The 60,948-nt window shown below is 36.7% G+C and overlaps 4 protein-coding genes across 6 annotated transcripts in view; 1 reads left to right on the forward strand and 3 right to left on the reverse strand.

Annotated features, from left to right (window-relative positions):
• Smp_152660 (glial cells missing related) overlaps positions 1 to 981 on the reverse strand; it is a gene marked incomplete at both ends in the record, with an annotated part of 17,368 nt that extends 16,387 nt beyond the window's left edge. Inside the window, 2 exons of the mRNA XM_018790437.1 lie at positions 145 to 690; positions 868 to 981. Coding sequence (XP_018646253.1) covers positions 145 to 690; positions 868 to 981 — 660 coding nt within the window. The remainder of the gene's footprint in view (positions 1 to 144; positions 691 to 867) is intronic.
• A 15,185-nt stretch (positions 982 to 16,166) lies between these two features.
• On the forward strand, positions 16,167 to 21,104 carry Smp_056810.1 (heterogeneous nuclear ribonucleoprotein,putative; the record flags this gene model as incomplete). 3 transcript variants are annotated; one of them, XM_018790439.1, is made up of 8 exons in its annotated part: positions 16,187 to 16,338; positions 16,375 to 16,415; positions 16,452 to 16,579; positions 16,610 to 16,765; positions 16,800 to 16,931; positions 17,005 to 17,053; positions 17,086 to 17,253; positions 19,513 to 19,832. In XM_018790439.1, 8 exons carry the CDS (start codon positions 16,187 to 16,189, stop codon positions 19,830 to 19,832), a joined length of 1,146 nt encoding a protein of 381 aa, XP_018646254.1. The 3 variants fall into 3 exon arrangements, with proteins under 3 accessions (XP_018646255.1, XP_018646254.1, XP_018646256.1); XM_018790440.1 differs by having other exon boundaries at positions 17,089 to 17,253; XM_018790438.1 differs by having other exon boundaries at positions 16,167 to 16,338; positions 16,375 to 16,579; positions 17,089 to 17,253; positions 19,513 to 21,104.
• Positions 21,105 to 26,967: 5,863 nt separating this feature from the next.
• Smp_152650 (SWI/SNF complex-related) lies at positions 26,968 to 46,220 on the reverse strand (the record flags this gene model as incomplete). The annotated part of the gene is made up of 9 exons (XM_018790441.1): positions 26,968 to 28,455; positions 29,194 to 29,817; positions 32,853 to 33,353; positions 34,220 to 34,579; positions 35,600 to 36,160; positions 40,653 to 40,915; positions 41,582 to 41,909; positions 45,726 to 45,994; positions 46,214 to 46,220. 9 exons carry the CDS (start codon positions 46,218 to 46,220, stop codon positions 27,448 to 27,450), a joined length of 3,921 nt encoding a protein of 1,306 aa, XP_018646257.1. The 3' UTR covers positions 26,968 to 27,447.
• A 4,416-nt stretch (positions 46,221 to 50,636) lies between these two features.
• Positions 50,637 to 55,103, reverse strand: Smp_152640 (SWI/SNF-related matrix-associated actin-dependent regulator of chromatin subfamily C member 1(smarcc1); the record flags this gene model as incomplete). The annotated part of the gene is made up of 4 exons (XM_018790442.1): positions 50,637 to 50,866; positions 51,546 to 51,768; positions 54,616 to 54,858; positions 54,900 to 55,103. The coding sequence occupies 4 exons, from the start codon at positions 55,101 to 55,103 to the stop codon at positions 50,637 to 50,639; spliced, it is 900 nt and encodes a 299-aa protein (XP_018646258.1).
• Between the last annotated feature and the right edge of the window lie 5,845 nt (positions 55,104 to 60,948).

The raw sequence follows: 60,948 nt of genomic DNA on the forward strand, positions 1-60,948 counted from the left end.
TCAATCAACTATGAAGACCGAATGGAGTCAAATCAGTATCAATTTTCTTTTCTTAAAAGGAAGTTAGAAGCAAACAGTAAATTACTCATCATCATCATCATCATCATCTTTATTACATGAAATTCACAGAATAACGGTACTCACTTTTGGTAATTTCAAATCCTTTATATCCCATAAATGTTGTTGAACAGTTAAACTGGAATTGTCTTTGGACTCATCAATTATATTCTTATCATCATGAATGATATTGGAACTGTTATCATTCCCTTTCAATTCATTGCATGTTATCAAATTATATTGATCAATTTGATTTAAATGAATCAATGGATTTGGTGTTGAACTTACTAAATAATTAGTAATAGTAGTATCTGTATGAATTACTGGAAGATAATCAACAATTTGATCAAGATTATTATTATTATGAGTAGTAGTATGATTCAATTCATTAGTTTTAGTTAAGTTTCTTAAATCTGTTTCATATTGTTCAATATTAGGATAAGTAATTGGTGGTAAGGTGTATTCAGGTTTATGTTGATGATCATAGTGACATGTTGAATAGGATTCGTTATTATAACTATGATTCAAATTATTGTTATTATATGTTATTTTTCTAACAGATTCAATAGATGGTAAATGTATATGATTTGAATTAGGGAAATTAGTTAAACATTTATTCTGTTCAATATTACCCTGATATGTATGATACAATTTAGTTGAATATGCGGGTTTATATAAATTTATATTATTGTTTATAGTTGATAATGTAGTTGAATAAATGATATTCATAGATGTATTATTCAAAGTTGTCTGATCTATTATATATGCGGGTATATTAGAATTCCATTGTGGAGTTAATGTACTACTGACACCATTACCATTATGATTAGTATTATTTAGACTAATATCATAATTTGCCCAATTCCAAGTTTCAGATATGTTCAATTGTTTTTCGGATGATGAAAATTTATTAGAATCCAACATTTTTATTCCTTTTAAGTTTCAGAAAGAAAAGGAAAAAAAAGAAGAAGAAGGAGTAATAAACGAAAAATTCTAATGATTTGGCCAAATAATATGTAATACACTTTTTAAGATAAATTGATGAAATGCGGGTTTTTTGTGTAAAGTAAAAAAAATTTTAAAAAAAAAACCTTCCGAATAAAATGAACCAATCAAAAAAGGAATAATAAAAGGATTGGAAATTCGATAAATCTGATTGGTTAATGATATGTATCTATATTTGATCATTGATTGGATAATTTATTAACGGCCGCACATTAAAAATTAACCAATCAAATTTTTTTAATTGTTCTAGTGATATTATAAATGAGGGTTTTTTTTGTGTGGAGATTTTTTTTAGTAATTTTTTATATATGGTTGATCCCGCCACGTGAGATTTGAATTGAGGACCTATCAGTCTCGCTCCAGAGCACTGCTGAGGAGTCCAATAATAGAACGAAACGGCCGTCAAACAGTGCTTCCAAGTTTTCCATAGTGGTCTAGCTTCAATTGACTCATGATTTCAATTGTATGTTATAAATAAGTTTGAAAAATTGTATTGATAGTTGATTTCTATCCATGAACTTATACAATTTCAGGAAAGTAGCAAATATTAACAAAAGAAATTTTTCTTTTTTTTAAAATCATAAATAAACAAAATAAGCAAAACAGAAGGGGTTTTGTGCTCTGGTGCGAGACTGGTAGGTCTTGGGTTCGAATCTCGCGAAGCGGGATTGTGGATGAGCACTGCTGAGGAGTCCCATAATAGGACGAAACGACCGTCCAGTGCTTCCAGGTTTTCCATGATGGTCTAGCTTCAATGGAATCATGATTTCAACTATGAAAATATAAGCAAAGATAGATAGTGGCTAGCAATGGTACTAGGTTCGAGTCTCAGAGTGAACATCAACTCTGAGATGCAGGTACATCCAGCTGACGATTTCCAAATAGGACGAAACGCGCGTCAAACTGGATTTCACTACTAGCCACTATCTATATTTGCTTATAAAGCTTGTGACTTCAGGCAATATCGAGGCAGTCCGCATAGGATGTACATATGCCAATAAGAGACTGATCATTTGCAGTCCAAAATAACAATGGGAAGATACAAATAAACAAAAACAAGTGATTATAAATAAACAATGTTATGTAGATTTCCAGTATTGAACTGTTAATAATTACCAGTTACACAATTTTGTTCTAATCACTGATCTACTCAAATTTATGTTAAGATAAAAGCATACATTATACAGTAATCTTAGGCTACGAAGAAACGCATGCTTGTATCCTCCAGTTTTATTAAACCCGATGTTTTTTACTACCATGTTTTTCATGATCCAAACAAGTGATAATAAATAGTTTTAAGTAACTCCCAGGACCTATTAATGGACGATTATTCTATACATATTCTTATTGTTTAACTATTAAGTAATTAGATTGTGCATGATTAGGTTCATCTTATTATAAGCTTCATTTTGACCTATGAATTATTACTGTACGATTTACTGTTCCCATATTATATTCAGTTTATTAATTACTGTCTCCCATGTTCACAGTAACTTTGACTTGATCTTGTACATATGATATTTCCTATTTTATGATGTGATGCGGTCTATCTGTCTGGTATATAAACAGAGTATGGTTGAAATAAATGATTCGCATATCAGAAGTTGTAATTGGTGTTGTGGACTCAATTGGAAGGGTTAGGTGAACAAAAGACCAATAAGGATGCTAGACTGCTCATACCAGTTGAACGTCATTGATTTGGTACAGTGTTAAGATCAGAAAAGTCGTATTTCGATTGGTGGATAATTCACTTGATTAAAGCTGGACATAAAATCATAACAAATTGACGTACGGTCTTCTTTTGTAAAGTCATAACAAGTATCTTCTCCGTAATACATTTAATCATATCTATAACAGACTAATACATAACTTTCATAGCTCAGTTTATTCAAATTTGTACAGACAACTAATTTAGAATGTTATTAATGAACCTTTTGAGTTATTTTACTTCATTGAAGATCATATGGATCTAGAATGATGAAAGTACCTCATTAAATTTCATTTCCCCAAAGATGAAATCGTAATTGTTTTTACACTTTCATCATAATGGTTTTATGATGACTTTGTTTACTATGAACGAAATGGACTGTTATTATTGTAAAAGGTTTGTGATGATGTTTAGATTTAAAAGTTTACATCAAGAACTAGTTCTTATTATATAGTCAATGAAAATCAGAAAACACTGGACTGACCTTACGTTCTTGTATGGGACCACTTCACAGTGTGTCATCACAATCCTACCAGAGACCAAGTTCAAGACCTTTGAAACCTTGTAATGAGCATATAAACTTTACGTCGCTTAGTTTCCATTTCAGTGGCTCGCATATCTAACTTCAATTCACTTCTGTGAAGTACCGTATCAAGACGAACCAGCTGTTCAATGTTTACTGGATTTCAATAATTGTTTAATAAAGATCAAATCAGCATGAATTTCATCATTATTTTTATTACTAAATCCCGTAGACTGTAGGTTATCATTTCCGATGATCAAAACTGTAACATCACTGGTTTTTATGATTTTCATATTGATCAACGTCTTATAGGGTACCTTTTCTAAGCAATTTATTCTCCAATCACAAAATTCATGCTTCAGATTTCGTTTTTTTGCATTTTACACTAGACTACTTATAAACACTTAGTAGTTCAAGATGCTCCACTACTTTTTATCATCTTCATAATGCAATACATGGTTTTGCCTTCTCAAGAGACTAATTACTGTATTTGTTCCTATTTTAATCTCAATGTATCACAACATCTTTCAACTTGCAAAAGTATTTCTCACATCATTCTCTATGGGGTCTTTCTAGGTGTGGGATTAACCTTATTTTATTATTGTATAATACTTCTAGATTCATAATTGTTCTTCGGATAACTTCTGTTATGATGCAAATGATATCTGTTATATCCTGTGGAGATTTACGAATGGTAACTTTGAGAACTCTCTATGGACCAATATGGTATGCATATTTCCTATTGTATGATCGTTAAGTAACTAAACTATTCATATTCTTGTCCCTCGTATTATGAGCTTTATTTTGACCTATGAACTATTATTATATGATTTACCATTCTTGAGTTATCCCCAGTCTATTAATTACTGTTCCCTCCATTCACAGCCACATTTGGCCAAATCTTGTACAAGTATTATTTTCTATTTTATGGTACGATGTGGTCTGTTTGATTAGTATATAAACCCAGTATGTTTGACAATAATAATGATTCATATAGCAGAGGCTGTTATTGGTGTTCTGGACTTAACTAGCTGGGCTAGGCAGATAGCAGGACTGATAAGTACTCAAGACTGCCCATACGGCTTTTGTGTGTATCATTGGTCTGATTGATTATTCACTCCTCTCTGATTGACGGGAATCATCACGTTCATATATTAAAGAGGGCACGCTCACTCAGGCAATCGATATAACAATATCCAACTTTAAAATATCTTCTCACCTGTAACTTATTTCATAGTTATCAGTTAAGCAAGAATTATTTGTTATGAAAGACTGTCATGACAGAACAGAAACGAGATGATATTATAGAAGGTGGACTCATTTATTACATTAATAATATTCACTCGAACAAAATGATGTTGATAAATAACAAACAAATGTAATCAGTATGTTCAAACTACTAGAACAGTATAAAATTTAGACCAAGTCAGATGTGAACACCACTGGATGCCGGTTCAGTCGTCTAGGGGTGATGTGCTTGCACGTGAGACTGAATGCCGTTGATTCGGTTACCAATTATAAGGTCATGAGTGACTGCTTTCACCGAGGAGCTCCATATCGAGACGAAACAGTCATCCGGTGCTTTTAAGTTTTCAATAGTTATCTAATTTAGATCGGTTCGTGATCTCACCACAATAACTAAGGCTAATATTTTGTCAATAGAAATAGCAAAGTGTTCAAACTTTAAAAGGTAGTATGAAGTTGGCATTAATGATCATCATGGAAAATTGGTTAAAGCTCAATAGTTACTATTTTTCTTCTTCTTCTTCTTCTGATGGAGTTTTGTTCTCTGAGCTGGATGGTTTGGTCGTGGAGCTTACATCATCGTTCTTCTGAATGACATCATCAGCACAAACTTCTGGTTGATTCATAAGATACAAAAATAAAATCGTTTGATTTTGAAATGATAAAGAAAATTTAAAGTTTAATTAGATGCATTTGATAATAATATTTTGTTCTTTAAACTTTAAATAAAAGCGAAGGAAAGGAGGAAGGCTGAAGAACACACTGTGTCGAGAATTGAAAGCAGACATGAAAAGGATGACTAGCAACTGGAAATGATTGATCAGGACAGAGTTCGATGGAGAATGATGTTAAGGCGGTCTATGCTCCTCCATGAGGGGTAAGAATGTCAGCAAGTAAGTAAGTAAGTAAGTAAGTAAGTAAGTAAGTAAGTGAGTGAGTGAGTAAGTAAGTAAGTAAGTAAGTAAGTGAGTGAGTGAGTAAGTAAGTAAGTAAGTAAGTAAGTAAAGTAAGTAAGTGAGAAGTGAGAAATTCAAAATTATACTATACCATATCATTATTATACCAAATCAGTTCATTCAATTTACTCAAGTAGTCGATGGACCTATATTCAGGGATTTTGTGATGTTCCATTTTTATTTCTGATTTCATTATACATTATGGGGTAGTCTAAACTGTAAACAAAAACTGATTGATTCCAGATTTACATACATTTCGTGTTTCTATTATCCCAGTGTTTTTGTAACAGTTTGCCATATTGTCAACACCTTCTGGGATCACTGGGTAAGTAATAGTGAGGTTAGAAACAGGCTATTAGGGAATGATGGTCAATCAGTTGATGAGGTTATGAATCTTCATCGACTGAGATGGTTGGGCTATGTATTATACATGTCCGAACACCGACCACCACGATGCGTAATGCTAACTAGTGTTAGAGACGGTTGGAAGAGAGTTAGGTGCGGCCAAACAAAAACGTGGCATCAGACTATAAAGTCACTAACTTCTGGTCTGATCCATGTTGGTAGATGCAGACTACTTGGTCGGGGTCCATGCGAATATCGTGATCAATAGTTGGAGACTCTATGTGACGTGGTTCAGAATCGATTATAATGGGGCAGGTGTATACACTCTTTGTCTCCCCTTAAACTGTGAGATTAAAATTGTTTAATATATGTCTTTCTATGAACCAATTCATTATATATTACTACCATTGAAGTAACTACTTCTATAAATTTAGTATTCATCTTGTTGCGCTAATGAGATATGGTAACTTGGACTGATGCCTATATGTGCCTGACCCTATGTTGTAGCTGACTGACTGACTATATCCAGAGTTTCGGAACTTCATCATTTCGCCTTGACTTTGTAGTTGTATGCATTCATTCATAGAAATGATGATACATCATGTCATTTAACTACAAAACAAACGTTCACCAGTGCATAAACAGATGTGAAGTCTATTACGTCTTTTGCAGAGTTTCTCTTAGCTGGAGAAATTTATCCAGTTAATGACATTTAATCTTCTATAGGTGTTAAGTTGTTCATTTTTTCTCTGAAGTTCCTCAGGTAATGAAATATATTCTGTCTTCAGGCTTTTTCTTCATTATTTTCCGATAGTTCAATAACCATCTTTCCACAGCCTCACTCAAAGACATTTTATTATCAGATTTTCATATTTAACGAGGTATACTGCTATCTTGGAACATGTTTGAAAGATAGCAACGAAAAACAGTGAGTAAGACAGCCCTATATCATTTACTCTTAACTATGTCGCTTATTTAATGAAGAATTTTCATTTTTTGTTTGTCTGCCTTGAATCTCGCGAGGCGGGATCGTGGATGCGCACTGCTGAGGAGTCCTACAACAGGACAAAACGGCCGTCTAGTGCTTCCAGGTTTTCCATTGTGGTCTAGCTTCAATTGACTCATGATTTAAGCTATATATAAAAATTACTAAAAATCTCCACAAACAACACTCTATTATTAAATCTCTTCAAGGTTTAAACTATATCTTGCCCAAAGATGGATAGTGGCTAGTTTTTAAATCTATCGAAGCGTCCAAATCACCCAATTGAGATACACGCAAAATCGAAGTTCACAAAACAACGATTTGTCTAAAGAAGTAGTTCTTGATTGAATAACATACAAAAATTAGTTACAAACCTCAACTTGTGAGGTGTCTGTGGCGTTTACCGCGTCTTTTTGTCTGAAATAAGAAGGCTCCGATAGTACAAAATGACAGCCGTTGTCTGTGTCTAAACTTGATAACGGTTTATCAACAAGCGAAAATCGAACTAAGAGCAAGCAATATGGAAACTGTTGCTTTTAAACATGAGTTAAATGATTGCGTCAAAGTGCGAATAGCTGCTATAATGATTGAGATAAAGTAATTATGATGATAAATAAGATAAATGTTATAAGTATGTGTAAATAAATCAGAATATTACACAAACCTGCGTTACAACCTGAGAGTAGAAATTGCTAGGAATATAACTATTTACTAAATATTATTAAGTAGTATAAAACAATACACAAAAAAGTCGAAGGGGGGTGAATAGGGACAATGAACGTGAAACAAACTTAGCACTAACAGTGGAATTCAGGGTGCGTTTCGTTCTATTTAGGGCTCTTCAGTTGGATGTACCTTCATTCTAGAGTTCATGTTCACTTTGCGACTCCAATTCAGTGCCGTTCGCTCCAAACGCCATCACGATATTCACTTAGCTACTGAGTCCTGATAGCCACTAACTTGTTCAATGGGGGTGAAGTGTGAATTCATTTTGTATTGTTTTTTTGAATGTTACCATTAATGTGGAGGACTACAATTAATTAGTTCCTTATTGACATGTATTTATCCTGTGTGGATTGCCTCGATAGGATGAAATACGAGTCCTGAATTCCACTGCTAGCCACCATCCTTGTTTATAATGCTTGTGACTTAAGGTAATATCAAGGCAATCTGAACAGGATGTACACATGCCAATAAGAGATTAGTCAGCTGTAGTCCTAAACATCAATCAGAAAGTTTAAACGAACGATACAAAGTTGCTCTAGTGATTCTTTCCATATCCTGTGAAATGTACTATTCCTATAAACTTTTGTGGCCAACATTTGATGGTATACTATCTAGTAAAAGATGATCTATAAGTGTTCGAGTCACCAGTGACGCAAATTAAAAGTGAACGATAGCCCTTTGGAGTCAGATTGAGTTTAGAATTTCCTCAGTAAATCCATGAATTTGAAAGTAAACTTTCCTGACAAACTAAAAGCATTACAAATGCGATATAGGCGAAATAATTGATAAGAGGGAACAAGATCATGATATATAATATTGTTAATAGTCTTTAAATATCCGCAATATATTCGTGGTTAAGTCATTTTTAGAAGTGAAAATTCACTGAAGATTTTATACAAAACGGTTCGTGAAAAGTTAAGTGCTAATTTGACATGATAGAAGTCTATGTACGGTACAATTTAGGAAGTAGATCTTATTTTACCTATCAGCAAATTCCTTCGGATGTTGCTGAACCGATTTATAGGATCATACGGTATGGCTGAGTAAAATGTTGACTGCTATATATAATTTCATATAGTTGAAATCATGAGTCAGTTGAAGTTAGACCAACATAGAAAACCTGGAATCACTGGATGGCCATTTCGTCCTATTGTGGGACACCTCAGCAATGCGCATCCACGACTAGTGAATGACTTCAAGAGGTATTTCTTGGAGTTCTAGTGAGAAGCAGTGACCAGTGGAGTTCAACCAGGTCTGTTGGGAGATATCAGCTCACTGAAGACAATTGGTGAACGGTTGCCCAACTTCGTGGATTGGTTGAAGTTAGATATTAACACTGTTGAATGCCGGCTCAGTGGTCTAGTGGTTAAGCACTCGCTTGCGAGACTGGTAGGTCCTGGGTCCGAATCTCGCGAGGCAGGGTCGTGGATGCGCACTGCTGAGGAGTCCCACAATAGGACGAAACGGCCTTCCAGTGCTTCCAGGTTTTCCATGGTGGTCTACCTTCAATTGACTCATGATTTCAACGATATAAAATTACTAAAGTCTCTACAAAACCCATTTCTGCTACATATGAGTTAACCATATCGTACATCAGTTTTTTACAGTTAAATTTGGCATCTGCGTCAAACTGGCCATGACTGCAAACCGGTATGAGTTATGTAATTATTTTTAGAACATATATATATATATATATAATTCACTGAATGACTTCTCAGATTTTACCTGAAATCAAAGGAGAAGCGTGCAACTATAAACAATTAAGAACTGCTCTGTACTTAGTTTTATTGACAACGACTCGTGGTTGTTACTGGACGTTAACTTTTCAAGAACATCCCTAGTTGAAGACAAAATTAGACATTTAGCAGTGAACATTAGATTTCCTTTCTCTAATGGTTTCTGGATTTCCGACTCATCAATAGCTGCATCTTTTAAGATGTCTACAGTGCGGGGCTTAGGAATACAAGCAATTCTTTTGTTTTTGTCTGATGTTATGTTTGATTTTACTGTAGAGAGACATAAAAGTCATGCATATCACTTTGCCACAAACTGAAATGAAAGCGTAGAACAGAGACGGTAGGAGATTGCTGACTGGTGGCCTATATTCCATAGACAGAGGATGCTCAATTATTGGAATTAAAGTATTCCTATGTTCGAAGATTAATCACTGTAAGGTGAATAGTCGGTAGAAATGATTAACGTCAGTTAAATTTAACGCAGATTGGTTGCACAGTGAAAAGGAAAGAACACGCTAAAAATCTCTTCACCGCAATTCATTGGACAGCATTGTCATTTATTTGTTTCTTCTCCCTGTCTTGTATTCTACCCTTCATTCGGGTCCCTTTTCAACCATAATTTATGTTCTTCAGTCTTCCTTGTCGGGGCTTTTATCACTTGATCTTGGTTAAAGACTTATCTTTTATTACTTGATTTAATGTTGCAAGTTGTCGGGCTATTGAGAATAAGGTTGGGTTTGATTAAACTCAAAGTTACGGTGTGAATCAGTGTATGACTGTCAACCATAAACTGTCTGCTTGGAAAGGTTGTTGAAATCCTTACAGATAGGTATCTAATCCCATTTTGTTGGGACTATTTTTATTGATTTTCAGGCATCGAACTCTCGTCCATTAACTATTCCTTTAGTCGTTTAACGCATTAGTTCGCTCCAGAGAAACTATTGTCAGGATGTACTGTTTGACGTATTTTGTACTTCTGATATAATTTATTCCCTTTATTAAATCAGAATCGCCTAAATCGAACACAGAGTTTGTGTTTCGATATAATTTAATACTAGTCACTCAAAAACGCTTCATACACCATACAGAAGAGTTTAGTCTGGCCAAATCGAATAAATTTTGGTTCGTTGGTTCTGCGTTCAAACCGAATATTGCTATTCCAGTCGTTACACACACCTTTGCCTTACCCATGCGGCTATGGGATTAAATTCTGTACCCCTCTAGTGTTTTCTGCCATATACATAACATCTTCCAGATAAGTTTTTGTCTACTCGCTAATTGTACTGATAAGAACAGCCAGATTCCAGGTTAGGGCGTGGCAGCTAGTCACAAAAAAGCGTAACTATAGTGTAAGATTATGTCAGTTAGGCATTCATGTCATCCTACTCAGCTGCAGCAGATGAAGGTTGTTAACTGAGTGGCGCTAGCAAGCTCTTGATTTAAACCCAAGTCCAAAGTCTATGACTTTTTAAAGATGACTTTGTGAATTTAAACTGAGTTTTAATGGGCTGACATTGTGGTTATTTTCTTGAGATGTTAATCACTGCTGCATTCTAAAGTTACCTATAACAATTCCAATTCCAGTTTTCTCCTTTCCGGGTCTACCATTTTTTCTATTACCTCGTGTTGCAGGCTTGACCAATTAGATGTCTTATCAACACCACTGAACTTGATCTAACGCAATTAAACTCCTATCGGTCCTCATTTTGCAGGAATTTTTGTTATGCTCTTCCTTGAGTTTAAAAGGTCTTCATCCAGTTTCTTTAATTATCAGATTTCAATACACGTGGGTTTGCATATAAACATAGAATTTAAGATAATAATTATCAATATAAGTGAACCAAAAGTAGTCGCGAATAACCAATGGACCATAAAATACGAGCAATAAGCAGTATAGTGAAACTTAATGTGTTAGATGGAACCTTATGATAAACAGAATATACAAACATAGTAGTCTAGTCATTTAACATATACACAGCAGAAACACGAATAAGAACAGCAGTTTGAGAACCGCTCCCGGCTTTTATAACAGTGATCCTAGTATTTCAACATCTGTTAAACAGAGAGAAATGAAAGTTACTTAGGCTATATGCACATATTGTTATGTATACCACCTATGTCGACAGATATAAGTAGTATGTAACACCAATCGAAAGTGGAAACCCTGACAGCAGGAGCTAAGAAGATCAAATCGAAGAGAAAACAAAATGAAATAGAAAGGAATGGTGAACTGGAAGATATATACATAATATCAAGGACGAATGATGGAGTTTTTCAAATGAAGCATTCGATGTATGGTTCTCATATATTACCAAGAGGTTCTATAATTTTGTTTGAAGCATGCATTTGGTTGTCCCTACCTATGTGTTCTTTCATTACGACAGTACTAGAATTTCGCAGTCTGAATTGGGAGTTACAATGTCTTGTCTTTACCCTACTAGAAACTGAAAAAACGATCACTGAAGAAGAATGGTTTTGAAATCATTTCTTGTTAGACAAGTAAGGGGCTATTCAGCGTACAGAAATTTGGTACGATCTTTTGTATTTGTTAGTCAGGTTTTAAAATTTAGCACATGATCCCTCAAGCTCACCTGTAAACTGGTACTAAAACTCAGTCAGAGCTACATAGAAGGCATCATCCAGCTTGAGTTAATCTGTTGAGGTCCATGAAACATGTTGCACTACATGCGATCATTGCCTCTTCATTCCGTGCTGCACAGTTTATGTATGAGAAACCTCAAGCTAAACAGGAAATGTTCAATCTGAACTACAATGATTCATTGTTTACGACAACCGGGTCATCGAAACAGAGCATTTTTGTAAATTGTAAAGAAATTAGAAGGTAGTTTAGTTTTAGCCTGTTAAAATAAAGCTTAGTACAGTTACTTATGTTGCTACTCTATACTTTCATCGACATCTTTATACAACATTTGATCTCATTACATCGACATCTTTTTAAAATATTTCTTAACCTAGGACAAGGCTTAGTGCTTTGGGTCTTGACACTTGAGGGACGAAAGTCAATGAATCTGACTTACAGTTGAGGAATAGGCTATTCTGAATCTTTTTTCATAATGAAATCATGAGTCAATTGAAGGTAGACCACCATGGAAAACTTGAAAGCACTGGACGGACGTTTCGTCCTATAATGGGACTCCTCGGCAGTGCGCATCCACGATCCCACCTCGCGTGATTCGAACCCAGAACCTACCAGTCTCGCGCCGGAGCACTTAACCAACAGACCACTGAGCCGGCATCCAACTATGAAAATACTGAAATCTCCACAAAACTCCTGATCGATTTCAAATCTGTTTGAAGGAACTCATATGAGAGTTATTAGGCAGTACACGACAGTAGCTAATAAAGAGGGGTGTGTTTTTAAATCTACTACTGAGTCTGAGACAACCCGTTTTTTCCGAACCATGAGGTTCTGCTAACTCATAACAGCTGCTGCATTTTCAAATGTCAGTCACTATTTTCACCTCCATGTTGGTACAAATCAGAACAACCACTTTTATACAGGAGTAGTGTCTTCCTTATCTGGAATCGATTGAGTACATACGATTGTGTAGTGGATTTTAAGAGTTTGGATAATATTCGTGGGATTGCATCATATACGCATCAGTATACGTCAGAACGTCATATGAAGTTTACTCATATTGGGGGAGTTATCACGCAACATTTAGATCTAAAACCAGATCTGTCTTGCTTTTATAAATGGTGATTTATGGTTGTCAGCCAGACAATCTAGGGATACATAATTCATTCATGGCAATAAATGACCACCGAACACTTTATGGATGAGGTTGGTAAGGAAGAATTAGGTAAAAATGACATCGGACCTCCTCTATGTTATATTTGGCCAGTGTGCATGAGCTCATTATGTTGTTGGTTAGTAACATGACAACGTAAAGATGGCTCAATAACTCTCTTCAAGTCAAGGTTTACATAGTTGTGAAGTTGTAAGGCCGGATAACCAGAAGATAAAGGAGTTTCTCAGCTAAACAATGAGGTACCGAATCTGATATAGGTGCTCGACCCTGGGGCCTCAGTGATTTCAGTTCACTGGTACCAACGAGGGCACCTGCAGGTGGCGACTTGCAGGTATTAGACTATATTCGACATGGTGAATTCACCCATTTTACTCGACCAACAGTCTGAATAAACCAGTGTTGACTGGAATGATTAACAATCCAAACGACAAGAACTTAAGTTGGGGTGACACAATACCATTATTTTGCTAGCCTGGCCCCTTAGACCTAAATGGAGGGTTTCCAGTGTTTTAGTTCACCTAGGGGATAGACAGAATCTTGCAAGAGAGATGGTTTATTTGGTGGAATAGATTCACAAAGTACAGTGATAAAAGTTTATGACCAAACTGTTAACTATGTATGCCCTATGAAGTCCACTAGATAATTCGTGTTAGCTATCCTTGACCTTGACCAGTTTTAAGGTAAATCGCAGTGTCGAGTAACTAGTTTTTTGAGGTTGTAATTCGTTCAGCACGAATATTTGATTTATCTGGGATTCAGTGTCGTTTCACTGACCTTGATTATCCATTAAACTGGGTACTTCATGTTAATATTTGTCTATACAATACGTCAAAAAACGAAGGTTCTTCAAGTATCTTAACATAAAAATGACAAAATATGGCTTCAGAAGGTGGTCCATGTTCACTGAAACTATGATATAAAATGTTTATGAAAATATGTACATCGAATTTTAAGGACTGTCACACAAATGTCCGTTCTCAAAATCTCCGGTTTTCAGGGTCTTAAGATTTTGCAGTGGACTTGTGGGACCTTGATTTATCCGTAGTCGTAAAGGGACAAAACAACCCTCTTATAATTGTGGTAGGTTTTTACTACACAGTCATGGATCAGGACAGTTGGTACGAGAGTGTCTTGTTTCGAGACACAGACTTTCCAACAATAAAAATACTATAGCATGAAATGTAATGCTTACGCAAATTAGGGACGTGTAAAGATACTTTGATACTATTGTTTTAATCTTAAGAGGAGGTTCTTGACTAATTTGCAGTCACCCAACTTAGGCTGTTACAGATTCATCCATTCTATTGTTGATGAGGAGACAATGACTCCACCAAAGCAGACATTAATGATATAGCCGTCCTCTAAAACATGCACTTGAAATAAAGGTTAAGGAGAGGGAGGTTGTGGACAGAGAAAGCAATAAATTAGATCGTAAATACAAAGAAGCAGATTTGAGATATGGCATGAAAGCTTAACCGAGATCGCTCAGCCGGCAGTGTCCGTTAAAACAGATTAGCTTTTCATCATCACCACGTGTCTACAAGGCGAGTTTGCAAAAACGGTTGTTAAAATAGGCCCAGTAGGTTATTTTGTTTGGATATATTTTTTTCAATGCCCGTATGTGTTGGTGGACCAGTTCACCACGTCACACTTTTTCAGGAAACGTGGTTCTTAAAACCATGTTCAATCCCGTTTTCAGTGATGGAGTGGTGAAACTTTAATTTTCTCTTCATACTGTCAATTGGACTGATAGCTATTAAATATTCGGAAATATTTCTGAAGACCTTGGTAAGCCAAGTTGGAGCACAGGTTTTCATGTCGTCGCAACAGGTCTTCACAGTAACGAATGGTTTTGTTTGGCGGAATATGTTTTTAATGAGATAAAGCTGGATGACAGGTGAACATAAAATGCAACATCATAGCGTATTCATTGACTTTAATAAAGGTTTAAGCGAGTTATTTTACTTTGGTTTCATGTGAACATTCATTAGCTTTGGCTTTACATGCTTTCAGAAGCTCAGACTAATGCACTAACTCTGTGACAGGCAATAAAATATAAGTAAAAGCAGAAATCCCCAAACGTAAGTTCTCAGAAAGCGTTATCCTACAGGGGGTAAACATTGAGTGGTAAGAACGCTGTTGTATTCTCCGCCCCCTAAATGCTTCGCTAGGTTTATGCCCGAGATATTATAGTCAAAGCACGTGAAATTTATCTTGAGTTATGCACCCAGGATGTCAATATTTTAAAATAGATTTTCGACAGGCAGAACGACAAATTTCAGAGGCCTAATAATGAATCCTTAAAATATCTATCCTGAATTGTGAAAATGAGGACAAAAGACGGAGAGCTAACGTGACCGGATGGCTGGAAGCGTGTACGAGAAGTCCTATTAGTATACCTTGAAACTCAGTAGCTGAGGTCATTGGTTGGTTACCTTACTCTAATTTAATGAATCAAACGAATGGAAATCACACGAAGTGTTGATAACCTAATGAACCATGTTTCCTCAAGAACCTCAGACTGGTAGTAGGTGATTATTGTTGAATCCATGTACATCGTTGGTATTAAGTTTCTCATCCTATTTTCAAAAAAAATTAGTCAAATTACTTATATAGAGTCACGTTATAATATGAGAAATGATATTCCGTGTCATAGATAATCACTCAAAAACTAATGCTATGCTTCTCCTATTCTCAAGGTTCTGACTTCCTCTGAAGGATTTACGAAAGGGATGAGAAACTGACAACGAGCAAATTGGGGATGAGATCCCTTATGCATTGGGATTACTGGAGCCTAATGGTTAAAATAACTAAGTCACGCGGTGCCAAAGAATTGAAAGCATTAGTTAAGATTAAGCTCCAAACGGAAGGAAACGTATTTGTCACTGTTAACTTGTTATGCATATTGAGAATGTTTGAAGTGAGCACCGTTGCGTCCAGTGGGGTTTCAAGGCACATTTGTTAAGTGCAATCGAATTCTCATGGTGGTACCCACTGCAGAAAATAACACAAGTTGATAGACTTATAAACCAGATCACTGAGGGATGAAAATGTACATTTGTTTAAAGTGGTGAGGTTGGCGGTTTCCATCTTATCTCCATTGATGCCATCGGTAGAGATTTCTGATATGGTTGATGAGTCCAAAGGACAACATCAAGTTGACAGTGCTAATGGATTAAGTGAAAATTCCCCCAATCCCCTCTCACCTCTCGATTGTGACGAGAAACCTACCAATGGGGCCGATGATTCAGTAACAGACGAGAACGACGACGATAGCAGGTACTTTTATTATTATTATTTATTTTCTGGTGATAGGAAACTGTTTGTCGGTGGTCTAAGCTGGGAAACAAATGAAAGTAAAGTATCGTGTTTGCTATTTACTATCTCCTCAGATGATTTAAAGGAATATTTCTCTCGCTGGGGAAAAGTTACTCAGTGCATCATAAAACTGGATAGGTTTACAGGAAATTCAAGGGGATTTGGTTTTGTTACTTTGGAAAGTGAAGACTGTGTCTCGAAGGTGCTTCCTGTTGTTTGTATAACTTTGTAGGTTCTCAGTGTCCCTGAGCACTGGTTAAAGAATAAGAAAATTGACCCTAAAAAAGCGAAACCTTCTCGAGAACCCTTGAAGAAGATTTTCGTTGGTGGTATTGATCCCGAAGTAACGGAAGACCAAATACGGGAATACTTTAGCAGTTTTGGAAAGGTAAGTCAGCACAGTTTTATAGGAACCTCGATAGGTTGAGTCCTTAGACTTGCCTTATGACACTCAAAAAGGGAAAAGAAAACATTACATATTCGTTAGTTTTTCTACCGAAGCGGCTGCTAAAAAAGCTATTTCAAAGGAGCGTCAAGATATTTTTGGTCGGCAGGTAGGTCGTCTATTAATTGATTGGTAACAATGTCTTGTCTCCATTAAAACTAAACGATGAATTCTTTCTTTAGTGTGATGTTAGGGTGGCTGTTACACGAGATCAAGCCAACAGACAAAAAGGTTTGTCTGGGCTTATAGTTATTTTGTTTTAGTAGCTTTGAAACAATGGTATAACTGGCTGGACCCCAACTTCTCTTATCCAGGATATGCTTATGGTGACTTCGCAAACGCCTACCCCGGCTTTGACCCTTTTACGTACAACTATTATGGATATGATTACTACGGAAACGCAGCAGCAGCTGCTGCTGCAACAGGTTATGGTAAGTGCATGTGGTCCCAAAGTTTTCTCATTGGTTTATACTTTATTCGTTCCTTAGTCTTGATGTTTACATAGAAATAAATTTGGATAGTGGGTTTTGGTGCGTAAACTTTTTATGTACCAGTGTATGAATAAATAGTCTTCCAATTATGAAGGGTCTCACATGTGATAGGATCATGGTTACGTTTAGAATACTTGAGCTTAGTTCATGCATGGAATGTACATGATCATCTTTAAACCTTGTCAGACTATAATGTTAGGTGGAGTACTGAAGTTTCGATAGATAGTTAGAGTAGGTTGGAGGGAATCTAGGGGTGGTAAGACCATGACGTGCATCAGTTCATTAAGATACTGGCTTGTACTGGTCCATGTATGCAGGTGAGGATTATCTGGTTGTGGTCAGCGTGATTATCGTAACCTATAGTTAGAACCTTTAGATGGCATGACTAGCTGTCGTTTGCGGCAGCACAAGCCTACTTTTGTCTCCCCTTAAACCTTAAGTCTCCATACTTATAAATCTTTTTCGCTCCGATAACATATATTCTTGAATCTCGTCGTCAGTTCTCAGCTTTTCTATTACCAGTAAAATTTACCACCTCCCTCTATGCTAGTAGTGCCTGGCAATTTGAACCTATGTACATATGTCCCAGGTCCTACTTTGCGTGTGATTAACTGACTAAGGTGTCAACACCGGCTACAGTTCTTGCCTTCAATACACTCATGTCGAGTAGCCAGCTCTTATCATGTTTTCTGGTAAACAACAAAAGTGATGATCATTTCGGAAGTTATCTAGATCATGTTTTCGGATTCAATCTCACTTGGACGGTTAAAAATGCATTAATTTGTGCTGTTAGACTTGGGATACAGCATAGAGAGGTCAGAAAAAAGTAACAGGCGTGCTTATCATAATGCTAAGACGGCATATTGGATTTTTTGTTAGTTGTTCATTGTTCTCTAAACTACCTGTACCATTATTCCCCACATCCGTTTATGTTAAATGTTTGCAACCCTGGAATCGACATCACCCAAGAACATCACTAGTAGTTTCGGAGATGAAGACCTATTTTGACTTGGTCGAAATATTGCTTCATTCCTTTTGATCTATACGGGGGTGAATGATAATGTCCTGTTAACGTTTTTTGGGTGTCGCTTTTGTGGTTTAGCAAACTAGTCTAAATTTGTTTCGGTACAGACTTACTCCCAACGTGATTTTTCTAAATCATAATCACTCTTGGTTGCGTTAAAAGTTGTCGCATTAAATAGTGAGATCAGTTTTTCCAGATTTTACAGATCCGTGTATTTGTACTAATTATTTTTACATCATATATACAGCGAGTGTTCTGAATTTGAATAATCTGTGTATTGTGGAATCGTTAATATTAATAACACACCACCATTATAGTGGTATACATTTTTTATGTTTTGTTAAGTGGTATGCTATCATGGTTGTATTTACGAATTAGAACAGTGTTTTTCTATCAAATCTTTGTGATTGTAATGGTTAAACTGATACTTAATCACATTTCAGTTGGCTGTACTTGTTCAGTTTTACTTTAGATAATTTTGTAAGAATTCTGAAGGGTTGTGAGACGTCAATTTTTGTATCTAGCCTACGTTTTTACACACTGATGCTCTTTATTGCAAAGTGTCTCTGATCCTCGTATTACTACGCAGCATTACATTCTGAACTCGTATTTTTTTGGATAGATTTTATGCTATGTACTGCTTTCTAGTACATGTATTTTGTATAATTGGTCACTTCTAAAATGTATTTCCATATTTTCCGAGATTACCATTTTTAAGGCGCATATCAAAATTTTCGTCCGACTGGATCTAAAAGCATATATATATGGCATATCTGCTTATCATTTAGAAATTCATGAGATCTCATTTCTTCTCTGAGGTGTAGAAATGCAAGCCAAAAATGAAGTATCTAGGGTAAGAGAGTATGCAAGTAAAGGACGCTTATGCAGATTAGGATCATTTTTATGATCATTTTATTACTAAGTGGTGTAGATTTCCATATGCTGTTACTTTTCATTACTAGTACATTTCATGTGATTTACTACTGTCCAAATAGTAATTAGTACTGTGCTTACAGGAATGTTTAAACAATCAGACCTGTATTTTTGTTTGTACTTGACACAGCATTGTTTTATACAAAGTTTAGATGTTAAACCGGATTTTCTGAACTACAACTATGAAATTCATAGCTACCCTTGTGCTAGATGTCATATTGTGTTGTTTGCTTTCTTTTTAGGGGCATATTCCAATCTAGCTGCTAATCAGTTTTGTGGAGTAATTAATCCCAACAAAGTAAATCAAAGTATCCGTACTCCTGCTGCGGCACCAGGAGCTGCCACACGTATGATTGGTAGCGGCACGACTGGGACAATTGGTACGAACCCTCACCAAACCCAATCTCACACACATCTAAATTACACAAACTTACTTACTTCCCAGCTAGATCCACACCATACAACGATGTCCGCTGGCCTAGATTTCTCTGTAGCACATCCTCAACCCGGTCAAGGGATGGTTGCTGGATCAGGTGCTACCCGATTTTCTCATCCTCAGTAAGCCATAACATAACTATCCAAAGTAAAAAAAATCAAAATAACTCAGTGCAGTCTGTTTATTCAAGTTATGTAGAAAGACTACTGTCATTAATTTGTATTCAGTGATTTATTCAAGGCATATATATGCTGGGCTTCTGTGAATAACTGCATATTTTGTGAGTGGTAGCAGCAATAACCTACGAATCGGATCAGTTTATATCGTTACATTGTGCCTAGTCTGCTAAGTAAGTATGACTTATCTCGTTGCTCAATATCATCCTTGATGCGTTTATTTCCCTTCATTTTTTTAATTGTTTTGTTTGAAAGTTAATACGATTCATACATGCGTATGTACTAATCTAAAAGACAGTTTTCTAATTTCACTTTATTGTATTTGAAATCTCCCTTATTGATCAGTTAGCTTTAAAATGTGGTCTCTGTTTTTACCCGAAGTATTGTTTAGGAACAAATTCAAGAATGCATATGTGTATATTTAATATTTGTGTACATAAAGACACTATCATCAATCTATATTTGTTGCTGTTATTTTTTAATGCAATGAGTATTTTTTAGAAAATCCTCTTCTCCTTGTATTCCTTCCCAACTCTTGTACATGGTTTCCTTTATATTTTTTTTCTTTGTTGTTGAAATTAACAAACATTTTTCATCTAATTTCTAACTTCAAAAAAAAAGAAAGCTGACGATTGTTAATTTGCATATTTGATTTGTATATTACTTAAGTTGTTACTACTACTATAGGCAACATATATATAATCTTGACCGAACTTTTGTGGATAAAGTGAAAGTGTTAACATCTGTTTTTTATAAACTTTTATACATATATATATTTATGCTTCAATTCCCGGTACGATTCGAACTGACTCTTCATTTTTGGAATGACTGATTTAAAATTACACAAATATCTTGAATGTATACAAATTGGACATATGGAAGTACTGTTTTTCTATATTTTGTGATTGATACATTGATGGAAGTATGATGCTTATAATGTTTATTGACTGTCCACTGGTTATTTTTTATTTGTATAACACTCACCTATTGTGCTTCCGTAAATTCGTGATACACACCACTTCCATAATCTTTTATATTCTCTTATGAGGATTTGCACTCGTAAACAATGATATTGATGATCTATTCTGCAAGTATAGTTTTCCAATTTTGCCAGCTATTGGATCAGTTAGTGTAAATCACGTTTAATTATATAATGTTCGTATGAGTTTATATAAATCTGCTATTCCTTATACATTGATGTAAAACAGAAACCATCATAGGCACTTGTGTTTTTCATTTAGTTTATGCGCTTTATCTTTTGTGAAATGTCTGATTTATATCAGTAATTACACTGAGGGGTGCGTTCAATTTTATCTGCAACAATGTTTACTGCATCTACACAAAAACCCTCATATATGCCACATCTATTCATTTAATGAGATGTTTAGGTTAGTCACACATAAAAGTATCAAAGTTCATATGCATGTAGAAACTGTCTGACAGGTTGCACATACCATATTCTAACTTCGTGGAACCCCGTTTTTTTTATAAAGACATATAATGAAATTATTAAGAAATGCACTAAATAAAGAATATTATGTGTTGTGTTGAGACTTCCTAGTCTCCATTTTCGTATGTCGTATCATGGATTCCCAAATTTTGATGTTCACAGGTGTCAAATTAGTGGTCTCGGACGAATATCACCTGCTCTTCGAATTTAGAGTTTGACCTGTAATATATCTTCGAAAAATTTTATTCGGACGTTTAAGTCTAGAGTAGTAGGGACTTTGATTATGACAGTACTAAGCTTCACAAACGTTTACATTACATCTAGACTTTTCGCAGTAATTATCAGTTTCAGTCCTTTGAGTTCGTAGTTTATAAATCAAGTCACTGCCTCTTAGTTTTTGTGGTGGAGCGGATCATGAGTTTAGGAAAACCTGGTGATCTCAAAACATAAGTTACAACCAAAGTAGATGTTCCAGGTTGTACTTTATAAGCTGTAGATTTACCGGAATTTCTTGGCATTTCTATCATATACACTGTCCTAGTATCGAATATCTGAGGTTTATGACGAGCCAGTTGTCTACGCTATCGAGTGGTCACTTTCCTAATGAAAATTGAATGATTTTTTAGTACTTGTACTACTATAACACCAGATATTAGATATGGACATACAGACAAAAATAATGCAATTGTACATGTTTTAATAATGGGTTTACTGTTTATGTAAAGATCCAAAACTGAATTTTGAGTAGTCACTTTCTGGTGTACAGAGAGAGTATTATGACTTTGAAAGTGTCTTCATGCTTACATTAATACGTTACACTAATGTACATCTTATTTCGATATGTTAGAAAACAGATCTTTACATGTTTCGTTATCGAACTAGCATCTTATGATTAAAGTCGAGTTAGATAGACTAAAAATCTCGGTTGAGTGCTAAGTAACTGACAAATAGTCTGACTTGTTTCGAAAACCTTAAGATTTAACCATACAGTTGCTCATGCTAACGTCGTTTGCGATCATATTAAAATTATCATTAGAACCCTGGCGAAAATTCTAAACTCTTAAAGTGTAACCCACTCTCAATCTTAAACTCATTCGATGTAATAGTAGGGATATTCATCGTACGAGAAGGAAACGGATCTGTGTTCTGTTGGTTTTTATATTATTCGTCCAATCTAAAAAAGTTTGTTCATTTGCGTGAATAAGTCCACGTACACCGCACGGCCAATACTACTTAGAATTATTATAATTTAAACAACTTAGTTTCTTTTTATATGTTACATTTTCTTACCCATGGTTTTATCGTATGAGAAAAATCTATTAAAAGCGTACATGGTGTAAGTTAGATTTTCCTACCTAATTATTCTGTGTACGTCAGTCAGTCAGTCACAACATAGAACTTCGTACGTACGAACATCAGTTCCAGTTGCCATACCACGTTAGCAGAGATGCAGTTGTCGATTCGAATTTCATAGTGGTAGGAGTAGTAAGAGTATAAGCAGTAATCAGAAAGATTACGGTTTGAAGATTTTATTCGAGGAGTATAATTCAGTGAAATAAATGTGGAAAGAGAAAAAATAAAGGGACATGAATTCAGAGCACAAAGAGTAGATGCACCTTTGCCATTGTAAACGATGTCATTCAAGGTCTCTAACCTTCCATTGCTATCATCTCGCGAGTCCCAACCAGGTAGTCTACACCTACCAGCGTGGCTCAGTCCACTTGTCCGTGACTCCATGAATTTGTGCCATGTTTTGGTCTGGCCACCCCTAGCTTTCTCCCAACCTACTCCTACACCATAAAACATTGCACGTTGGGGCAGTCGGTGGTTGGCCATACGTAACACATGTCCCAACCATCTCAACTGACGAGGTTTCACTACTTCAATCGGTTTGCCATCCTTACCTAGTACCCGTTTCCTAACAACTGCATTACTTGCTCGGTAGTCCCAGGATATACGAGCAATGCGTCGAAGACACCTATGATCGAATAGTAGCAGTCTACGAATATCCTCTACTCTTAAAGTATTAGATTAGCGGTTATATACTGAAATTAAAAGTTCCTTTCAACCTTACTATCAATGCGATGACCTCTGAATAGAACTTTCTCAGCAACCCCATTTACTTTATGAAATGTGTACTTATACAATTCTACCTAGAAAAAGTGCTTTTTTCGATTGGGTTCATTCACTCAATTATATGCATACACATACGCGAATCCCTTGAAATGCGTAGTGCTACATACAGTTGCTTTCATGTTCTGTCACCAAATTTGCGTTTTCTGAATAGCAACTGGCTTTTTACTTTCCCAACCACTTCACTATGTTCCCCTAAGCGTTTGGAGCAATGTGTGTTCAGATGGTTGAGTGCACGGCCATTCTAAGTAGGGGTATGTGTTGTTGGTAATCAGTATAGTATCGCAAGCTGTATCTAACTGAAGAGAAACAGGTTGGTCAATCACTATTATGTCAATAGCCTTTTACCTTGAAAATTAATCTTAAAAGTTGTAAACATGCTCTTCATTTGGCTCAGTGAGCGTTGCCTCAAATTTCCTCCAGAAAATCTTGACTAGTATAGTATTTCTTCAACGGGCAGTGGTCTTTGTGGTCAACATGTTAAGTGTCGGTTTCCGTGGTTTGTGGATAGACATAATCTCATTAAATAAACGTGTTCCAAAGATCAACATGGTAATGGTGGCTTGTCAACAGGTTGCTGCTGTCTTTTTGGATGCTATGATCATTTACTAACCCTAGATCTGAAGGTTTCCTCTTCTATCACATCATCATCATGTCATTTTTAAGATCCAACGAATGTTGACAGTCAGTTAAGACCATCTTTAAGATCATGTTAGGCTCTTGGTCAGTGGGCAACAGAATCCTAGTGCGGTTGTCAACGTCTGGGTTCTTTGATTCTCAAATCAAACATTTAAATCAATCTGTTGTAATATCATCAATTTTTAGTCGTTCAGATTCTCGGTTTACTTTTCCAGCGTATGTGACATAACCATCGGATGCAGGTTTCGACATTTAAAAACACTGATAACGAATATTGAGTGTAGAGGACTGTACTCTGAAAGTTTTAGGTAGTATTTGAACTTGATCATTCGGGATAGATTCTGTGGATTTTGCGGTACTATGAAATTTCCGTATTTATTATATTCATGTGTTCCAAGTCTTTATAAAAGTAAACGAACTTTGGCTGTATCATTCGACACAGGACATATTTTTGAAATTATAAGACCAGAAATCGGGTATTATACAAGATTCATAATCATAGTTAAACTCGCTTATGGAATTTGCGATACTTCCATATTTTAATGGTTGATAGGCTTTTGTTTTGTAGTTATTGCAAAACGGAGTGATTCGGCATCAAACACACTAAGGTGCTTCAGTTCGCCTAAGATGATAACTGCTTATGAGTTAAAATTGTTTTATCCTAGTGAAGATTAAATTACGGGTAACTTCTGAGGACTACGAATGTACTAATAATATGTATGTATTCTCATTTTGACCTATAGATTAATATTATACGACTCACTGTCCCTAAACTATGTTCAGGTTATTAATTACCGTCTCTCACGTTCACATTTTGGCTTGATCTTGTATAAATGTTATTTCCTATTTTATGGTGTGATGTGGTCCGTTTGGCTGGAATATAAACTAAGTATGCTTGAAATAAATTATTCACATAATGAGAGCTGTTATTGGCGTTCTGGACTCAACTGGACGGGCTAAGCGGACAGAGGACCAATAAGGACGCTAGGCTGCTCATACCGGTCGGACGTTATTGGGTTAGCACAGTACTAAGGTATTTCAATTGGAGAATAAATCACGTGATAACTAGCCGCGCTTAAAGACGCAACAAAAATTGATATGAAACTAGGGTTAAATAGGGGTTGATCTTACTAAACACGAAGTAACATCCTAGGTGATTGTTGCTCTTTGGAGTTAAATGATTTTCAAGTGTTCGACTTCGGTCTATGAACCTTGAAAATTTTACCATCATCATACATTACTAACAAACTGAGACATCAAACAAACAACATAGAATCTGACAGATGTAGGTTGCTCCAAGTTATCATACCCCCATAGCACGACATGATGAAAATCACAAATGAGATTAAACTAGTGTAATGGTAACAATAAAACATTGAGAATAAGGTTTAAAAAAAACAGTATTAAGATATATATGAAGAGATATCTACCCCTCTATACATAATTTGTCTATATATAACTTTGCATTTTTCAACTTTTTAATTTGTATTTCAAATATCGGAATATTTATAATATGAATCTCGAGCTATAAGTTTAGTCGATTTCAGTCAAATAGCACAAAACCCCCTTCTGATAGTGATCATATGCTCACCAGTGACTGGCTCCATGAAGTATTTCCGGGAGTTCTAGTGAGAAGCAGTAACCAGTGGGGTTCAACCAGGTCTAATGGGTGATATCAACTCACTGAAGACATTGATGAATGGTTGCTCAATTTCGTGGGTTGGCTGAAGTTAGACATTAGCACTGTTGGATGCCGGCGCTAGCCCCCGAGACTGATAGGTCCTGGGCTCGAATCTCGCGAGGCGGGATCGTGGATGCGCACTGTTGAGGAGTTCCACAATAGAACGAAACGACCGTCCAGTGCTTCTAAGTTTTCCATGGTGGTCTAGCTTAAATTGACTCATGATCTCCACTATATAAAAGCAAATAGTATGTATTAATGAATATGATATTTGAAAAAGCGGTTAGTCTTATTTATTTTATTTATTTGAACACATAAATATTGGTACAAAAGGGCACCGAATACATATGAGCCGCACAAATCTCATTTGATTTGTGTGAGGGCTGTGATACTGCCCAGATGCCCAAACTGAAGCAGGTGGTTTTCTTAGGGGGCCACAACCGGAGCCTTTGAACTAAAGGTCTGATCCACAAGGCAGTGGAGCATTGTAAGGAGATACAGTCCCATGGTAGCAGGTGAACAACGATTGATTCATACGCCATTAGTTTCCTCAGGATAATGGAGCCAATGTGCACCATTGGTTTAGAATCAGGGTTTCCCAACTTCCCTAGGTGGACTTTCCGTGTCCACCGACCCGGTTAAAGCGCCGGACATTCGCTTTTCATCCTCTCACTTTCGTGAACAACACCCTCGCCACGAGAAGGCAGTGAGTAGGACTTCCCTGACAGAGGCTATATATTCGCGTGGCCATGTGAGAGCATTTCGAGAGGAAGAGCGGACTCTCCCCACTCTCGGCCGTACCAGGGCATTCGGGGACGGTTAGTCTAGGTTGTATAAATAAAGTAGTTGATTAAATGCATGGAATTCCATATATATATATTCGGTCGTTATTCCAATTGTTCTTTGTTTCCCTCCTTGTTCTCGTCAATTCAATCCTATGCTGACAGGCGTTTCACTTCAGATTGTTGCTACATACTATTTATATCTATCAGCATAAGTAGCATAACCCATAACAGCATTCGCGTTACGGACTGACATTAATTAAGTAATCACTGTGAATCAGGAAGCAATGGATAGTTGTTTCATCTTCGTATGGTACCTCGTCAGGGGTGGAATTAGAGGCGTTCAGATCGTCAATGTCTACTGCCGAAGAATCCTACACAAGGACGAAACAATTGTTTTAGTGTTTTCCAGTTTTCAAAGGTTGTTTAAATAAGATCAATTCATAGTGTGAACTATAGAAAATTTAACAATCTCTACAAACCTCTCGTACTAATATCTACTAACTAACAACAAGTATACAGAGCGTACATAAAAAAAAGAATCAGGGACAAAAAATGGACTTTCTATTCACACTGTAACCACATCCACCCCCTCCTCCAAACAACATTCATCACACATTGTGTTACATAAAAGAAGGAAGAAGATAACAATGTTTCAACATTAAATGCTTCAGTTAATAGGGTACAATTAATAAAGGGATAATGAATAAAAGTAACACATAGGATGGGATAATTTGACAAAAGTTAAACAAATGAATAGTGACTGAGAGTTTAATACTATCACTACCACCATTAATAATAGTAATAATGATAATAATAATAACAGGAATAACAATGGTAAGAGTAATTTGATTTAATGTTATTAACAAGGCAGAATCAACTATTCTCCTTGAACAATATTCTCCTCGTTCGATGTAGACAATTCAGGAGGATTAGTATCAGTAACTGATGGGCTAGAAACAGGCGGAACAGGAACATTATTATCGTCTGACAATAAGCTTGCAACAGTACATGCATTCACTTCAGTAGATGGTGGTGTATGATGTTTGGTTGATTCAAAAAATACCACTTCATTGACTGAGTCAATAGGTTGGGTAATTTTAGAGCTTGTAGTAACAACCACCGAAGAAGGATCTGAATGAGTTACAACATTTTGTGGAAATGTTACAGTGATATTAGGTACAGGCGCATCATTCGATGGTTCAATAATTTGACGAACAGTCTGTGGTTCTGATGTAATAGGATAGACAGATTCTGACCAAGAATCACAGGTTGTTTCTGTTTGTGGTAGTGTATTAGACGTTGGCTGTGTTGGTGTTGTTGTCGCTGTGGTCATCGGTGGTTGTGCTTGAAACTCATCGCGTGGATGATGTTGAATAAGTTGAGTAGGTGTCGGAGAAATATGTCCACTAGATGGTAGTTGTTGATTTGGAGAAGGCAAAGCAGACGGAGTTGTTGTTGTGATTGTTCCATAATTTGATGATGGATAAACTGTTAGATTTGTAGAGGAAGAATTTAAAACTGATCTTGGGTCATTAGAAATTGGCACGGTTTGTGCTGCGTAATTACTACCAGTCGGTGGAATAACATGGGGCCCTGGTTGTATTGGAGGATTAGAGTGTAGGACTGGATTCATTACTACTGGACAAGAACCTTGAGTACTAGAAAAGGTAGGTTGTAAAGGAATTTGTGACTGTGGTTGTTGTTGTTGGGGTAAAACGACATTACTGCTTTGTTGTTGTTGTTGATTATGATGATGCATTAAAGCTCTGGCACGATTCTCCATTGTTTTAATCACTTCCATATGAAATGCTTGACGTTCTTGTAATAATTGTTGACGCATTTGCTCAATCATTTCATATTCACGTTCCATGATACTTTCTAATTCCTAATTAAATAAAATATAAATTAGACGGTAATGAGAAATGCAAGGAAATAATGTATAGTACAATTCTATAATAACTTCTTCTCACTATTACACATCATAAAGATGTATTCGCTTTTACAGTTAAAGAATTATTCAGAAGGGACCAATAACAAGATGTATCCCAAACCCTTCTTAATCCTGATTGAAACGTATCGATCAATTTGCAATATGACCACTAGTCTAAGTGAATCGACATTGAATGCACTATGTTGAGCTGTAAGGTAGTGGTTGAAGGTAATCGACAGGAAACCCTATTCGACATTGATTCCGCGCTAATCGGTACTCGTCAGTTCACTGGTAACGTCTTTGAATGCGAAGCTGGGTGATACAGGATAGAGTCCGTCAAAAATCACATCAATTCCTTTGAGATTACATATATACCTGACCAACAACAAACTTTCATTGCTTCCGAGATAAGATTAGCAATTACTACTGAGTAATTGACTAATGGACCACTGGAAACCAGGAAGCGTTAGATAGTTGTGTTTTTCCTAGTATATAACCAGTGAGTATCTATGACTAGAGTTTTCTAGTTTTGAACAGTTTTCTCTAACCATTAAATTTCAGGTTCAATATCTGTTCCGCTGGTGTACTTTGGTTTAGGCAACTATTTAGGTATTCGTATCAATTAGGTCTTACACTTGGTGAGTGAATTCATTTGAGTTAGTAACAACAACAAAAAAACTAACCAAATCTTACCTGAATTTGTTTAAGTTTTATATCGAGTTTTTTCAACTGTGTTTCAACTAATTGAGCAACTAAACCTTTGATACGTTTTTCTTCAACACTGGCTAAATGACGTGCTTTAATAGCTGCAGCAGCTAATGCACACGCTGCAGCTGTACCTAAACTATTCGGATTCGGTGGTAATGAAGATGATAATGATGAAGTGTTAGTTGTTGACTTTTCATCAGATACTTGTTCATTAGCTGATTTTTCCAGTGGTTGTGAAGTAGAAGAATCTAAAACAGGTTTAGTGCGTTGTTCTTGTTCAATTGTATCTTTCAATTGTTCATCAGATGATTTTGTTTGAATACTGTCACTGCCAACAACTTCAGCAGCAGCAGCGGCAGCAGTCTCATTCACTACTGTAGTCAGTGTCTGATTTACGTGAGTTGAATCCTGTTGTTGTTCGTCGGTTGTCACGTGCTCAGTTTTATTGCTATCACTTTCAACATTTTCTTCCATTTTATATTTTTCTAATTTTGTCGTTACATTATTATCAACATCATCATGTTTATCACGATTTTCAGTGACTTTACTTTCATTCATAGTGTCGTCAGTGGAAACAGCTGTTATTATTGTGTCCATTGGGACAGTTTCCTAAAAAATAGATGAGAAGTAACAAGACAAAATATACACGCTACAATGTAATAATAGAAATAATGCAACAAGGAGAATATAATGCCTATTGACATTATTTGATACGGGCTAAGAGAATCAATAATACTATTGTGTCATTTATCAAATGAACCAAACATAACATGCTACCAAATACCGTGTTACAGTCGATAGTGAAGGGAGTCAGCTTCTTCTCTTTCTCTCTCCAAATGCTTTCACATGGCCACGTGCATACAACCACTGTCAGGGAAGTCATACTAACAGCCTTCCTGCGGCGAAGGTGTTGTTTACGAAATTGAGAGGACAGATAGCGAATGTCCGACGCTTCAACTGGGGAGTTGGAAAACACTCATTCCAAACTAATAGTACACATGGGCTCCAGGATCCTAAAAGGGAACAAATGGTGTATGAACCAATTATTGGTCATCCGCTACCATTGGACTTCATCGCCTGATGTTGATACACTGCCTTGTGGACTAGACCTTTAGGTCAAAGACTTCGGGTGTGACCCCTTAAGAAAACCACCTGGTTCGGTTTGGGCACCTGGGCAGTATCACAGCTCTCACAAAAATCAAATGAGATTTGTGTGGCGCATATCTATTTGGTGCCTCCTTGACCCGGAATCCTAATTGAATGAGACAAAATCAATGATCAATTTGATTTGCCAAGTAATATTGTTTATTATTAAAGAATAAATAACTAGTAACTAATGAAAATAGACATCATTTTACAAAAAAAAATCAATGAAACTGTAATTTTGTTTATCGATTGAATATGTCACATAATATTGACTGATTTCTTTTTTTTCCAAAAAGGAATACAATTTTATCATGGTGATAAACGTTAATGGGTGACAGTATAATTTATGGACGAACTAATCACATTTAGAACAACAGGTTATGGATGTTTGGAGCGAACTTTACTCATTTGTTTGACATTTTAGCTGATGTCAATTTGTGGTGAAAAACATAACCCTAGTTCCTAACTCTAACCTTAAACTGCAAATCATAATTCTTATTCCTCACACTGGTTTATAATCCTCATTCAGTCCTAGTTAGTAAGTGGACATTCTCAAGGTCACTTTAACGTCGCTCGAAGGTCGTCCATAGATTATAGTCATACTGATGTATCAGTAATTTTAAGCAAGAAATGAACAAACTACAAAACTATCAATATCATGAGCTGACAAATTGGAGATTCATTTAAAACTAGAAAGCATTAGATAGCTGTTTTGCAGTATAAGACTCCCCATTTATGACTCGAATGGAGATTGAAACTATGACATTTAATGTTGAATGCGAATGCTCAAACAGATAGACCACTAAGCTATTTAGTTTTCAATAGATATCATACTTGAAGTTGTTTTGTGATATCAATATAAGTCAATAAACTCCCCCCCCCAATATTAGGAAATATCCGTTTATAAGTGGAATTAGACAAGCAGAGTAGATATGAGTTTAGTGTCTTTGATAGGTTATTGTTTGCTTGGATAGATGACTTTGAACACCGAGTCTGTTTTTGACCAAATGACTGACGTTCATAATATATTCATTTATGATCTTTTTTATAGATTAATTCATGTCTTTTTTCAACTATGCCAGGTAATCGATCCATAAGAAGTTCTATAATTGAACATCTTGTGAAGATGGATCATTCGATGACATACACAATGTTGAGGATACGCAATCTTCAAATACAACTGATGAAGAAAGAAGTTAATATCAATTTAAAATGAATTTTAACGTGAATGCAAAATCAACTTTCAACACATTTTCGTTACATTACTTTAAAGACGACGTATATTTTTACTATGGTTTATATTTTAATGAAAATTATCCAGAAGGGGTTTTGTGGAGATTTCAGTATTTTCATCGTTGAAATCATGAGTCAATTGAAGTTAGACGACCTATCGGTTAAGTGCTCTGGCGCGAGACTGATAGGTCCTGGGTTCGAATCTCGTGAGGCGAGATCGTGGATGCGCACTGCTGAGGAGTCTCAAAATAGGACGAAACGGCCGTCCAGTGACTCCAGGTTTTCTTTGGTGGTCTAGCTTCAATTGAATCATAATTTCAACTATGAAAATTATTCAATTCATAAATTCTAGTCATTTTAACCGAATAGATAACTGATTATATTAACTGTATTTTTAATTCTACTGGTGTGATTATCAACAAAACGGAGTAGAGAAGAATAAGGGATAAAAGTAGTCTAGTTTACTGTATTGACATTAAAGTTGCAAAATACTAGTTTAATATACGAATGTCAATCAGTCACAACGTAGGACCAGGCACATTTATGCATCGGTCCAAGTTGCCATACCTCGTAAGCACAACAAGATGAACACCGGGTTCATAGAAGTAGTTAATCTAGGGGTGGTAATATATGAAAGAAAAATTGTGTATAAGGATATAGTACAGGAAAAAAGAAAGAAAGATATGAAGCAATTTTAATCTCAAGGTTTAAAGGAATATAAAGAGTGTATACACCTACGCCATTGTGATCGATTCTGAGCCATGTCACGATAGTCACATGGACCCCAACCAAGTAGTCTGCATCTACCAACATGGTTCAGACTAGAAGTTAGTGACTCCAAGGACTGATGCCACTTTTTGGTTTGGCCGCCCCTAACTTCCTTCCAACCATCCTCAATACTAGTCAGCATAGCGCGTCTTGGTAATCGGTGTTCAGGCATATGGAATACAATACATATACGAATGTATTCCATATTTAATTGGCCTCATGAACTGATCAATGTTAGACCACCATTGAAAACCTGGGAGCACTTGGTTGACCGTTTCATTTTAGTATAAGACTCATCAGCAGTGAACATTCAGAATTCCACACGTAGGACCTTCGATCTCGTGCGCGAACACTTAACCGTCTGGATCACATTGAACCGGCATCCAATGGTAGTAATGTCTATCTCGATAATGCAAAAATAATAATTTGAATTAGTCTGATATATATAAAATATAAATAACTTTTAATTAAGGTTGAATATGATGAATTTAGTTTACTTTACGATTAGTTGTTTCATTATCAATTGACATTTGTTCATTGGCAACTACTGATAATTTCTCTGTTGTTGTAATTGATTGTACAGATGATGATTTACATAATTTTTCTGATTCTATTACTTGATTATTACCACCAACTTCATCTAAACCAAATTTTTGTGGATCAATTTGATGACCTAATTTTACTGCATTTTCAACACGTGCTTTATGTTCACGTAATAGACCAGCTGGTACTTCATCACGCATTTTAGCATATTCTATAAGTGCTGCTTGAGCTGCCGCGGATGCTACACGTGGATCAACAGCAGCGGCTAGAAATGCTACAGTTGATAGAATAGGATTAGCAGCTTTTGAAAAAGGTAATGTAGGATGATTAGCATTTGCTAATGATGTTAAATTTAATATAGGATCTGAACCTTCTAAATAAGCATCTTCAATAGGTAGACGTAGAAAATGAAGAATACATTCTTCTTGTGTACGACTTCCTACATGTTCAGCAACCTGTAAAAGATGAAATACAATGTATATTAACGAATCTATAGTTATATGGAAATCGTTAAATTAGGATCGAAATTCTTGAGAATAATAGAACTGTATATATGAAGGAAACTTCGTACCGGAGAGAATAAACACAAGTGGACTGATACTTATCCAGAGAATAAATACATGCCACTTACTAGAATTGCACACCAGACAATGACGTACTTGTTAAAATCTAAGCAAATAAAGTATTATGTTGGATTTTCTTTACCTTTAGTGGTACATATAATCAAATTAAATTGATACAGATAACATTAGTATGGCCTGTTGGTAAGGAAGAGGTGCAGGATCATGAAGGTTTTATATTTATCCCCTGAATGTCCCGGTACAGGCAGGATTAGAAAGAGCCTGCCCTGCTTCCCGAAATGCTTTCATACGGTCACGCCTTTATCCCCTCTTCCATCTACTGATTGTTAGTTTATGAAAATCAGAGTAAGAAAAAAGGATATACAGTGCTAAAATCGGGTTGGTGGATATAGAGAGGTCATTTAGGAGAGTAATAAAGCCTTGGTTCCAAACCAATCGTTTACATAGACTCCATGACCCTGAGAGAATAAATGGGGTAATAAACATGTTTCTGATCACCAGCTACAACTATGGACGGTATCTCCTGACGTTGCTCTATTGCCTTGTGAATCAGACTTTTAAGTTAAAGAATTAGAGAGTAAACTTCTAAGAAAAATGTCAGGTCTGATTTGAGCACTTATGCAGCATTCTACTGTACACCACTTTGGTATGCAAGATATTTTGTTTATTCCAAAAAAAGAAAATAATTAAACACTTCTAAAGAAGACTCCGAAGAACTTTCATTGCAATATTAAACTTACCTTATTCCAATCATCTCGATAAAGTTCTAAAGCTTCTAATAACAATAAAGTTTCTTGATCACTCCAACCACTTTGCGTAGCACCTTTCATAAGTTTGTTATTAACAATTACTGACTGTGATGTTGCATCTAAATTACCTGTAGAAGGTTGACTACGAATATCTGTAGAATTTAAACAAGTAGTTTTCGCAATGCTTGCATTAGTAAGATATTGATCTGTACGTAAATTTGGATCACCGATAATTGGTTGTTTATTTAAAGGTTGTGTACTATTAGTAATACATACTCCAGAACTGACAGTTGTTACAGAGGTAGGAACTGTAGGATTTAGCGTCGTTGTTGCGTTTGCACAATCGATTCCCTTTGAAAAGAAAAAAGATATAATGTTTGGATATTCAACTGAATTTAAATATACGCATAAATTTACAGATATTACCAATACTAATTTGCTACTAAAGTGATATCCAAACTTATTGTGTATAGAATGAATCAATGCTATAAATTGCTTCCTACAGATTGACATAAGATCAGTTAATTTTATTGTATAACACTGCTCTCATTATGCTACAATGTGGTTATGATTTATCAGAAATCAAAACAGAGAATATGTAAGAGTTATGGATGGGTTACTCTGGAAATAATGGTAAGAATTGATGGAACCAATAAGTCAGGAATTCTGGATTTAGTTGTAGAGTACTAGGTAAAACTTAGTGATAAACAGATTCAAACAATGTTTCATTCATTTTACTTCGAACAATCTGGTAATATATCATAGGAGAACTGTACAAATGGGGTAACACAAGGTTAAATGCACTTGGTATATGAGCTACATGATTGAATGAAAGTGAACGAAATATGTAATAAACCTGCTCTAATTAAAGTAACTTCTACATTTTTAATAACCAAAACCTAGCTTCCCCTCCCCCCAGCACCATGTTTAATGCCTTGCATACACTAACATATAGGATGAAATCGATACTAACCTACAGTTTCATAAACAATTAAATATCAGTGCTTTAACTGTCAAAGTACTCAGTTTCCGGCTGTTAAATAACGGTTTTGAGTTCAGCTTGACTTAACACGATAAGACAGACTGAATGAGGTTATTAAAATCGTGATTTGAAATAAAGTACACCCCTTAAGAAAACCACCTACTTCAGTCTGGGCACCCGAACAGTATCCCAGCCCTCACACGAGTCGAATGATTTTATGTGGTGTATATCTATTTGGTGCTTCCTTGTACTATTTTATTGATATTCTCTTCAGGTTGCATCAACATGAAACTTTCAAGTTTTCAATGATGGTGGTCTAGCTTAGACTGACTCGTGAATTCAAGTGTTAAAATAAATAAATTATAGAAAATATTCATTAATGTACATACTTGTAATTCTTGTTTAGTTATATTATTACTGATTGAGGTAGTAGTAGTATCATTACCATTACCATCATTATTAGACTGGATTTTATACGGATCTAATTGATTTCCATCAGTTAAAGTCGTCGTAGTAGTGGTAGTAGTAATATTACTACTATTATCAATAGTACTATTATTATTAGTAGTAGTAATAGGTGGAATTATTGAATTTGTTCCAGCTAAATTTTGTGTACCAATTGGTTGTAGACCACTAGCACTATCAGCTAATATATGAAAATGTGCAGTACTTGGTGGTCCTAAACTTGCAGCTACTGCAAGACGAGCAGCTTCTGATGATGAATTATTACCAGTAGTAGTAGTGGTAGTTGTAGCACAAATAGTAGTAGTAGAAGTACCATTTAAATTATTCATTCCATTTGATGATGATGATGAATTTGTTATTGTTGTTAATGGTGCAGTAACTTGATAATTAATTAAACCCCATTGTTCTAGAAATGCATGTACTCTAAGAATTGAACAAACATCACCAGTGAGATTTCTTCGACAAGCTGTAAATGTAAGATATTCCTTTATAAAAAAAAAGAAGACAAAAATGATAATCATGTAATGGACATTCTATTCAATGTAAATGATTATTTAGACGAAAAACACATACACTAATAATCTATCCGGAAATGACAAAACGATAGTTTACAATGACAAGAGATAAGATACTTTTAGTTTGTGAGTTTGTAGCGCATCCGGTTTTCAATGTTCAATATATGTACGATAATTAAGCAATATTTTCGTGGATATTCCTACATTAATTTAGTAAATGATAGCTCCATTAAAAAAGAATAATTTTCAGTATGTTGTTGTGGAGGTTGCTGAGTTTTTGATTGAGATCACGAATGGATCGATGGTTAGTGATCATTGAAAACCTGGTAACACTGGACGGTCGTTTCCTCCTAGAACGGTGCGCATCTACGATCCCGGACGTCGAACTCCAACCCACAACCTTCGGTCTCGCGCGCGAAAGCTTAACTTTTAGACCAGTGAACCGGTATACAACGGTGTTAACGTCTAACTTCAACCAATCCACGAAATTGCGCGACCATCTTCCATTGTCTCAAATAGATACCTGTCTCTCACTGGGAATTTCAAGTTCGCTATGTTTGTTTTATCCGGGAATGCTGGATATTGTACTTTTTAAGAGGATGGTTAACCCTATTCCAATAACAACAGATTGTATTTCAGTCAGTTACAACGTAGGACCAGGCACATTTATGCATCGGTCCAAGTTGCCATACCTCGTAAGCACAACAAGATGAACACCGGATTCATAGAAGTAGTTAATTTTGTGGTGGTAGTATATAAAAGAAAGATTGTGTATAAGGATATAGTACAGGAAAAAAGAAAGAAAGATATGAAGCAATTTTAATCTCAAGGTTTAAAGGAATATAAAGAGTGTATACACCTACGCCATTGTGATCGATTCTGAGCCATGTCACACACAGTCTCCAACCATTAGTTACGATAGTCACGCGGACCCCAACCAATTAGTCTGCATCTACCAACATGGTTCAGACTAGAAGCTAGTGACTTCGAGCACTGATGCCACATCTTGGTTTGACCGCCCCTAACTCTCTTCCAACCATCCCCAATACTAGTCAGCATTGCGCGTCGTGGTAATCGGTGTTCAGGTATACTTAACACGTGGCCCAACCATCTCAGTCGATGAAGATTCATGACCTCATCAACTGATTTACTATCGTTCCCTAATACCCTGAGTCTAACCTCACTTTTACTTACCCGGTGATCCCAGCAAATGTGAGCAATATTTCTAAGACATCTGTGGTCAAATACAAGTAACTTACGCGCATATTCTACTCTTAATGCACACTCTTATCAGACGTAAAGTAGAACAGAGTGAACTGCTGTGCAGTATACTCGTCCCTTAACTGATAGACGGATATCTCGTCTTCTCCATAGGTGACGTAGGTTGGAAAAAACCAAACGTGCCTTTTGAATCCGTGCTGAGATTTCGTCAGACACCAAACCATTAGGGCTGATCAGACTTCCAAAATAAGTGGAGTTGTCGATGTGTTCAACTACTTCACCTCCTATCCTTAGTTCAGGTGTTGATGCAGGCCAGTCCTGGAGTAACAATTTACATTTGGATGGAGAGAAACGCATCCCAAACATCCTGGCATTATTACTCAGTTTTAACAGAAGACTTTGCATTTTGTCAGCGTCTTCACCAAACAGGACTATGTCATCTGCGTATTCTAAGTCGATAAGTGAACCTCCTGGTAGAAGATCAATTCCTGAAAATTCAGTCGACGAGAGTGTTATTTCCAGCAATATGTCTATAATGAGGTCTTTAATGTTTACAATTGATTGATCACTGGGTGGTGATTAATGTCATGTATGTCAGATCCTTCTTAGTGCAGATCGAATCCTATCGATCAAGTTGCGTATTTTTTTTACAAATACGTATGATAGATCGGGTGAATTTAAATATCATGTGCCAATGTTTACACGTCATCATATGGTCAAAGGGTATGTAAGAGGACACAAACGATGCTGCACATTATGGAAGGGAGCCAAGTATACTTGTAGTCAAGCTCTCTGTATACATATCTTTGTCTGGGTTAGAGGAATACATATATCAACGATTTGCATACTTAATTATTCACTTTTTTTGCCAATTAACGCCTCCTAGTTGTTTCACAGTCTTATCATTGGCATAGATAATTAGGCAAGCTGTATGAAATTCAATTTGGAATGGTTAAGATGACTCTGTTTTTGACGTTGGTTGGTTGGCATCTGTGCATCCCAAGAGATTTGCCTCGATATTGTCACTATGGCACAACTGAGTGGATAACAGATGGAATGTGGTTAGCAGTGGGAACCAGGACGTACATTTTGTCCTGTCTGGATTTCGTCACCTGGATATACATGCGTTCCAGAGTTGATGGTCATTCCAAGACTTGAACTTAGTACCGTTTGTTTTAAACACCATCGTATTATCCAATTAGCTAATGAGTCCAGATAACCACTCACTTCCCCTGTTAAACATATTCCATCTATACTCTTTCTCTAAATATATACATATATAATTATCATATAAAATAATGAAACCGGTTTTATCATTCTTACTTAACAATATAAGGACTGTCTATATTTCAACTTTGTTAACACAACTGATACAATCAACTATATTCGGTTGGGACTTTGAAAGACGTATATTTACTCGCAATAATGAAGAAAGTATACAACATAACTATTTATGAAAGAAGTGACTTTGACTAGTAATTGTATATAATACAAATATCATAATGCAATCTTGAAGCATTAAGAAAAGAAGCTGAACACAAAAGTGGATGAGAATTCTGTGAACAAGAAACTATAATAAAGAGAATTCCAGTTTCCAGTCAGTCAGTTACAACCTAGAACTTCGTACGTACGTACATCAGTTCAAGTTGCCATACCACATTAACACAGAGATGCAGTTGTCGATTCAAATACCATAGTGGTAGGAGTAGTAAGAGTATAAGCAGTAATAGGAAAGATTAGCGTTCGAAGATGTTATTCAGGGAGTATAATCCAATGAAATAAATTTGGAAAGAGAAAAAAGATAGAGACATGAAGAATTCAGAAGATTAGAATTTGGTAGAACACAAAGAGTGGATGCACCTTCGCCATTGCAAACCATTTTGAGCCATGTCATTCAAGGTCTCTAACCATCGATTGCTATCATCTCGCGAGTCCCAACCAGGTAGTCTACACCAGTTTAAATAAGAACGTAATCAATCAACTCTCTCGTTTATGCAGAATACAATGGAATCATAACAGAATTATTGTAAGATTTTGTTTCTAACGATAAATAACTTGAGCGACCTCTAGAACTTCATCGGAGAAAATATGGTGAAACAATAAAAGCTGATTCAATAACACAACTACCACTCATACATCTTTTCTATTCTTTATCGAACTCCAAAATTAACAGATAACGTACCTAAGCAACTATCCTCAAAAGAGTAAAAATAACAGCTTCATGATTTTCACGATATGTTGCAGACAATGTTTGGAAATAGCTGTCAGAAATCTTTAACTAGGATGTTAAGTTTTGTATGTATAAAATAGAGCTGCCTGTATCACATCATTGAATACTCGATCTTTTGTAAGTTTAATGCGCAGCGATTCGCTCTATTCTACTTCATAAATATGAAGCATAGCCATTAAAAATTGATGATATTCGTAAGTTACTGACGTTCAACCACAGATGTCTTCGAGGTATTCCTCGTGTATTTTGGGACCATCATGTGATTAATGTTGAGGTTAGACATAAGGTACTAGGTAAACATGCCAAATAGGTTGATGAGGTTGTGAATCCTTATCTGTTGAAATAGTTGGGACATGTATTTCGTATAGCCAACTACTGTCTATCTTGACACTCAATGTTGTTTGGTGTAGGAGTAGGTTGATAAAAAACTAGAAGCTGTCAGACGGAGACACGTGTCTATGGAGTCATCGACAAATGGACTGAGCCATGCTAGTGGGTATATACTACCTGGTTGGGGTCTGTGTGATTCTTGTAACTAATGATTAGAGATATTGAATGATATAGCTCAAAATCGTTTGCAATGGCGCAGGTACATCCAATCTTTGTCTTCTCCCAAATCCCTTAAACCTTTTTATATTTTCTTGAATCATGTTTTCAATGCTTAATATTTTCAATTATCACTCATCCTGTCACTACCTTTATTATTCTGGGATTTGGTCCTAAATAGGACGTGATGTGTGTTCTGGATTCCACTGCTATCCATCATCCATCTTTGCTTTAAATCACTATACAACTAATAAGTGATCAAATGGAGAATAAAAAAACTAGTACACATGTTGTTATTGACATTGTCAATGTCTAGAATTTACTACATAGACTTATGATATCTAGTAAATTCGTAAACCGTGGAAGTTGAATGTACATCGGAAACTATTTTACAGTGGTACAGTTGATGAATATAGTCAGTCAGTTTTATATAAATAAATCAAAACTATTAAGATAAAGATTTACCTGAGGATTTAAGCGATATGTATCAACCATAAAATTACGATATGCCAAATAAACTTCCGGTGTTTTACTTTTATTTTGACCATTGAAAAATTCTGGCAATGCACGACGTTCAATTCCATGTATAGCATTATAATCAAACCAAGCTGAATAAGATGGTATCACTATACAATGAGCTTGTTCTGTGACACTTAAATCAGTATGAATAACACCTTGTCGATTTTCATCACCATTTTGAGGACAATTGGTAGAATTCATTTCACCAGCTGGACATAAAAAGAAGAAAACAAATTGCAAGTCAACACTTAATGTTGAGTGTGAAATATTAGGACAAAAAAAGAAAAAATATACAACTGATAAAGGATTGAAAGTAATCAATTTTAATCATTAAGCTTATGTCTAAGTAACACTTCAAAAGTGACATATATATTAGCCATCCTACAAATATGGCATCCTGATTATTTTAACTGTTGAGTACGGTCGAGGGTGGGGAGGGTCAATTCTCTCGCTCGCTCGCTCGAAATGCTACCACACATGGCCACGCGTATACAGCCTCTATCAGAGAAGTCATAATCATTGCCGTCTCGTGATCGCGGTGTTGTTTAAGAAATTGAGAGGACGAAAAGCAAATGTCCGGTGCTTTAACCACATTGAGGAATATAGAGGATCCACCTGAGGGGGTTGGAAAACCCTCATTTCAAACTAATGGTGCACATAGGCTCCAGAATCCTCAGGGAACAAATAGAGTATGAACCTATTGCTGGTCAGCAGCTACCACAGGACTGCATCTACTAACGTTGCTCAACTCTCTTGTGGATTAGACCTTTAGGTCAAAGGTTTGGGGAGTGGTTGATCAAAATACTGACATATCAATTATCTAGCTGTAGAAAAGAGAATAATAATAACTACATTTTATGAAGTAAATTTATTACCTCCACTTATACCGCCGCTAGTATGATATTCATTGAGACCTCCATCCATAGCATCACCGGTTGTTTCATTATCTTCATCCAGATCAAACAATGATTTACCAATACCCAATTCACCTCCTCCACTATGTGATGCATTAATACTATTATTAGTACGTGTTGGTCGTGATACATTGAATCCTGATGTTGTGGAACTATTTGATGATGTAATTTGTGTAATTTTATTTGGTGGTTCAGGATCATCAAAATCTTTAGTGATATCTGTATCATTTGTATCCTCTTTGTTAGGATCTTGTGGACCAGTTTGACATGAAAATGATTCATCTTCATCCTTTAAAAATGAAAAGTTAAAAATAAATGCAAATTTTTTTCCACAGGGATCATAACATACAGCTGATTAATCATAGTCGGTGTAGAGAACCTTGGACAAGTGAGTATTAATATGTCAGTTACTAAACCTTAACATTAAAATATCCAGAGAGTAAACTAAGTAAGAGATGAGAAGTAAAAATGAGGAAATAATATCAGTTACGATGGAAAGGTAAAAATGAAACTAATATTACTATTAGCACTCATCAATTAGGCACAGATCCATATACCTGACTGAGCCATACTTAAATATGTGAGAACTAGTGATACCTGTTTACCCAAATCGAAGTAGGTAGGGAGGAGTTCGACTTCGTAACGCGGTTGCTGAAAGTCAATCAGTTTAATCAATGAACCACTGTTCCAATTAAAATTGTGTTTAAAAAAAAGCAAGGTTGAAGAATAAAAAGCACAAAATGATGCAGAATATGTGCAATTGATATACTGAGACTAATTTTAGGCAATTCTTCAAGCATTACCGAAAAATGGTCATATAGTAGATGAAATTGTGAACACTTCAACCTACTAACTCTTCATACAAACACAAGTGAGTTTATCAAGAATAATTTAGACAAATATTTAGCCCCCAAATGCCCTGGGACGGTCGAGAGTGAGGAGAGTCCGCTCTCCCTCTTGAAATGCTCTCACATGGCCACGCGTATATAACCACTACCAGGGAAGTCCTACTCACTGCCTTCTCGTGACAATACCGTTGTTTACGAAATTGAGAGGACGAAAAGCGAATGTCCAGCGCTTTAACCGGGTCAGTGGACACGGAAAGTCCACTTAGGGGAGTTGGAAAACTCTTATCCCAAACCAATGGTGTACATGGGCTCTAGGATCCTAAAAGGGAACAAATGGCGTATGAATCAATCGTTGGTCACCGGCTATCATGGGACTGCATCTCCTTACGATGCTGCACTGACTTGTGGATCAGACCTTTAGGTCAAAGGCTCCGGGTGTGGCTCCCTAAGGAAACCACCTGCTTCAGTTTAGGCACCCGGGCAGTATCATAGCCCTCACACAAATCAAATGAAATTTGTGTGGCGCATATGTATGTGGTTCCCCTTTGCACTAATATTTATGTGCTTAAATAAAATAAACAATAGTAAAATTCTAAATTTAATAAAGAAATGACTGATTCAATAAACGGTTAGATAATATCTTTAAAATTTTATTGATATATGAACACACATGAGGAGTAAGAGATGTGCGATAACTAATATTTACTGAATTACACAAATCAAGCACCGGTGATATGAATTCGTAGCACAATTTTAGCCCTAACACAAGCTTTAATACAATGGAGTTTGTAGAGCTTGTTTTGATAATGCTTGAAATTATGATAACAATTAGTTGTATAAGAAGTACCATTATTAAATTGATTTAAATAAACCTTAGTTAAAATTTGTAGCTCATGAGTGCCCTAGCACAGAAGAGGGTGGGGAAATCATGCCCTATGCTTTGAAATGCTCTGTCATACTACCACTAAACCATTATATCTTCTGCCAGGGAAGTCCTGCTCACTAACTTCATGAGGTAGATGAGATGTTTACAAAAATAAGAGGACGAAAAGTGGACCTTTGGTACTTAAACCAGGTCAGTGAATATAGAGTTTATATAGAGGATTTCGAAAACGTTGATTCCAAATCAATAGAATTCATAGGCTCCAGGACCCTGAAATAAAAAATGGGATATGAATATATTCCCGGTCACGGGTTTATCATAAGACAATATCTGGCGTTTCTCCGGGGCCTTGAAAACTAGACCTTTGATTCGAAGACTTGGGGAGTGGTCCACTAAGAAAACCACCTACTTAGTTCCGAGAGCCCAGTTAGTATCGAAACACATACAAATATTTTATTTCGTGAAGAGTATTCTATTTTTGGTCCCTAGTTGTATCAGATTTTATGTGAATTAAATAAAAAAATTGTTAATATTTAGTTTGAAAAAGTTATTTATCTTGATAGTAGCGTATAGTCTAATTCTTAGGTAATTAAATTATACGTGCACATGGCTTTGGATCTCATCGGTTTAAGCATCAATACACTAATTGCATGCCTTATTATGTATTCGATACATTTTGAGCAACCTCAGTGATGAATTAATCCAATATTTACATAAGCATGATAACTAGGTCTTATTAGACAGATGGATTCCATTCGAGTCGCTGAAAAAAGTTATATTAGTGGCTTATAAAACAAACTTTTATTTAGTATCCTTAATACTATTACTGAACTCGTCTGATAGAACATCATTTGTCGGTCGAAGTAGAAAGTTATTCATAATAAAACTTATATACATTAGGTTAGTAAATAATCTTTCTTGTAAAATGGTGGCTAATACAACTTGGTTGGCAGAACAGAGATGATTGAAAGTTTCGCTAAATTTAACTACAGCTCTGATTCAGAAACCAAGCACGAAATGAATGTAGTCCTGATGTATTCAATAATTATTATAGCTATTTATCATTTTGATAGACAGATTAATTATCGTGTTACGTATGCCCAACCACCGACTTCTCCGACGTGCAATGTTTTATGGTGTAGGAGTAGGTTGGAAGAAAGCTAGGGGCGGCCAGATCAAAACGTGGCACAAATTCATGAAGTCAATGACAAGTGGACTGAGCCATGTTGGTAGGTGTAGACTACCTGGTTGGGTTCCGCGAGATGATAGCAATCAATGGTTAGAGACCTTGAATGACATGGCTCAAAATGGTTTGCAATTGCTCAGGTGCATCCACTCTTTGTGTTCTACCAAATTCTAATCTTCTGAATTCTTTGTCTCTAACTTTTTTCTCTTTCCAAATTTATTTCACTGGATTATACTTCTTGAATAACATCTTCGAACGCTAATCTTTCCTATTACTGCTTATATTCTTACTACTTCTACCACTATAGGATTTGAATCGACAACTGAATCTCTGTGTTAATGTGGTATGGCAACTTGAACTGATGTACGTACGTACGAAATTCTACGTTGTGACTGACTGACGATCGGTAATAAAACACATTTCCACAATAGTTTTGACTTAGGTACTTTAGAAAGCTTCTAGGTAAATTTCAATTAGATGGGTGTGATGTACACTCGGAAAGTATGAATTATGTATGAATGTTTATAAAATCTTATTATAATAATCATAAAAAGTTTCTGAAAATCAATCAAGTTGTCATATGAGAAAAGCACGAATTTTTGTCCACACTATTTTGATAAGTTACTGATAGATGAAGTAAGTCAATCAAACGCAACGTAGAACCTGGTACATATATACATCGGTTCAAGTTACCACACCCTATTAGCATAGAGAGACAAAATTGTCAAGCCCAATCCCAGAATGGTTAGAGGTAGTAACAATATGAGTGGTGATTGAAAAGATTAGGGATCGGATAAATGACTCAAGAAAATGTAAATTAGTGAAATAAAAATGAAACAAACTCATCCACATGGCTTCATAGAGTCCTTGTATTGTTGCTGTCAGTTCGTGATGAAAACCCTAACACTAATTCTTATTATGAGGCTTAATCTTGATAACTAACACTAATTCCTAACCCTATTTTCAATCGGGTAAGTGGTTGAGATTCCACATGGTCATTTTTGAAATCATATAAGGTTATCCCAGTACCTTAGTTCCATACGACTACTTACTAGATAATCCGAAGTAAATATCATCTATGAAATGTAAAAACCAACTTATCAACTTAGTAGTATTGTATAAATTTCAAAATTTATGAAGTTTAATGACTAAATCATCAACAAATTGTTTTCAACAATCAAAACGAACCTCTTTTCGAATTTTACGAGATCCACCATGATTACTTGGCCCACGACTTGAACGTTCATGTGAACCAGTAAAGGATGAACCAGGGCGTCTTTTCTTACCACTAACATTTGGCATAGTTGAGTCAGATGCTGACGGAGAAGGAGATCTACGACGTTTCTTTTTACTTCCACTATCCGTATGAGAAGTTGGTGTAAAAGAGCCAGTATAATGCGCGGAAGAATTGTTAGTAACAGCTGTCGCCGATGTATTTGTATTCATGAATTCTTCAGCTTGAAAATAAAGTAAGCGAAATAAAACTTTAAAAAATACGAATGCATTTCATATGATGGATTACACACTGAGGATGGCTAAATATAGCTAATGATGCATGGGAAGTTTAATAAGTGTTCATAAACTCGAATAAAATATTAACAGTATACTGGAAGGGATTTATAAACGACTGAAGAAAACATATCATAGTTAAGCGGGATTTAATTCAATGCACAAACCTTTCATCAAAAACCGATATCTTTGACCGAATCTTGTCTTCAAATACACATAAATTCAAGCAGTTCTAACATATCAGGTAAGATGAATAACTCAAATGTTAATATTTGTTAAATTCATCAGAAGTCAATAATTCACCCTAAAATTACTGGAGAGGTAGAAAAACATTATCCTGTTCTGCATAGGAATTACAAGTTACAATATTATTTGACTACCTAGCTGTTAGTAGGATATTAAGTTATTAAACTGTCCCAGATCTGCTGAAACCTAGCTCCAAACTACACATTGGAGCCTTCAACGTATGCACCCTGTGTCAAATCGGCCAGCAGGCCTCCTTGGCTAAGACCCTAGAATCTCGTACTATTGGTGTATGCTGTGTCTCCGAAACACGCAAACAGGATTCTAGTGTGGTCGTTCACTTGACCTCACCTCGCCAAAACAGAGAGCCGACGAGATACACCCTCCATGTATCTGGCGACCCGATGGCTAGTTCTCGTGGACTGGCAGGTGTGGGCATAGCGCTAAGTACGAGGGCAGAACAAGCACTATTAGAGTGGATCTCCGTTAACAGTAGTTTATGTGCTGTTCGGCTAACAGGCTCCATAAGAACTTGAAAGGATAAGGACACACGTCGTTGCCTTTTCATTGTTTCTGCCTACGCTTCCATTGTCAGTCAGTCAGTCACAACGTAGAATTTCGTACGTACGTACATCAGTTCGAGTTACCATACCAAATTAGCACAGAGATGCAGTTGTCGATTCAAATACCATAGTGGTAGAAGTAGTAAGAGTATAAGCAGTAATCGAAAAGATTAGGATTCGAAGATGTTATTCAGGGAGTATAATCCAATGAAATAAATTTGGAAAGAGAAAAAAAAGACACACATGAAGAATCCAGAAGATTAGAATTTGGTAGAACACAAAGAGCGGATGCACCTTCACCATTGCAAACGATTTTGATCCATGTGATTCAAGGTTGCTAACCATCGGTTTTTATCATCTCGCGGATCCCAACCAGGTAGTCTACACCTGGAGCCCGGATGAAGTGAAAGATGACTTTTACAGAAAGCTCTCTGAACTTCTTCATAAAGCTAAACGCTTAGACATGGTACTCGTTGCAGGTGACTTTAACGCCGAAGTAGGTAGCTTAAACCAAACACAAAGACATTTAGGTGGGTATTTTAGTATTCCGGCTCAGTGAACAGATAATGGTGATCGTCTGTTGCAATTGTGCTCAGACAATCGTTTATTTTTAGCAAATACTAATTTTAAGCCTAAGGAGAGATATCGTCTAACATGGCGACCACCTGCACCAAACCAACGATGGACTCAAATAGACCATATTTGTCATCAGTGATTGTTGGAGAGGCTCGATAGAAGATCGTCGCTCGTTCTGGAATACCTGTTTGGACTCCGATCACGCTCTAATACGAGTATGCATTTGATGGCGCCTCACTGGACACAGAAAAACCACACCAAGAAGACCTATTAGAATTGAACTGAGTGATGAGAAAGCCAAAAGTAAGTTCCAGGAACAACTGAAGTCACACTCAGGAAGTTCTGAAAACGAGGCTAACCAAGATGTTGCTTGGAAAGATATACGAACAGCTGTGGAAACAGCAGTAACATCTATTAGTGATTTAAACCAAAGGGTTACAAAAAACCAATGGATTTCTTATAAGTCTATGGCACTGATGGATTCTCGTAAACTCATCCCATCAGGCTTTGAATACGATGAAGAGTGGAAACAAATCACATCTAGGTTAATCCTTATCTGCTCTCAGCCCAGACGTTTAGAACGATAGCGGAACACTTTAAGAAGCAGTTCAGCTGGTTTTCAGCTACTGTACAACTACCCACTATTCCCAGACAGTCTGAATGGAACATTGAAGTAGGTCCCCCGACTCTAGCTGAAGTTCAAAAGGCTATAGCTAATCTGAAACGAGGAAGAGCAGTTGGTTCAGATGGATTGGCTCAAGAGGTCTTTAAGTACAGGTGAACCAATTTTAGCGATTAGAATGACTAATATTTTAGCTAAAATCTGGGAGTTGGACGTAATCCCATCTGACTGGTCACAATCACTGATTGTCCAAATATATAAGAAGGGGTCAAAATCATCCTGTGATAACCATAGAGGGATTAGTCTGACTAATATAGCATCTAAAATACTAGCCTTAATAATTATCGGACGCTTAACAAATACTCATGAACTGCAAACACGAGAAAATCAGAATGGATTCAGACCTGGTCGTGACTGCATCGCCCACATATTCACTATTCGTCAGGTTTTATAACACAGACATGCTTATCGGCGGCAGACAATGATAGTTTTTGTTGACTTAAAGACAGCATTTGACTCTGTAGGCCGAGAGGTTCTGTGGCAGTGTCTGTCGTTGAAAGGTGTACCTCAGAAGTACATAAACCTTGTGAGGGCTCTTTACTCGAACACCACTAGTCGAGTGAGAGCTTATGGTGAACTGTCATCTGATTTTACAACCTCAAGTGGTGTCCGGCAAGGTTGTCCACTATCTCCATTTTTGTTTAACTTCATCATAGACCTATTGCTGGAAATAACGTTCTCGCCGACTGAATTTTCAGGAATTGATCTTCTACCAGGAGGTTCACTTATCAACTTAGAATACGCAGTCTTTTGGTAGCACTGATTAACAGTGCCAGGATATTTGGGATGCGTTTCTCTCCATCCAAATGTAAATTGTTACTCCAGGACTGGCCTGCGTCAACACGTGAACTAAGGATAGGGGGTGAAGTAGTTGAACACATCGACAACTCCACTTATTTTGGAAGTCTGATCAGCCCTAATGGTTTGGTGTCTGACGAAATCTCAGCACGGATTCAAAAGGCACGTTTGGTTTTTTCCAACCTACGTCACCTATGGAGAAGACGAGATATCCGTCTATCAGTTAAGGGACGAGTATACTGCACAGCAGTTCACTCTGTTCTACTTTACGTCTGATAAGAGTGTGCATTAAGAGTAGAAGATACGCGTAAGTTACTTGTATTTGACCACAGATGTCTTAGAAATATTGCTCACATTTGCTGGGATCACCGGGTAAGTAAAAGTGAGGTTAGACTCAGGGTATTAGGGAACGATAGTAAATCAGTTGATGAGGTCATGAATCTTCATCGACTGAGATGGTTGGGCCACGTGTTAAGTATACCTGAACACCGATTACCACGACGCGCAATGCTGACTAGTATTGGGGATGGTTGGAAGAGAGTTAGGGGCGGTCAAACCAAGATGTGGCATCAGTGCTCGAAGTCACTAGCTTCTAGTCTGAACCATGTTGGTAGATGCAGACTAATTGGTTTGGGTCCGCGTGACTATCGTAACCAATGATTGGAGACTGTGTGTGACATGGCTCAGAATCGATCATGATGGTGTAGGTGTATACACTCTGTCTTCCTTTGAACCTTGAGATTAAAATTGCTTCATATCTTTCTTTCTTTTTTCCTGTACTATATCCTTATACACAATCTTTCTTTTATATACTACCACCACAAAATTAACTACTTCTATGAATCCGGTGTTCATCTTGTTGTGCTTACGAGGTATAGCAACTTGGACCGATGCATAAATGTGCCTGGTCCTACGTTGAAGCTGACTGATATACCAAAAAAAATTGATTCAAAATAAACATGGGAAAATGTCATAAACGATTAGATAAGACCATTTTATAGGTTAATCACTCTCTAATCAATTACGACCTACTTGTTAGGTCTAATTATTGAACATCGTGTCAATATGTCAAGCTCGCTACAAGTCTAAGACAAAACTCTGAAAAAGAAATGCTAAAGCTGAACTAGAAGGGTGAAGTTTAAGGTAATTGTTGAGTGAAATAGGCAAACTAAACACATTCAGCCAATCAGAGTACAGTAAATATGAGTGACTGATTTATGATGCTGGGACTAGGAATTAGGTCTAGTATTATAGTACAGAACTAAGATATAAGGTTACGATCAAGTTGTAGGACTAGTGATTTAAGTTTGAGATCAAGAATTTCGGATTAGAATTAGGATGTAGAGTTTACGACTCAAGCTTTCTATAGAAATGCTGGTGATTGAGAGGATTTCGTATTTTTCTGTAAGAACTGTTGGGTCGAAAAATCTCATATTTGAATCATAGTCGTTTGAAATTGATGCTCAGACAAATAATGCTATTCAATGATTATCTTAAGCTACTACTTACAATCTTGCCTTAACAACATTGCTTACAACATGACGTGAAAATCACATGTTTATACTATGACTTCATTATGAAAGAGGCGTACAAAAAGGACGAAAATATACAAATCATTCAGAATTTATTAAAAGTGACTTTTTCCAACAATCATGAATGTAACTGTTTTTCCGACAATACATTGTATTTTTTTTTAGAGGGATGGAAATATGTATTAGGAAAAGTAGTTTAGAAGTTCGTTAAAAAGATTATGATAAAATAAAAATGATTTATCATCAACAACTTACGTGAATATGTTAGTCTAGGTTTCACAGAAGACGTTGGGATTAAAAAATCCTCTTCAACCATCCATTCATACATTTCGTCTGAATACAGAAGCCAACGAGCATCTATATCCCATTGATTTTCATTTTCGAGATATGAGGTTTCAGTATCAGTGGACCATTCAGATTGTAGACCTTTAGTCCAAAGGAAATAAACAAGTTATATATGTTATTATGAAAGAAAAAGAAAACTTTTGGAAGGTTCAGTACAGAAGGAATTAAGTGGGAATCAGGTTATTTTTGTGTTTCACTGCGAATAACAGATTGATAAGAAAACACTTGGTGATATTTGAGAGCCACACCAATAGAAGTATGTAATTATGGGGTGAACTTAAGACATAACAGATTTATTTTTATTTACATTTATTCAAATACATAAATATTGGTACAAAGGGGCATCGAATACACATACGCTACACAAGTCACTTGATTAATGTGAGGGCTGTGATACTGCCCGGGCGCCCAGACCGAAGCGAGTGGTTTTCTTAGGGGGCCACACCCCGAGCCTAAAGGTCTAGTCCACAAGGCAAAGCAGCGACTTTAGGACATGTAGTCCCATGATAGCCGGTGACCAACAATAGGTTCATACTCCATTTGTCTCTTCAGGACTCTGGCGCCTATTTGCACCATTGGTTTGGAATCAGGGTTTTCCAACCCCCCTAGGTGGACCTTCCGTGTCCATAGAGAACGAATAGAAGTATTGATTTAGAGAGGATTTTTAGGAACGGAAATGTATTGTTTTATAGTTGGAATACTGAGTTTGACTGCTGAACGGGTAGACATATGCAAAGCTGAGAGCATTTCATGATCTTACCTGTATACCATGTAGTATATGAAGCGGGTGAGTATAACCAGTGCAGAAGTACTCCTCGACCTTCATGGAACAAAACTCGGAAACGTTGAACCAGAAAGTCATCTCGACTATCGCCAGGCCAATTCGGGGGAGGTTGATGTAAAATATGTGTAGCCTCAGAAGGTGACTCGACAACGGAGACATTTAATCGCTTCGCAGATTCCCTTAGTTTGGAATTTAAGGTCTGTTTTTGAAAAAGTGAAATTATAGTTTTAAAAAACAAAAATATCCCTCAAGATGTACGGAAAAAATTACAACAATTTGATATTTAAAATATTAATGCGATGTTTTAGGTACGTAGTTTTCAAGAATGAAGGTCTTGTTCAAAACTTAGTTTGATCGCTTCCATCTGGGAAGCTGAATAACTTTATCTGCTTCCCATACTTTTTTTAGATTGCAGACTACTATCTTCCGCAACAAACATAACACATTTCCTAGTTAGCAACTGTCTCTAAGCTCCCTTTTTCCAGAAGTTTTTGCTAAAACGGGGAAGTGAATAAATGTTCGACACCGAATATATATAAGAACTGAAGTTCGTTTAAAAAATTAAGAAACTTACGGTTAATCAAGTTACATGAGGCACGTTTTAAAACAGCGAGACAAATGGTTTATGAATTTGTACTAAAAAGCAACTGTCACCGCTACGCCACTGGCACAGCTTTTGGAAACAATTTGACAAAGTAATCTTCTTCATTAATTTACATCTAATAGATAGTAGTTGACCCGAAATAAATGATGAACCCCCCAAGGCTGGAAGCCATAATAAAGCTTCCTTAAGTTGTTGGCAGACAATAATACTATATATCACTAAAAAATTGTTCCGCTTTTTGATGAGACTAAAAATGACACAATAGAGGGAATGGGCAGTGATGCTATGAATCTATATGACTTCCAATTGTTAACATTAACAGTCTAGTGAAGGACTATTAGAAAAAAGTGGTATATGTGCTACGACTTTCCGGGTACAACTGTAAGGATATAACAGATAATTCGTTATTGTTAAAGTTATGATATTCCTTAGAGTTTTCGACTTGCCTCTAAAATGAGCTGAACTGAAAGATATTAATGGACAAACAAAAGTATGGGACTGACGCTTCTGTTGTGCCTACCCGGATAATTCTGTAGTATAGGCCAAATATTAACCGATTTGCTGTTTTCCAAAACAAGGATTTTAGTTTAGTAGTCGTACCGGGTGTAACAAGCAAACATCACATTAAAATGAACTTAATTTTGACTGACAATTCATAAGTGAATATTCGATAAAAGTTGGGTGAACTTATAAGGTAACAAGTGTCGAAGTGATCCATCGACAAATCCCGGACAGTTATAATTATTGCTAATTCCGGTCTTTTGGTCGACAAGCTGTTTATTTTGTGAAATCCGTTTAATAGTAGATGAAGGTGCTTGGGATATGACTCAAATAAATAGCATAACTACTGTCGAAACCTTTTGAACAACTGAGAACAGCCTGACCAACTTGAGATATACGAATGATGTTATCCTGTTACAAACGCTGAGGAAATGACCTGTCTATCAGTCGAGAAAATACCTGGCATTCACTTTATGTTCGTGAAAGCGGGTCAGTTAGACATCTAAGACAGATGACTAAGCTCTGTAAGGTTAGTTAGCAATAAAAATCCCCAGGATAAGGACAAAAACACTTTGTATTAAGTGTTTGTGATTAAAAATTATCCCGCAACTCCACAATTACTGAATAACTATTAACAGAACGAGTCGAGCTTAATGAAAAAGAAAAGGCGTCTGTAATGTCTCGCAGCATTTAATAGTTGGGGGTCAATAATTTGATAGAAATAATCCAGTATAAAAAACGCTGTGAATTTTAGACGTGGGATTTGGCGGATACAAACTGTATTATTACGTCACGATAATGTGAAGCAGTGGGTTCTCCTACATTATATCTGGTATTTAAAGACAAATAGCATAACGCTAGATTGCACCGCTTTCAAAATCACTGGAATTCGGCAAGAAAGTTAAGTGATTCTGTTTAAATTTGATTAAATTAGATTTTGTCTGACTTAACTTGAGACAGAAGCGATGAGACTATAACTACGGATGACGTTTGAGAGATGCTAAGCTAAACTTTAGAACATTCACCTACTTGCTACGGTTATGTTGGTGTGGGAAATTAGGATTTAGGGTTGGAAGTTGGGGTTAAGAATTAGAGTCGGATCTGGTAAGACTATAATTTATGGTCCACCTTTGAGCGACGCTAGACTGACCTTGAGAGTGTCCACCTAATAAATAGGACCGAATGAGGGTTATAAACCTGTGTGAGGAATTAGAATTATGACTTACAGTTGATGGTTAAGGTTAGGAATTAGGTTTAGGGATTTCATCACAAACTGACATCAGCTATAATGCCAAAACTCTATTTAGCCAAAAATGGATGAATTTCGCACGAAAACCCGAGATTTGTTATCTTATTCCTGGTTAGTTCGTCCATAAATTATAGTCTCCCTTTAGGTTTTCTTACCAAGAACTGACCAGCAATAATGCTATTTAGACATATGAAGGAGTAGATTTCGAGCCAAAATCCCCAACTTGCAATCATAAATGTGATTTGTTCGTATGCAAATTATATTTCCATCACAGAAGCCTTGTACTAATTTAGGTATTCAAAACATTTCGGGTACGATTATTTCTTGTTTGCTTTCATGTACTATGTTGGCTGATGATCAGTTTGGATAATGGCCACGTCATGAGTAAGCAATCATTGCTGTTTCCAGCAACTAGTTATTTTTACAAAGTGAAAGGAAAAATTGAGCCTGAGACGCTTACGTGTGGGAAAAAAACACTCGAACTCTTTTGCGACAATAGGTTTTAGTGCCTCGCTAAATTCGGAACAGTTGAACGTTTTTTATAAAATATTCGTGGGGAAAGATTGCAAATTTCAGAGATAAACCGTGTATGATAGTTTTGACACTTCCGCACATCTCATTAGCATAAAGCACTTGGATAAAAATAAGGATCACTAATAAACAAGTAACTACAGAAGAACAGCTCAACCAACCTTTTCAACCAAGGGGGAAATGTAGACCACTGGTTTCTCCATGCACTTGTAGGCTATTAGTTCACGTTCGATGACTGAAAACATTTCCAGATGTTTTTCGGTTCTAGATGATGAAGTGAGGTCGATTTTTTTCCAATTATTTTCGTGACGGAACTTTAGACACGTTAGGAATATGTGGCACAAACCACCACCAGGTTTGAAATCCATGAAACATTTAAAAGGTACTTTCATAAAAGTTCTCGACTTTAAGAAAATTGAATCAGAGGACTGATGGAATGACTTACAGTACTTGTGAAATTGGCTTCCTGAAACTGTAGCAATTGAAAACATAGAGTAGCTAGACTCTTGTTTGTAGGGGGCTCCGTTTGTGTATATTTTTTGTGATTTCTTGTCAACCAGATCCTCACTGGGTCAAAAGTAGCAATGATTTCTGGGTTTTCGTAAAAGCGGGTAGACGGATTGCCGTCCTTAGCCCGAGTCAGGCCCATTTCGGCTACACAAAGGTTGACTTCAAATTTTGCGCGCTAACTAATAACTCAGTTTCAGCTCATTCAGAGTTAGATGCCTCAATATTTGATGGAAGCTTAAGGTCTTAGATTGTTGCTGGTAGAACAAAGTAAAAGTGGATTGCAGTTGGGGATTTTTAGTCGTAAACTCTGACTTATATAAATAATCTTGCGGAGGGAATAATTGGTGAAAGAAATTAAGCTGTATGTTCGCGAAAACATCGACTAACCGCTTAAAGTTACTCGAATCAGCACAAAAGTCATCATATACCAACGTTGGCTTATTTTAGGGATTACGAATTAAGCACACAACATAACCGCTCATAAGGTTAACAATACAAATAAGCTTCATTAAGGGTTTACTGTTTGACGTACTTACTTAGTTACGCCTGTTACACCTCGTAAAGAAGCATAGGCCTGTAGTGACCCACTTTTATGACAAGAACGCGATTGGTATGATGGAAACAATTATTATCATAACTATTCGTACCAGTGTTTTACTGTACTTGTTTGTTTAACTGTACCAAAAGCACTTTTCCTTCCGGTGCCTGTGACCTTGTACGAACTTGCTTACTCTCTGCAGTTCCGCCTGTAAACTTTGGCTCGTCTCGGTATTCTTTCGATACCACGAGATCGCCAATAAATATATTTTATTGCAACCATTAACAGCCTTCTGGTTTTTGGCCTACCGAGGGATCCACGTCGATACCTGGAACGTAATCTGCCTGTAGTGTTGATTATAGTCAGTCGCGACTCGACACCCATCTACATCTGGTGAGCCGAATCTTCTAACACGTTTCAACCTCTGGAATATCTCGCAAAGAAGATTACTACGGTGAGTTCATTATATATCTATCCACTTCTGTTGCACGTATTCGTATTAATATTTTTCAAAATATAATATTTTGGTAACAGCTCAATATGGTGGATAACGATAAGGACAGCAATAATATAATAGACTCAGAGATGCAGGCAATCGGTTTTCGACCGGTTCCCTTTATTCCCCACTTTCCAGAAGTTTGTTTCGCGGCACTAGAATCTCAACTCGAGATCCGCCGCATAACAAACCAACGGCAAAGGTATGCCTACACTCTGGAAACTTTGCCTGGTGATCACTTAACTGCTGTCCGTGAGGTCGTCCCCAATGCAAGTGTACCTGACGTTTACGATCGTCTCAAGGAGGCGATCCTTAGACATTTCCACCCTCCAAGGGAAGTACTATTGAGGACTTTATTATCACGTCACCCCATGGTTAACGCTAAACCGAACTAAACCCTCACGCGCCTGCGATCACTTGCAGGAACTACGACAGCCGATTCCGAAATCGTTAAGAAATAATGGCTCGAATCTCTACCAGCATATATGCAACCAACTATTACGGCTCTGCTCAAGGACACCCCACTTAACCAGGTGGTCCTTATGGCAGATAAGATGTTGGCAAGGTCTAGCAACCGAGACGACTATATATTTGCCTCGACGCCGCGTTGGAACATCGATCTCGATACTAGTTGACCTATGGCTCATGATGATAGGGGTAACTGTATTCACACCCGTCTATTTTCGAGACCGATCTAACACACCAGAACCCTACTCGCCCCTAACGGGCATCTTTCAAGCCACTCCAAAAGGCGGCTTCGGAAGCGAGTTCTGGTTGGTGCTGGTTCCACCGTGCTTTCGGGTCCGGTGCCCGCCGTTTTCGAGCCCCCTGCTCATACAAGGCGGGAACCTTCCGAGCCGGCGAGTAAATGAGGCCACACTCGCCGGCCCTTTAACTCAGGTTGGCCTTTTATTTTACGTGCACGATTATCACACTAACGTTTGATACCTGGTGGATACAGGTGCCCAAGTTTCCGTCGTACCTATTGGTAACGGTAAGTCTCAAGCTACGGTGCTTCGACTACGTGCTGCAAATGACTCAGTCATTCCTTCCTATGGTACACGACAGCTTATGGTCAACCTGAGCAGTCGACGACAGTATCTGTGGACGTTCACAATTGCCGAAGTCTATTCAACGAATCTTATGCTTCCGTTTTATGTAGGATTCACTGTATAGCCTTTCCTGTTCCGAAGCTATTATAATTTAAACGTATTCTTTTGTACTCTACTTTCTACTCTAATTCCCAGCTTTGAACATAATTGTATTTTCCTGATTGTTTGCACGTAGTGGTCTGGTTGGTTATCTATCTATTCATGTATCTTTTTGTACTAATCTGAAGGATCGGGAACCAGATTGGTATTCGTAATAGGTCGAGCAGTGTTCCGGTTGACCTGCAGCCTCTGTCCCACGTTCTTGTCAGCCCGTCGGGTGACAGAATATTTTCGTTTCTCTATCCCAAGCTATTGGTCTCACTTCAAACTCACACATACTGGTATCAAGGCTAAGCCAGTAAGCCTGTCGTGTCAAGGTCAAAATCTAGATTGGACAAGTTATCCTCTGCATAGAAGTGCGTAGACAGATCAAGGATATAACATATACGTTTTAAATTCCACAACCGCCACCAGAAGCTGAAATAAGAAGACATGAATTGAAATCCGAAGCTAGCTAAAGATCATCGGGATAACGGAAACAAACGAGGATTTCTCAAATTTACTTAAAGGCGAAGTTGTATGAACAGCCTTCATGAGAGGTGTCATGTGTGATCTTAATTGCTTAGTCAGAGATTTAGCTTAGATGTTTGAGTTGAATAACACATGCCTTACTCAGCATTCTCCGATTTTGATTCTGATGTCGTTTTAAACTTTCTCATAATGCTGTTGCTAGAGTGAGAGATTTTCGACGTAACATTGACCTATAAATTCAGGACTCTACCTCCACAAGTCGTCCTTGTGGTTGTTGTGTACGCAAGACAAAAGTTTTGAAGGAGAAAACAATAAGTGTAGGTGGATATATGCTTAATAGGAATTTAGCCTGAAAGACTGTATACATCTTAACGTTACCTTTGACCGTTCTAGCATGCAACTTTGTGTGGATCCAGTGACGTTTTCACAGGTCCAGTGCTTGCGAGAAAATGGATGTCTGTATGTTGCCGTTGGAACAGCTATAATGAGAGCAGTTGGTCGAGACAGTTATACCTAATGCATGGTATGAGTATAGTTGTCAGATCTACCATTCAGGTTGTCTACCGGCAAGATGAAGATGAAACCCATATCCTGTTAAGTGTGTAGATATTCTAGTGTAGTTACCCTCTACTACTAATATTTATTGCCGATACATTCTGATGATCGAAAGTTCTTCTAGTTTGTCCTTTGTGTTAAGTTTATGATCATGATCAAAAAAGGTTCTTACGATCCACTGTTTTTAACTTGTGAACAATTCATGATTGTTTTATTCCTTAATGTTTTAGCTGACAAATGTCCACCAACTAGTATGCAGTACTTTTTCCTCCAGATATTGAGAACACGAAGTAATAGCTCTTGATATATTTCATCGCAGTAACTAAAATTGTCTTGTATTCTAAGTGTTTCTATGTCGAACGAAGTGATAATATCATCAGATTATTACCCTGCTCAGAAGACTAACACCAAATTAATGTTAGTGCAAACTAGATCATACTGAGATGTAAAAAGCATTCAGAATGTTAAAAATCTCTTACTTTCAGTGCATATGAACATATTTTGTAACTGTTTCATCGGACATCGATATTTCACAAGACAATCATCGTAAAAGAGACAAAACTAACTATATTGAAATGACAATATCTATATGAATTCAATTGAATACACAGAATCTAATTCGGTTAAGTTTTTACATATTATTCTGCATGAAAACTCAAACGTGATGATTCTCGCCAAATGAATCGATCCGTTTTCCTCGATGCTTCTAATAACCACAGTCCATAGCGACTTGAATGCGATAGAAACCGAGCAAAGTGAGAGTAGGACGCTCAACTTCAGGAATAGTCAGTGTACAGAGCGAGGTTGTTTGTGGTATCACAAACAACCTTGAGCTTCTAGAACCATAACAACCATAGTGACAGCATAAGTAAACAAGTAATCACAAATAAGACTCTTCATTTTTTTAGATCTTTCTAAAGAGTTTTTGTTAGATACTGATTGGATAAAAATGTTCTCCAGTGTTCTCTGGGCCCTTATGGATTTTTCCGAGGAATACTTTAAGAAAGTTTAACAAAGAAGTAGTATAAATCGAATCTTTTTTGATCAACAAATTATTTACTTTGGCAGAACCGGTAATCTGGCTAAACACAAAACATTGACATAGAGAAGATCAAACACTAACAATGGGTTTGAAGCAAAACTCACTTACGATTTCGTGAAGAAAATCGGTGACTTTAAAACCTACAATTGTTTGTCTCAATTTTCCACAAAAACACTCAAAGAAGCACATCAAAGATGTGAGAATTCCGTAAAACTAAGTCTCCATGTGATTCTTTGCGTAAACCAGTGTTTCGAAATATCACCGGTGTAATTTATTCAGATTGTTGTTAATATTCAAGAAAAGTTTGGAAATTGGGTTTACATTGACATCTCAGTATATTTTGCCGTTCTATTTTCTAAGTTTCGGTCAGTGAAAAACAACACCGAGACTAAAATTTATGGACGAACCAATCAGGTATAAGATAACAGGTCTCAGATTTTGACGCGAAATTCGCTTATCCATCTAGTTAAATAGCATTTCGGCATTTTAGCTGATGTCAGTTTGTGATGAAAAACCGTAAATCCAATTCCTAACCCGAACCATCACATGTGAATTACAGTTCTTATTCTTTTGACTGTTTTATAACCTTCATTTAGTCCTAGTAAGTAGGTAGACACTCGCAAGGTCACTTTGGTATCGCCCAAAGGTCGTCCATAAATTATAGTCTCACCAAAACAACTCCAAAATTATGTCTAAATTTGTGGTCAAGAAGTCTTTGATTAATCATTGCGCATCCATATAAATGCTAGGAAAAGCAACTTCACGGTAATTGGAAGAGATATTAACTGTTGTCCAGTTCAGTGATGACATCAAAATTAGGTACTTTAATTGTAGGGACAAAATGCTAGTTGATGAGCGTAAAGAGAAACAGGAAAGAATATGCAAGTAGTTCATCTGTTTAATTTGAGTAAGATTTTATAATATGGAGTGGAAGTCTCTACGAATGCTTTTCAGAACGTTTTCCAATACATTCCTTCAACCTCTACTCCTACTGTCAAGATCTATCCCCAGTTGGAAAAAATATTTACGGGAGATAAGAAAGGTTACTGTTGTCTGGGCAGATTCAGATATTATGCTGAAGTAGTTTGTCAAAGACCTTGATTCATAGGCTTTATAACATGGACTCACACCAACAACGTGTACCTACAGATACGTAAAGATAAATGAGATGTTGTGATTCGAAACATGAGTAAGTTTCAAAACCGAGTGCTCTCCTATTTTCCCAGTAGTGGTGGCTGGCGGATGATTGCCCCGGTTGCTGGCTTGCTTGGAATGACCGGTGGTTCCTCATAGTTTTCATCGCGTTTTGACGTAAACACCTCCATCACCACTAGTAGCACGTTGTATTTCGACGTTTACTTGGGAGCAGGAGCGACCTGAAACAGCAACACAACAGTCAGGACAGACAAGTGCGTCTGAAGTGAGAACACGGTGTGCTGGTGCAGCAGATATATTTGAAATTGAAAAACGCGGTTTTTAGTACAAAAGGGGAAAGTTATTACAAAATAGTTTTACTCGTTATTCTGCAGGTTCAGACGGCGTAGGGCTTGTTCTTCTTCTTCCAGTGCATTCACTCTTTGTTGCCCGTTACACTAGCCCCTCTCTGCATGAGGCACTGTCCTCAGTGCCTGGTTGCGGGCATGGGTATGCTATTCCTCCTTATATTCGAAT

The sequence above is a fragment of the Schistosoma mansoni genome (genome assembly GCF_000237925.1).
Source record: "Schistosoma mansoni, WGS project CABG00000000 data, supercontig 0097, strain Puerto Rico, whole genome shotgun sequence".
In the NCBI taxonomy this organism is placed as follows: Eukaryota; Metazoa; Platyhelminthes; class Trematoda; order Strigeidida; family Schistosomatidae; genus Schistosoma; species Schistosoma mansoni.